This window comes from Crotalus tigris, unplaced genomic scaffold, assembly GCF_016545835.1.
Source record: "Crotalus tigris isolate CLP2741 ecotype Arizona unplaced genomic scaffold, ASM1654583v1 scf7180000019483.1746242, whole genome shotgun sequence".
NCBI lineage: Eukaryota > Metazoa > Chordata > Lepidosauria > Squamata > Viperidae > Crotalus > Crotalus tigris.
Window position 1 is genome coordinate 1672972 of NW_024097562.1, and position 72089 is coordinate 1745060.

At 42.6% G+C, this 72089-nt stretch overlaps 1 protein-coding gene across 1 annotated transcript; it reads left to right on the top strand.

The window, feature by feature from the left end:
* Positions 1-9255: 9255 nt before the first annotated feature.
* Positions 9256-53095, top strand: USP46 (ubiquitin specific peptidase 46). The gene is made up of 9 exons (XM_039362887.1): positions 9256-9812; positions 27936-28016; positions 29336-29549; positions 30988-31217; positions 37301-37377; positions 39186-39269; positions 43122-43319; positions 50401-50479; positions 52261-53095. The coding sequence occupies exons 1-9, from the start codon at positions 9777-9779 to the stop codon at positions 52360-52362; spliced, it is 1101 nt and encodes a 366-aa protein (XP_039218821.1). The 5' UTR covers positions 9256-9776; the 3' UTR covers positions 52363-53095.
* Positions 53096-72089: the final 18994 nt, after the last annotated feature.

Consider the following 72089-nt stretch of genomic DNA (forward strand, 5'->3'; position numbering starts at 1 on the left):
AGCTAAGCAAAGCAGAAACATCCTTGGCAACTCTCTTTTAATGGGAGAGAACACCAAGGTGATTCCCCATTGTGTGTTGTGTGTGTCTGTTTGTTTTTTAATTATTAGCGGAGATAACAAAGTGGCGTAGAGGCAATGTGAATGACTATTGTTATTTTAAGGGGTTTAGTGACATATCTTGATTTGTCCTTCACACTAAGAAAGGTCTACTGTAGATGTTTATGCCTCATTCTGAAGTAATTTGCTTGTTCTTCACTCTTGCTTGCTGAATAAAGGAAAAGGTGAAAGAATCTTCATATGGCTGTAATCCTGTGAAATCCATTAGGCTTTCGGTTCCAGAGTGGTGCCACCCAGTCAAGATCCGATCTTGTAATCTCTTGACCACAGCCTGGCCATGAAGTCATGGTGCCAGGTTTTGATAAAAAAAATAAAAATAAATAAAACTAGGGGTGGTTGTTCTGCATTGGGTGCAGTTGATATTTGCTGCCCCTGGGTTATCTCTGCTGTCGTGATTAAGTTGCTCTTGGCAGCTTGCAAGAGATTTAAGTATCATCTTGCTTGGTAGGTATCATTTTAGTGCAGTGGTTCTCAACCTTTTTAATGCCGTGACCCCCCAACCGGTCGTAAGTTGAGGACTACTCAATCGGTCGTAAGTTGAGGACTACTCAACTGGTGCGGCACCGTTTGCAGAATGGGACTTTTGGCAGGCTCAGCAGGGCAGAGACAGCCTGGACAATTCCTATTGGCTTTTGAAAGCCAATAAAATTAGACTCTATTCAAGAGAGTCTATTCTATTGGCTTTCAAAAGCCAATAGAATAAAAGGGAGTAGCACAGCTAAGGAAAAGGGGAAAAAATGGCGGACTGCATTGTTTGGTGACCCCCCTGAAATGGTCGTTCGACCCCAAATGGGGTCCCGACCCACAGGTTGAGAACCACTGTTTTAGTGTTATGCTTTTAAATCTGTTTGCTTGAATAAATAACAAAGCTTAGAAGCTCTTGATTCACTAGCGTGCTCATTGTTTCTGGATCTAAAAGAACTAATTTCCCGGGCACCTAATCACTGCCCTGATCTTGGCAAAGTAAGTGGACAGGTTGTTGTTGTTGTTAGTTGCAAAGTCGTGTCTGACCCATCGCAGCCCCATGGACAACCTTCCTCCAGGCCTTCCTGTCCTCTACCATCTTCTGGAGACCATTTAAGTTCACGCCTATTGCTTCAGTGACTCCATCCAGCCACCTCATTCTCTGTCGTCCCCTTCTTCTATTGCCCTCCATCTTTCCCAGCATTAGGCTCTTCTCCAGTGAGTCCTTCCTTCTCATTAGGTGGCCAAAGTATTTGAGTTTCAACTGCAAGATCTGGCCTAGAAAGTCCAATAAAAAGGAGCAATGAAAATACTGTCCTAGGGTACAGGGAAAGCATTAAACTCAGCTGATCAGCCCATGAATACAACCATATTGTTTTCTTATTTTAGGATGTTTTTCCAACTAGCGACTCCAGCCTGCAACCCTACAGGGTTCTGAGGGTCTCCCAATTCAATTGTCAATCAAGGTCGGCTGAGTTTTGCCACTTTTTGTAAAACAAAAAACTCAAATCAAGGCCAAATTGGGTTTTTTTTAGAAGTGTGACCAATGCTGATTTTGGGGTTTGGGTTTTTTTTTTAAAAAAAAAAAAAAACCTGACATATCAGAACAGGGCTTATGTGAACCCCTACCAATCATTGATGAGCCGAGGTGGCGCAGCAGTTAGAGTGCAGTACTGCAGGCCACTTTAGCTGACTGTGTTCAGCAGGTCAGCGGTTCAAATCTCACTGGCTCAAGGTTGACTCAGCCTTCCATCCTTCCGAGGTAGGTAAAATGAGGACCCAGATTGTTGGGGGCAATGTAAATATATATATATATACATTGCTTACTGGTGTACACTGCTTAGAGAGTGCCTGCACTTAAAGCGGTATATAAGTCTCATAAATAAATAAATAAATAAATAAATTGAGGATTGATGTATTCACCTTGCTTAAGAGATCCCCAACCCACCCACATCCCGGGCCATGGATGGGCATCAGGCCACAGTATGCCAGAAACCGGGCTGTGCAAACAAGCTAAGTGCCACCTGCGTGATGCAGGCAGCGTGTGGAACCACACACCCCTCCGGACGGCGGAAAAACCTCTCTCCACGGAACCGGTCCTTGGTGCCCCCCCAAAATTAGGCGCCGCTGCCTTACTTGTTTCTGATTTGTTTGTTTTTTTACAAGCTCTCTATATAACCTAACTGGATCTGCCATTCTCTTCTGATTTGTCAGTCTCTGCTCCTGGCCAATCAGGGTGATGGATTGATTAGCTAGTGGGCTTTGTGCTTCACCTTTTGTAGAAGCAGCATACAATATACTGCACGATCTCCTATTTTTCTCCACAACTCTGTGAAATAGTTTTAGATTCCACCTGGCCTCATCCTGCTTGATCAAGCTCTTTGTGGTTTGTCTCAGGGAATGTGAAGAGCTGATATCATTCTGATTAAGTTGCTGTTGGCAAAGAAAACCTCTGCTTCTTCATTTGAAGGCTGCCATTGTATATACACAGCACAGCCATCTAACGAATTAAAGTTTGGCTTTGCACATGGTTCAATCTGTGTAGCTTGTTTAGGTTTCGATATGTTTTATGAGCCCAGAAAAATGGACTAAGTCAACTCTAGTTTGTTCCAACTGGTCAGTATTGACCTATTGACTGTCCGAGGGGTTGATATATGGGTGGGGTCAAAAGGAGGTCAATAAATGGTTGGGGTAAATTAGTGGTTGGTGAATGATGGCACATCAATTGGGGGGTTCAGTTAATTTGGGTGGGGTCTCTGTAGAGCTCCATGCCAGTCCATAGTCCGGAAGGTGAAGTGGCTGGCAGCAAAACAGCACCAGTGAAAATGACCTTGAGTGGTCTCTATCATTATTATGGTTAGTCACATGGTCAGCCAGATGTTTAGGCTGTATTTGGCATTTTTGTCTATCAAGTCCCTCCAAAGGACTTGTCAAGGATGAAACTTTGGCAGCTACTTGCCTCTGCATTAAGGAGGGAAGTGTTACTTTCAAATGGGTAGATGGAGAAACGAAACTTCTTCGATTTGGCTGCAGGCCATGAGAGCTTGAAGCATTGTCAAGGACACCAGAAACAGGTGTGGATTGGAAGCAGACAGTTCCCATAACAAAGTGAACTTATTATGAATTACGTAAGCTGTTGGGAGTTTGACTGGGAAAATTATTGTTTAAGTCAGTGTTGGAACCTCAGAGTTAGTTTTGCTTCGACAAAGCCATGCAGTGTATTCAATAAAACAGTAAGCTTTTCAGAAACAATGAACCTGGAGTTCTATTTGGATTCTCGAGCTGGATGTTGACAGGACTTGGGATAGGCCGATGTGGTTGTTCAATAACATTAAAGATATTGTCACAAGATGCAAACTGTTCCAAGTAAAGCTGCCTTTTGCAATTGAGTGGTGATTTTGTCAGTGCTGATGATAGTACTCCAGATGTTTTGGAATTGCATCCAGAGCACCTGTTACTATTGATACTTTGCTTTTTTTTTGCTACAGTATTATTATTTTTCTATTTGCAGGTCTTTATATTTTGTGATTTTCTCTAGTTCTTTCTCTTTTCCTGACAGCCCTTAGATTAGGAAAGGTTGCCTTATACTCTTCTCCTCCACTTCCAAGCTAGACAACTTAATTTGCAACACACTTTTTGGACCACAATTCTCAGGTCCTGTTAGCTATCTTGGAGATAAAGCCCAGCTCCTCAGTGAGCTGTGGAGTTTGGGGATGCCATGGCTTATGTTAACCCTGATTAATGATGCCACTTGAATTGATGGGGAGAGATGGATTGAGGCAACCTGAATTGAACAATACACGGAACCACTGATTGGTTCAAAATTGGAAAAGGAGTCCGACAAGGCTGTATACTGTCGCCCTGCCTATTTAGCTTATATGCAGAGCACATTATGAGAAAGGCAGGGCTAGATGAAACAAAAGTTGGAATTAAGATTGCCGGGAGAAATATCAACAATCTAAGATATGCAGATGATACCACTCTAATGGCAGAAAGTGAAGAGGAACTAAAGAGCCTCTTGATGCGGGTGAAGAAGGAGAGTGCAAAAGTTGGCTTGAAACTCAACATTAAGAAAACCAAAATCATGGCATCCGGCCCTCTCAATTCCTGGCAAATAGATGGGGAAGAAATGGAGGTAGTGACAGATTTTATTTTTCTGGGCTCCAAGATCACCTCAGATGGGGACTGCAGCCAAGAAATTAAAAGACGCTTGCTCCTGGGGAGGAAAGCTATGGCAAATCTAGACAGCATACTAAAAAGCAGAGACATCACCCTGCCAACAAAAGTGCGTATAGTCCAGGCCATGGTTTTCCCAGTTGCAATGTATGGCTGTGAAAGTTGGACCATAAGAAAGGCTGAGCGCCAAAGAATTGAGGCCTTTGAACTCTGGTGCTGGAGAAGACGCCTGCGAGTCCCTTGGACTGCAAGGCGTTCAAACCGGTCAGTCCTAGAAGAGATCAACCCTGACTGCTCTTTAGAAGGCCAGATCCTGAAGTTGAAACTCAAATACTTTGGCCACCTAATGAGAAGGAAAGACTCACTGGAGAAGGGCCTAATGCTGGGAAAGATTGAGGGTAATAGAAAAAGGGGACGACAGAGAATGAGATGGCTGGATGGAGTCACTGAAGCAGTAGGTGTGAACTTAAATGGACTCCAGAAGATGGTAGAGGACAGGAAGACCTGGAGGAACATTGTCCATGGGGTCGCGATGGGTCAGACACGACTTCACAATTAACAACAACAACAAATGTTAGTTAAGCTGGAGAACAGCCTAAACTGTTGACATTTCCCTCATCCACATAACAAAATGGAAACTTTATGGTAATCGTAATTTGGCTTCATTTGCTACCAAAGGATCAGTAAACCACTAAAAGGGAGTGCAATGGCTTTATTTGACCTTTCAATATAATTATATAAGCACTGCTGAGTTATAAATAGTTCTTTTGCCCTTACCACAGACAGGATACACAGGGCTGTTTGTATGTTATGAAGGAATACAATAGGAACCATTGTTCGGTGTTCTTAGCCTCCCAACTCTTTCCCAGCATTCATTTCCCAATCATTTTTTTAAAAAAGGGCGAGAAAATAGATCCGTGTGATTGATGCCTTGCCCTGCCTGTTTTTATCATGACTAAGCTATCCAGGGTATTCCTTTGCAACAAAATTTGCAAAAAGTTATACTGCACTTTTTTTAAAAAAAAAAAGACAGTAAAATGAATTGCTGTGTAAGCCATTGTTAATCCCAGTCTATTTGAATACTTCTGAGATAATAATTTTATAAAATTACAGTTTAAGAGTTAGTGGAACCATGCAGTTTAAATCCGTACATCAAATCCTTTATGAAGATTTGAGAAAGATAGATAATTTAGGAAGAAGTTATCTTGGGCCATTTTCCCACTAGGGCCCTTTTTAAAGCAGTATTTGCCAACCTTCACAGATTCCGAATAAATGGAGTTTAACTCTCCAAATTCCTCAGGCAAAAGTTCTAGGAACTGAGGCCCACTTTCCTAAACATTTCCAGTGTTGGAGAACATGGTTCTACTCCGGTGTTTCTCAACCTCAGCTACCGTGTTTCTCCAAAAATTAAGACCCACCCCGAAAATAAACCCTAGCCTGATTTTTTGGAGTGGGCCTATAGTAAGCCCTACCCCCAAAATAAGCCCGGGTGGGTGGGTGTGGCCAGCACAAGTGGCGGCAAGCGTGCGAGGGCCAATGGTGTCGGCAGTAGCCGCAGCCTGACAGCCCTAGAGTCCAGCACGGAGGCAGAGGCAGAGGAAGGCGAACGATCTACATGCACTTTTCACCCAGTGGGAAGAGTGGAAGCTTTGTCTGCTTGCAAATGGGTGGGATTCAGTGGTGGGATTCAGCTGGTTTGCACCACTTCAGCAGAACCAGTAGCTAATTTTTTGTTGCCCAGGCCCAGAATGGACTTCTGGAAGCAGCATCTACACAGAGAACCGGTTGTTCACATATTTGAATCCCGCCACTGGGCGATTGGAAACCAAGGGATTTGCCCCGTCTCCAACCCACCCCATTTGGAAGCCAATGAAGCTTCCAGGCTCCGTCATTTCCCCATCCGGGCGAATAGTGTTTGGGCGCCTATGGGACGCTTGGGGCACTCCACCCCCTCCCTCACCTGCCTCACCTTCTAGTAGTGGCATGGCGTGGTGGGCTACGCAGCCTCCTGCCACAAGGGGCTGCGAGCAGCCACAGAAGTGGGCCAGCGGCCCCGCAGGAAGTTGAAATTGACGGATTGATTGAACCTCTTTTTTTTTGCACACGGCAGCGGAGGCCTAAAGCGAAAAGGTTTTATAAAACCCAGCTGAAAGCCTAGGACTGGGGCGACGGCACGCGTGCCCACAGAGAGGGCTCTGAGTGCTGCCTCTGACACCGTGCCATAGGTTCGCCGCCACTGCTATAAGTGATAAGTCAGTGACAAGTAACAAGGCTTGAGATACCATCAAATTGCCTTGTGTTCTTCCAGGAAATTGTATCCAGCATTCACGATGATTAAAAAAAAATAATAATAAATTTAAGGGCCCAAACAAACAAAAATGGGCAAAAGAAGGAAGCTCAAAGATTTCCAAAGCAGACTGAATCTTTTTTAAAGTCAGATTCATATTGGTTTGGGGTTTTTTTTGCACAGACCAAAATACATACAGTCGTGTTTATGACCACAGGTGGGACCAGAACAGCAAAGTGGTCATAAAATGAATCACATACAATATTGCTATGCTAATTTGAGTGTTTGTTAAGCAAATCTGGTCTTCCCCACAACATTCCTTGTTGAAAGCCCCCCTGGGAGGATCACAAATGGTGATCCTGTAACCCCAGGATGCTGCAGTTGTCGAGGCCAAACTTTTGATTACGTGTTTGATGTCTGCAGTGGTCATAAATGTGAGGACTAGTCATAAGTCACTTTTTTCAGTCATAATTTTGAACAGTTGTTAAACAAATGACTGAGGTTTACCTGTTCGGAAAAATGTTGTGGGTAGCTTATCTTATTTTGATATCTCAGTTGTAAAGCCTGTGCTCCAGTTCTACCTGTTGGACTGGAAAGAAAGACTAGTAAAACATTTTAGGCTAGTAGTGCAACACCGACAGCATGAATTTATTGTCAGTGCTGCTAACATCGGATGTTCTTGCTTTGACAACGTATGGAGATGCACCCATTTTCCTTATGTTTTACTCTTAGAATTAGAGTTGGAATTAGATGATGGGGGGGGGGAGGAATGTGAATGGGAGTTAGTTAGACATAACAATATTATAATAGTGTGAGAACCAAGGTTTTTTGAAATAAGAGATGATAAGAAATGGCCGGGATGAAGAACTGGAGGGAAAGCCTGCATTTCAAACTAATTGGAGAATGTGATTTATGACTGTTAACTAGAGGAGGGAATTGTGCTTGATACTATGTGCTCAGGGGAAGGGAATTCAGATTTTGGCTTTGCCTATGTACGTGCCGATGCTATGCTGCTCGAATAAAGATTATTTAAGGTAAACAACGCCTCGAAGTTCTTGGAAGAGTTTCATCTGTCGGAACTATGACATTTATTTTTGTTTGGGGGAAACCGAAACAGAAAATGGAATTAGGAATCCCTGGTTATTGAGTACAATTCCAACTTTCTGTCGGTGCAATGTGATATCTGGAAAAGTACAGGCAGTCCTTGGCTTACAACAGTTCATTTAGTGACCATCGGCACTAAAAAAGAGTGACTTATGACCGTTTTCCACAATTGCGACCTTTGCAGCCTCCCCACAGTCACGTGATCAAAATTCAGACACTCAGCAACAGGTTCGTGTTTATGACCGTGTCCCAAGGTCACGTGATCCCCATTTGCGACCTTCTGACAGGCAAAGTCAATGGGGAAGCCAGATTCACTTAATGAACGGGTTACCACCCTATCGACTGCAGCGATTCATTTAATAACGGAGGCAAGAAAGGTCGTAAAACAGGGCAAAACTTGCTTAATAAATGTCTCACAGCAGAGAGTTTGGGCTCAATTGTGGTCGTAGGTCGGGGACTCCCTGTATATCCAACACACACACACACACACACACACACACACACACAAAATATGTTCCCACTTGGATTCAGGCACAGTCAAAGCTTACATTAACTTTACAGCACAAATGGCTAATTAGGCAATCAAAATGCCAAATATGCCTTGACAGAATCGGGCATAAGGAGGAGGCAGCAGAAGAAAACGCTGCTGTGTTACTCTTGTGGAAAATGAAAGGACTCTTATGAATTCCAGAGGGTTTTAGCAGATTTATTGCGCATGTTCAGAAGCAGTAGCAACAGGCAATTCTGAACCCCGAGGGCGGGTTCAGACTTCAGTTTTATACTTTCCTTTTCTCAGGAACAAAGGAATACACATTGAGATACCCATTGTAATACATTAGGTTCGTTTCTCACGGGTATACAATGGAGAGTTTGCTACATACATTGTATCCAAGTGCAATGCGCATTAGGTTAGTCACATTCTACTAACACAGCACTATTCCAGTAATTAGGCAGACACATCATTATTCTAGCGAGTGTTCATTATTCCACATTACTACAGTTTTAGGGACCAGTTACTTCGGAATGAGTGTATTCCTATTCCAATCGACATCCAGAGAATTGCGCATCCGCCGCCGCTTGGAGCCCTCTTCCTTTGCCTGCAAATCGAAGCGTCTCCGGGGGAACTGTCCCGGGGCTCCTGGGCCGTTGTGAGAAAGTCCCCTTGATCCCTATCAACCAGCCTGGCCTGCCATTTTTCGTTCCCGGGAGAGGCTTGACTTCCAAGCACGCGCTTCCCACGATCTTTCCCCCGGGCTTGGTGGCGCCAAGGCAACCCGCTCTTGGAAAGGGAAGCGGGGAAGAAGTTTCTGCCGGGGAGAAAAAACAGTCAAACACTTCCACGCGCCGCGCTTCAGACGTGCCTAAGCTACCGGCACCGGTGCGCGCAGGGACGAACGCCTTGCAACGTTGGGCAGGAGAGGACGAGCGCAAAAGAGGCGCGCAGCCCCGTTCCCAGCGCAGCTTGGTTCCTCCCCCCCCCCCCCAACCACCACCGCCGCCGGTCTGCTGGGCGGGACGGCCTCCCGTCCTTCCCCGCCGCTGCATTGGCAGCTGCCGTTGCCACTCCCGAGAGGCGGCGCGGCGATTGGTCGGCGGCCACGCCACGACTGGGGATTGACCCCCCCCCAAACCCCCCCGCCGCTGTCAAAGTGGATCCCGGGCTCTGCGCTGCAATGGAGAGACGGGAAGCGGAGCGGCCGGCGCGCGGGAAGGAGGAGGCAGAGGAGGCGGCGGCGGCGGAGAAGGAGGAGGAGGAGGAGCGGGGCGAAGAAGAAGGAGGAAAAGCGGCCGAGTGAGAAGCGGGGCCGTCCCGGCCGGCCAGACACCGAAGCGCCGCCGCCGTCGCCTTGGAGTCCGTGTGTGCGCGCTCCTGTCCGCCCGCTCGCCCCGCGTCAGCCATGCCCTCCACGGCGCGCTGCAGCTGATCCGAGGCGCGCAGGCCGGTGCCCTTCGGGCGCCTGCCTCCCTCCCTGCCTGCCTGCCTCTGCCTCCTGCTGCAGCCTGGCGGGGGAGGCTGAGCGCCGGCTTCGGCTCGCCGCCTGCGCCTCTCTCCGGTCCCGCAGCCGCGGCCATGCCGGCTTTCCCCTTCTAAAGATGGCGGTGGGGAATCGCTGCATCCTTTAGACTCATGACTGTCAGAAACATCGCCTCCATTTGTAATATGGTGAGCGGGCCTGGCGCCGAGAAGGGCGGCGGGTGGGCGGCCTGCGGGGGCCCCGGGCGGGCGGAGGAGGAGGAGGGAAGGGCAGGGCGGCGGGAGGACGGAGCCAGGCCCGGTGGTGCCTGCGCGGGAGCCCCCCGGAGGTCGGTCGGTCGGAAAGGAGCGTCCGGGCAACTTTACCTAACCATAGGTAGTCCTCGACTTACAACCACCGCTGAGCCCGGAATGACGGTCCTTAAGTCGTTGCTGTCATTAAGCAAGGCGGCCCCGTGCCTCTCTCCATTGTAGTCATTATGTGGGGGGGGCTGCTAAGTGGAGGGGCTACTTGTAGCAGCTGTTGTGCGTCTACAGGGGGTCCTCGTCATAACGACCACAATGGAGCCCCCCCCCAAATGTATGTTGCTGAGTGAGGCGTGTGCTAAGTGAGTTTTGCCCCATTTTGCGACTTTGTCTTGCCACCTTTGTCAAGTGTTATCGCAAGTTAGGGACACGGTTGTTAAGCGAATCTGGCTTCCCCCCCCTTGACTTGGCTTGCCAGAAGATTGCAAGAGGGGATCGCATGATCCCTGGGACCCTGTAACCAGCATAAATGTAGTAAGTCAGGTGCTGAGCGGCTGAATTTTGATCACAGGACCACGGGCCTGCGGCAACAGCCCGAAGTGTGAAAAATGCTTTTTTTCCAGTTGCAGCTTCAAACAATCACTAAGCGGAGTGTCATAAGTTGAGGACTACCTGTATTTGGGGCTGGGGGTACAGATCTGCGTCAAGGAATTGGGATGCAAAAAGGTTGCTATTCTTCATTGGTCAAATGCAAAGTTTGCCACAATATATATGTATGTAAAGTTTGCCACAATATATATGTGTGTGTGTGTGTGTGTGTGTGTGTGTGTATGTATATATATGTATGTATGTATATGTATATATATATGTGTGTTTCCTGAGGTTTTCGCGGGTGTTTGTATGTAGGTCTTTGGTTGTTCGGGTTTTCTCCCATGTAAAATTGGAAGTGTCTTGGCGATGTTTTGACGAAGTCCCATTCGTCATCTTCAGGCTGGTGTTTTCAGCTTCGTGCTTCGAGGAGCACGAAGCTGAAAACACCAGCCTGAAGATGACGAATGGGACTTCGTGGAAACGTCGTGAACTCAGTTTGGGTGGTGCTGTTTGAGCTCTTCCTCTGCTGCAGAAGGAGCTGAACCCCAGGTCAGCAATTGGAGCAAGGCAAGGAAGGGGGCTTTCACCCCTCTTCATTTTATGCAATGGCTCCAGGCAGAGTTGAGCCAAGGTATTTTTCCGTCTGCTCCCTGGTCATCAAGATGCTCTCCACCCTTCCAAGTTAGAGACTCATGAATTTGCAGCAGGATTTCCTTTTGAATGGATGAATGGAATAATGAGTTAGGGGTGGCATGACCTGTTCAGAGAAAACTTGTCCCTCTTTAATGACGTGCAGAGTTTTGAATGGTGAACAGAGTAGTGTTAGAGTGAAGCATTAATATAGAGAAAGTTGTGTTGTGATTTTAGAAACTTGCTGGCGCGTTAAAGAACTTGGATGTACAATGATGCCGCCTTTCTTTTATTTGGGAGCAACTTGACCCGCTTCCAGATATGTAGAAGACTGGATTCCCAAAATTCCACAACCAGCAGCAATTCGGTTCAATTTATTATTTTTATAAATATCTTGATGTGGTGAACATATCCTACCCCAGTGGTTCTCAACCTGTGGGTCGGGACCCCATTTGGGGTCGAACGACCATTTCACGGGGGTCGCCAAACAACGCAGTCCGCCATTTTTTCCCCCCTTTTCCTTAGCTGTGCTACTCCCTTTTATTCTATTGGCTTTTGAAAGCCAATAGAATAGACTCTCTTGAATAGAGTCTAATTCTATTGGCTTTCAAAAGCCAATAGGAATTGTCCAGGCTGTCTCTGCCCTGCTGAGCCCGCCAAAAGTCCCATTCTGCAAACGGCGCTGCACCAGTTGAGTAGTTCTCGACTTACGACCGGTTGAGTAGTCCTCGATTTACAACCGGTTGGGGGGTCGCGGCATTAAAAAGGTTGAGAACCACTGTCCTACCCGCTTGTTTCCTCTTATTTTCTCCACAACAACAATCCTGTCAAGTGAGTTGGGCCGACAAAGGTCACCCAGCCGGCTTTCGTGACTAAAGCAGGATTAGAACTCATCGTCGCCTACTTTCTAGTTGTAGTTGTAGACATTGTAGGTGTCCTGCATTAGGCCTAGCGCATAAGGAAATCTTAGTCCTTAATCCACACCTCTTGATTAGCATCACCTTGCTTTATTGATGCCCAATAACAACAAGAGAAGCCTGTGTGAATCTTTAGCAATGATATCTGGGTGTGGTAAGGCTTGTAATTTGAGGCAGCCTCTGGTCCAGAGGTCATTGCTAGGAAATGGGTACAAAACTTGCACCCTCAATCTTATAGAGATGCAACATTGGTAAAAATGGAAAATACTCGCCTGCTATCTGTAATGCAGTTGAAAAGTGTATGGTGATATGTATAATTTAAAGGGACTAATGGCATAAACATGATGGTACGTCTGGATTAGCCTCAGAACTGTTTACAAACAGGGAGCAGAAAACTGCATTCTCCTTCGGTGTTGAGCTTTTTGCGAAATAGAATTGTAATAGTGTCTGTCGCTGTGGATACGTTCACAATTACAGGCCAAGCAGACTTGTTTCAATAACAGGTTGTATGTTGGGAGTTGGTATCAGCTACCTGAACATAACTTTTGAAATCACAATCTTGATTTTACACCAAGAGTTAGTCTATTTTAGGGTTATGTTCCTTTCGTCAAAAAGTAAATTGATGCTTATATTAGGAAATTAAAATATAAGGCCAACTTTGACCTTCACAGTACATCTGAATATAATTAAATATATACTTTGGGAAGCCGAATTGTAAAAGTATTTGCATAATATTTTTCATCTAGCCTCAAACCTCTTTTCTCACAGTAATCTTATTGTTATTTTAAACAATGGTGGCTTATGGCTTGGGCAAGCAAATGTTTTTTTTTTTTTCCACTAAATAGACATCTGTTTAAATATATTATGACAGAAGCTTTCATGGACTAGGATCCATTTCATCATGTGTGTGGTTATGCTCATTTGCTGGTACACCTCTTGCTCATGTTTTTCACACACACACATGTACATGCAGGAACACGTACACACACACACACACACACACAAACTCATAGATGAGCCAGAGGGAAAAATCAGTTAAATGGCAGAAAAATCTGTCAGATTGAGTGTAAAGGCAGAGATAGGCAAAAGTACCATTACTAAAAGGAATAGATAATGCCTGCAAGCAATCCTAATATTTTGGGTAGAACAGGCATGTAGTTGTTTCGTTTGAACATAAATGGGTAGAACGCAATGTGACAACAATAAGTGAAAGTTCCTGCTCACTAATGCTGCAATTATAGTTTGGCTTCCATTTTGCTATTGTGGTTATGTCTCTGGGAATTATCCCAATCTTACAGTTTGGGGAGGGGATTACATACTTAATGTAATATAACTGATATATATTATACAATATTAATCGTATGATCAACTGAAGTACAGTAGACTCTCTAGGCTAGGCCATACAGACTTAGGATATAATACATTTGTTAGTTGTTAAGGTGTTGTCACATTACTCAAAGCCATTCAGAAATATCATGAGAGGTTTAAATAGAATTATTCCACTCAATTAACTCATCAGAGAGAAATCTGTCGTTATCACTATGGACTTTGGCATTCCAGATTTCATGGACTTTTTTGCCCAAGCTCCTGTTTTGTGTTTCTGGCTGGATAATTCTGGGAGTTGAATCCATCTATCTTAAACTTGCCGTGGTTATGAAACACTCCCTTAGTGTGATGACCTTGATCACAGATGTCCTCTCAGGGTTTTGTGTCCTTGTCGGTATATCATCAGTTGCAAACTGCATAATCCTGGTGGTTTAGTACTTCAATGTCTCTTTGGTGAGCTTAGCAGTTTGACCACTGTAAGACAGTCAACTTTCTTCTTTTGAAGCAGAAGAACAAAACTGTCTGAAATGATATAGGGTTTCCTGCCTGAGCAGGGGGTTGGAGTAGATGACCTCCAAGGTCCCTTCCAACTGTTATTATTATTATGGATCATCGCACAGTCATTATTATTATTATTATTATTATTATTATTACTATTATTATTGATCATCGCACAGTCAGCCAGATGTTCAGACTGGATTTGGCATTTTTGTCTACCTGTCAAGTCCTTACCAAGGACCTGGGATAGGCAGATGTGGATGTTTGATGGTATTACAGATATCGTCGCAGGATGGAAGCAATTCCTAGTAAGGCTGCCTTTTGCAATTGACTAATGGCAAATTTGTCAATGCCAATGGCGTTCAAGTGGTGCTCCAGTTGTTTTGGGATTGCACCCAAGGAGCCTATGACTATTGGTACTACCCTTGCTTGCTTTTGCCACAGTCTTTCTATTTCTATTTGTAGGTCTTTGTATTTTGTTATCTTCTCCAGTTCTTTCTCGTCTATTCTGCTGTCTCCAGACACTGCCATGTCCACTATCCAGACTTTTTTGTTTTTTGTATTACTACTACTACTACTACCATCATTATTAGTATTAGTATTAGTATTAGTATTAGTATTATATCTTTGAAGTGGTAGAGGGACCAAACAAGACTTCAGGACCTTCCAGAAGGCCAATAGGATATGTGTGTGCTATAAGCACACACATATATAAGGTTGCATGTATATTTGAGGGGAGATGCTGGATACTCAGAGCAAGATCCCAAGATGTAAACTCTAGGAGTAGTGCATACATTCTTCTTCTCTAGTGTAGAAAACTTTAAGACGTGTTTCCTCAGCCAGTTTGCTGGGAAGGGAATTCTGGGAACTGAATTCCAAACCTCTGCAAGTTGCTGAGATTGAGAAACACTGATGTAGTGCAGGGGTCTTCAGACTTGGCCCTTTTATGACTTGTGGACTTCAACTCCCAGAAGTCCTCAGCCAGGCACGTCATAAAAGGGCCAAGTTTGAAGACACCTGATATAGTGATTTAAAAGGAAGACATTGTGAGACAGAAATGCCTTTGGGTAGGCTGATCTTCATTTAAGACAGCGGTTCTCAACCTATTTGGGGTCGATTGACTATTTCACGGGGGTCGCCAAGCAAGGCTGTCCGCCATTTTTTTCCCCTTTTCTGGCGGGTGCCTTACCTCCCTTGGGCTGGGCCAGCTGGTGGCCCAGCCGGTGGTCGGCCTGCTCCGTCTCTGCCGCTTGCCAGCTACGCCTCGGCCGGCGCAGGGGGCGGCACCACGCATGCGCGGCGCTCCCGAGCAGGGAAACTCCTCGACTTACGACCGGTTGGAAAGTCCTCAACTTACGACCGGTTTAGTCCTCGACTTACGACCGGTTCGAGGTCGCGGCATTAAAAAGGTTGAGAACCACTGATTTAAGATCTTTTTGGCTGATTGTGAACGAGCTGTTATTTCTCAATGTTTTATCCCTTTATGCTTCTGTGAGATGGCAATGCCTTTTTTTTTTTTTAACCTGCCATAAAGGGTTGTACCAGAGCAGCCTTTCCCCAACCTGGTATCATCTAGGTATATTGAGTCTATAACTCCCAGAATTAATAAACCAGGATTAATAAGATCATAGATCACTCCAAGGAAAGGCCTATCGAAACTTAATTGGACATTATTAACCCATGACTAAGTTATTCTGGGGAGCCTAAGTGTGTATTAAAGTGGCACAAGAATTGAAGAGAGAGACAGTAATTATGAAGTGTTATTATTGTTGTGCAGTCAAGGTAGAGTGGTTGCATTCCTTTCTGTAGAGATTTTATTGTACCTGAAGCAGCTTCCTGAAAAATGTTTACGGTCTGCACATTCCTCAGGAAGGTGAGAAAAATCACTGTTATCATCATTGTTCTATGATAAAATTTAGCTGGGAGAGGGACAACAGAGAAGTGCTGAAGCAGGGCAAATGCTAAAAGAGTTTAACCACACAATCAGGTATTTCTGGTTTGAGAATCTGGTTAGTAGAGCATTAATTCAGCAGCTGAAATATGTCGCTGTATTATATCCCTGCCCCCAAAATTCAGTTTAATTGCTTAATTTTTATTTGCAAAATATAATCTTGATTAGGTTATATACCAACCTAGCTATCTGATGTTAGAGCAGGGGTATCAAACTCAATTTCATTGAGGGCTGCATCAGCATTGCAGTTGCCCTTGGGGGGGCGGGTGGGTGTGGCTAGGGTGGATGCAGCCTACTGGGTGGGCATGGAGGGAGTGGGTGTGGCCTACTGGGTGGGCGTGGCCAGCTCTACACCGTTTGCGTCAAGGGTGCCTGTGGGGGCCTGGGCAGGAGTGGGACAGATCTGAGGGTCTCTGGCAGAAGGGGGTGGGACCAGGGCAAGGGCCAAGGCATGGTCCACTGGAGGAGCCTCACTGTTCCTCTCAGGCCATGCGGAGGGTGGATGGTAGTGCGGGCTGCCCGGAGCCCTGGGAAGCAGAGGTCAAACGCCCTGCCTGGCCCTCAAGCACCCGCGGCACCAAGCCCAGCCCCACTTCCCCAAGGGAGCGCCCAGCTGCACTTACCACCTCCTCAAGGCTGCTGCTGCTATGCTTGCTCTCCTTAGCCAGGTTATTCATGATGGGTACCAGGGCAAAGTCAGAGGGAGACTGAATGCGTTTCAGCATAGATGGCCACCACAAAATTGTACATTGGCTCCCGGCCAGCCGACCTGGGCCAGGGCCAAGGCAGTGGGGGCCGTTCCCTCACTGTTTCCAGCATGGCTTCGCGGGCCACATGAAACCACTTCGCGGGCCGCATCCAGCCCCCGGGCCTTGTGTTTGACATGTCTGTGTTAGAGGGTACAATGGATATGGAAGTTTCACTGGATAAAGTGAAAGATACAGATTACAAAGGTCAGGACAAATTTTGTTCCTTTTGGAGATTTTGAGATGGGTCAGAGAGAGGGAAGGAGGGAGAAGGAGAGGGAGAAGAGAGAAAGGGACACCACCTGAAGCATTCCACAAAAACTGGAAGTGCTTTTACGTAGAAATCATAAGGCGGCCGAGGAATAGTAGTAGTAACAGAGTTGGAAGGGACCTCGGAAGTCATCTAGTCCAGTGGTTCTCAACCTGTGGGTCGGGACCCCATTTGGGGTCGAACGACCATTTCACGGGGGTCGCCAAACAACGCAGTCCGCCATTTCCCCCCCCCCCTTCCTTAGCTGTGCTACTCCCTTTTATTTTACTGGCTTTTGAAAGCCAATAGAATAGACTCTCTTGAGTAGAGTCTAATTCTATTGGCTTTCAAAAGCCAATAGGAATTGTCCAGGCTGTCTCTGCCCTGCTGAGCCCGCCAAAAGTCCCATTCTGCAAACGGTGCTGCACCAGTGGAGTAGTCCTCGACTTACGACCGGTTGAGTAGTCCTTGACTTACGACCGGTTGGGGGTCGCGGCATTAAAAAGATTGAGAACCACTGGTCTAGTCCAACCCTGCTCACGCAGAACCCCTAATACTATTTCTGAAAAATGGCTCTCCAGTCTCTCCTTAAAAGTCTCCAGTGATGGGGCACCCACAACTTACGAAGTCGGTTTGGTTCACTGGTTGATTGTTCTCACTCTGAGGAATTTTAGTTCTAAATTGCTTCTCTCCTTGATTAGTTTCCATCCACTGTTTTTTGTCTTTATTCAATTTGTTATAGCCGTAACAAGGAAAACCTAAAAACACACAGCCCAAACTAAACTTATCTTGGCCTGGCGAGATAATAATGTTTAATGGAGGGGAACCTGGATCTTTTTGATCTCTTGGGGGAAAAATGATGAAAATCAGATATTTTGTTAACTCAAAGAGTTATTGGGTTTGTACTGTACTAATTTTATAAATTTCCACAACCTTCTTTTTGAAAAAAAAAATTCTAGGTGGAAATCAAATAAGCAGGCAGACTAATAAAGTAGTGTGATGCCATCAGTGGCATCTAAAAAATTGAATTTAAGTTCACAGACTTCCATATTATATTTAGTGGTTCTGCAGTAAGACTTGATTAGTCCTGTAGGAAAAGGATTAGAGAGATTGCATGTATTCCTTTGTTTCTTGTATGTGTTCCATTGTTTCTTGTATGCGTTCCATTGTATGTGTTCCATTGTTTCTTTTATGTGTTCCATTGTATGTGTTCCTTTGTTTCTTGTATGTGTTCCATTGTTTCTTGTATGTGTTCCATTGTTTCTTGTATGTGTTCCATTGTTTCTTGTATGTGTTCCATTGTTTCTTGTATGTGTTCCATTGTTTCTTGTATGTGCTCCATTGTTTCTTGTATGTGTTCCATTGTATGTGTTCCATTGTTTCTTTTATGTGTTCCATTGTATGTGTTCCATTGTTTCTTGTATGTGTTCCATTGTTTCTTGTATGTGTTCCATTGTTTCTTGTATGTGTTCCATTGTTTCTTGTATGTGTTCCATTGTTTCTTGTATGTGCTCCATTGTTTCTTGTATGTGTTCCATTGTATGTGTTCCATTGTTTCTTTTATGTGTTCCATTGTATGTGTTCCTTTGTTTCTTGTATGTGTTCCATTGTTTCTTGTATGTGTTCCATTGTTTCTTGTATGTGCTCCATTGTTTCTTGTATGTGTTCCATTGTATGTGTTCCATTGTATGTGTTCCATTGTATGTGTTCCATTGTATGTGTTCCTTTGTTTCTTGTATGTGTTCCATTGATGTGTTTCTTGTATGTGCTCCATGTTTCTTGTATGTGTTCCATTGTATGTGTTCCTTTATTTTCTGTATGTTTTCCATTGTAATGTGTCTGTTTTTTGTATGTGTTCAATAAATACTAAATAATAAAATATAATAATAATATAATAATAATAATAATAATAAAGTGGAAGGGACCTGGAGGTCATTAGTCCAACCCCGCTCAGAGAAACCCTAACCATTTCGGACAAATGGCTGTCCAGTCTCTTCTTAAAAACTTCCAGTGTTGGAGCATTTACAGCTTCTGGAGGCAGGTTGTTCCACTGGTTAATTGTTCTCACTGTCAGGAAGTTTCTCCTTAGTTCTAGGTTGCTTCTCTCCTTGGTTAGTTTCCATCCGTTGCTTCTTGTCCTGACTTCAGGCGCTTTGGAGAATAGCTTCACTCCCTCTTCTTTATGGCAGCCCCTGAGATATTGGAAGACTGCTATCATGTCCCCCCTCGTCCTTCTCTTTATTAAACTAGACATACCCAATTCCAGCAGCCTTTCCTCATATGTTTTAGCCTCCAGTCCCCCTGTTGCTCTTCTCTGTACTCTTTCTAGTGTCTCAGCATCTTTTTTTCATCGTGGTGACCAAAACTGGATGCAGTATTCCAAGTGGCCTTACCAAGGCATTGTAAAGTGGTATTAATACATTTGTTTCTTGTATGTGTTCCATTGTATGTGTTCCATTGTTTCTTGTATGTGTTCCATTGTTTCTTGTATGTGTTCCATTGTTTCTTGTATGTGTTCCATTGTTTCTTGAGTATCATCCAAATCTCGTGAAGTGTGTGTCTCTTCATCACACATAATCTTCCAGTTTGCTTGTCACCGTGTTATGTGATTGCTGAAGTTCAGAAAAATTATATTTCACTGCTACTACTAATCTCCTCTTGAAGAAATCTGCCTGCCTTCCCCGCTACCCCCATCCCCAGGGTTCAGAACTACACCTAAAAGTCACTAGTTGGAGTTCAGTGTAACATTTCAACATACTAGGTTGGTTTCTAATGGTATCTCACATGTTGCAGCTACTTGGAGGCTGAGATGAGCCATTTGTCCATCTTCCCACCAGGCACAGTTGTAAATCTCATCTCCCCAAACCTATAATCCCTTGTTCAAGATTTGCTTTACTTAACAAAAAGCTCAAACACAGTACTACTCAGCAAAAATTAGTCTCTTTACTGCGAATGAGAATAGAGCTAAATAAGCACCAAAGATACTTCAGTACATAGAAGTGTTGAAGGAAAAGTCTTCATCATGGTTCAGTCCAAGCCGGGAATAAACAACATGGCGACTACTTTAGAAAGAAAGTTGCAGTTTATTGAAGAGGAGAGCCAGACAGAAAGACGGATCTGGAAGAAAAAGAGAATGAGCACATGTAGGGAATGGGTTTTTATACCCTCTGGAGCCTTTTGTTTGGAGTTGTTCCTGTGGCATAAACTTTGACCTGAGTCTGAGTGTGCCTTTCCGGTATTCTGATGGTGGTGGGTTAATCCTATTATGTCCCAATGGTCATATCCTGCTTCCCTGGGGCTGTGGCTGATGATTCTTAGATTTTTGGTGCTGATTCTAGGGATCTTTCTTCCTAATCCCAGTTTCCTGACTCCAGTCTTCTTTCTGACAAGATTATCACCTGCATTTCTACAGACTTGGTTTCTGTTTGGGACAGAGAGACCTGGGGGCAGGGTTGGTTTCTGCTTTTAAGGAAATATATTCTGCCTTTTAAATATTTCTTTCTCTGGGGGAGGGGGGGCTGACTTCCCATAGAGGTCAAGGCCTATAATAGGACTGCATTCTGGAATTTTAAAACGGGAGTTTTTCCTTCCACTTTTCCAAGTGAACAGATCCTTGGCGGTTCTCTCCGTGGCTTTAGAAAGCATCTCATCTATGTTCTCACAGTTTTCTCTATCCAGGGAGGCATTCTTGCCTCACCAGCCTGGTTCCTACAGTAGTGTTTGCCATGACACTTTCTTGTCTTAGGAATATAAATAAACCCCATAATGTTTTGTATAAGGGACCTAAGGATAGAGAGTTGGGCCTTTGAGGTGGACCAGACCAGGAAGCCAAAATTATGAATGCTAATACTACTTTTATTATAAGATTATTGTAGCAGAATTTTGCAAAGTCTGAATGCATGTCCTCTCCTCTCTCCCTTTTATGTTTGTGAGAATTAGACAGGGTCAAGGCTGAGACACTGTCTCCAATTACATTTCTGCCTTGGAGTTATACCCGATTGCTGCCTTATTTGTGACTCTCCTTCCTGTTCCTCAAGGTTATATGGAGCCTCTGAATTTTTCCCACTCTTCCTTATAGAATTCTTCTAGCTCAGAAGCATCCTTAGGTTTTTTTGCATATGCTGCATGTATATGCTGCATGTTTAGAACTTTGCAAACCAACTTTTTAATAATAATAATAATAATAATAATAATAATATAGAGAAAGTCATAGAAAATGATAAAATTAAACTGCTCTGGGACTTCAGAATTCAAACAGACAAGCACCTGCAACATAACACCCCAGACTTAACAATTGTCGATAAGAAAGACAAAAAAGTCTGGATAGTGGACGTGGCAGTGCTTGGAGACAGCAGAATAGACAGAAAGAACTGGAGAAGATAACAAAATACAAAGACCTACAAATAGAAATAGAAAGACTGTGGCAAAAGCAAGCAAGGGTAGTACCAATAGTCATAGGCTCCTTGGGTGCAATCCCAAAACAACTGGAGCACCACTTGAACACCATTGGCATTGACAAATTCGCTATTAGTCAATTGCAAAAGGCGGCCTTAATAGGAACTGCTTCCATCCTGCGACATATCTGTAATACCATCAAACATCCACATCTGCCTATCCCAGGTCCTGGGTAAGGACTCGATAAGTAGACAAAATGCCAAATCCAGTCTGAACATCTGGCCGACTGTGCGATGATCCATAATAATAATAATAATAATAATAATAATAATAATAATAATAATAATAAGAAAGACTGTGGCAAAAGCAAGCAAGGGTAGTACCAATAGTCATAGGCTCCTTGGGTGCAATCCCAAAACAACTGGAGCACCACTTGAACACCATTGGCATTGACAAATTCGCTATTAGTCAATTGCAAAAGGCAGCCTTATTATGAACTGCTTCCATCCTGCGACGATATCTGTAATACCATCAAACATCCACATCTGCCTATCCCAGGTCCTGGGTAAGGACTCGATAGGTAGACAAAATGCCAAATCCAGTCTGAACATCTGGCTGACTGTGCGATGATCGATAGTAATAATAATAATAATAATAATAATAATAATAATAATAATAATAATAATAATAATAATAGTAATAATAATAATAGAATCTGAGGACTGTGAAGGCCATTCTAAAGAGCCCTGTTTTTCTTTAAGTGGTTCATGGTTGTTTTAGAGCTATGTTTGACTTGCTCTTTTGTTGAATAACCTTTTAAACTTCTGTTCATCACTCAGGGAATTCATTCATGCACACAGTTTTTTTACCTTGGCTAACGTTGCCTAACGTTTTGCATGCAAGTGTATTTCTGCACTAACCGCAGAAGTGGGATGAATTAACCAGCCAACTCATTCACAATTCTGGATTGCTTGTTTCTTCCAAGCCAGTGTGTAAAAATAAAGCTCACTGTGATTCTTTTGTATTAATGGGAGAGATGGAAAGAAACGCTATTCCTAATTGCATCTCTTCCTCCTAGAACAGTTTCTTGAAACTTTTTTCTTCTGCATTATAGTGCCGCAAGAGTGAAAAACATCTTTTCACAATGAACAGTCTAGTCTCTGGGAGATATTTTGTGTGTGTGTGGTGTGGTGTGGTGGTGTGTGTAATATAGCCATTCAAAAGAAGAGAGAGGCACACCCAGAAAAGGAACACTTAAAAGAATAATGCTGCAAATAATAAGCTAAAATAGCTGCAGTGCCAGAAAAGCTGCAATAATAAGGAAAGAAACAAACAAGAAGTTGACTTAGATCTTGGTATAGTTTAAGTTAGCTAATGATATAAATGGGACATAAATGGAAGAAAAAGATGGCTAGCTTGGGATAAAAATTTTCCCAGGAGTTGCCATAAAACTTAAGTTTTTGACTGAAGTTTTGTTAAACACTATAATTGGATCCATTAAATACTATCCGCAGTTGATGATTGTATGTCCTCCGTGCCAAAATCACCACAAAGCAATGACAGCAATTAGGCCATAGAGATGCACTGTGGTACTTTTGAAGGTGGATCATTGTGATAAATGCAGGAGAAATTTCTAACAATGGCAGTTAGCCTAGCTCAGGGGTAGGCAACCTTGGCTCTTTTATGACTCGTGGACTTCAACTCCCGCAATTCCTGAGCCAGCATGGCTCAGGAATTTTGGGAGTTGAAGTCCACGAGTCATAAAAGAGCCAAGGTTGCCTACGCCTGGCCTAGCTGCATTAGCTGCTGTTTTTAAATTATTATTGTTGATCATCACTCAGTCAGCCAGATGTTCAGGCTGGGTTTGGCATTTTGGTCTACCTATCAGGTCCTTACCAATGACCTGGGATAGGCAGATGTGGATGTTTGATGGTGTTACAGATATCGTGGCAGGATGGAAGCTGTTCCCAATAAAACTGCCTTTTGCAAGTGACTGATGGTGAATTTGTCAATGCCGATGACGTTCAAGTAGTGCTCCAGCTGTTTTGGGATTGCACCCAAGGCACTCATTACTATTGGTACTACCTTTGCTTGCCTTTGCCACAGTCGTTTTATTTCTATTTGCAAGTCTTTGTATTTGGTTATTTTCTCCAGATCTTTCTCTTCTATTCAGCTGTCTCCAGGCACTGCCATGTCCACTGTCTAAACTTTTTTGTCTTCCTTATCGACAGTTGTTAAGTCTGGGGTGTTATGTGTTAAGTCTGCAGGTGTCTGTCTGCTTGAATCCTAAAGTCCCAGAGCAATTTAACTTTTTCATTTTCTATGACTTTCTCTATTTTATGGTCCCACCAGTTCTTGCTTTCAGGCAAATGATATTTCTTGCAAATCTTCCAACACACCATTGTTGCTACTTTATCATGCTGCTGCTTGTAGTTAGTTTGTGCAATCTTCTTGCAGCAACTTACCAAATGGTCCACTGTTTCTTCAGCTTTGCATAGGCGGCACTTACTGTCTGTTGCTGTCTTCTCAATTTTGACTTTGTATGCATTTGTCCTTAAGGCTTGGTCTTGTGCAGCCAGAATTAGTCCCTCGGTCTCTTTTTTCAACTTTCCTGCTCTTAGCCATTGCCAGGTCTTGTTATTATCTGCTTTCCCAGCTATTTTTTTTTAATGTACTGGCCATGTAGTGCTTTGTCTTCCCATGTCTCCATTCTGTTCTTCATTTGACCTTTCTTGCTAGGCCAGTTTGGTCTCTCCAGTACTCAGTAAGCCTTCCTGATATACTAACTTCAGTGCATCTTCATCATTGTCCTTCAGATATTCTTCCAAAGCCATTTTTTAATTCTTCAACCATCTAATGTACTTGCAATATTCCACGCCCACCTATTTGCCTTGGTAGACAGAGTCTGTTAATGTCACTGCGTGGATGAAAGGTATGATTCATTATCATTATTTTTCTGGTCTTCCTATCCATTGCTTTTAGTTCTGCTATTCCAGCTGTGTATCTAAGGACGTGAATTGCCTAGGTGTTGATTGCCTTGATGGTATTTCCTCCATTGAGTTTGGACTTTAAGATCTTCTTCACTCTCTTGATGTATTCACCTCTAATCTTTTTCTTGACTTCAGTGTGCTTGATGTTGTCAACTTGAAGGATACCCAAGTATTTGTAGTAATCTTCCTCATCCAGACTCTTAATGTTATTTTCGTGGGGCATCTTCCTCCAGTTTTCACATTTATCCAAGCCAAACTTCATTGCAATATCTTGACTATATATACGGACAGTGTTGAGCAGCAATTCTATTTCAGATAGAGCAGTGGTTCTCAACCTTTTTAATGCCGCGACCCCCAACCGGTCGTAAGTCGAGGACTACTCAACTGGTGCAGCACCGTTTGCAGAATGGGACTTTTGGTGGGCTCAGCAGGGCAGAGACAGCCTGGACAATTCCTATTGGCTTTTGAAGCCAATAGAATTAGACTCTATTCAAGAGAGTCTATTCTATTGGCTTTCAAAAGCCAATAGAATAAAAGGGAGTAGCACAGCTAAGGAAAAGGGGGGGAAAATGGCAGACTGCGTTGTTTGGCGACCCCCGTGAAATGGTTGTTCGACCCCAAATGGGGTCCCGACCCACAAGTTGAGAACCACTGAGATAGAGTTTTTCCATACAGCTTCAGATCATCCATGTAAAGGAGATGGAATAGTCTGGCAGATGTTTTTGATGTTTGATAGCCGTGGCCTGAGTTACTCAGTATCGTTGACAGAGGAAACAGTGCAATAACAAATAGTAATGGTGATAATGAATCTCCTTGAAATATTCCTCTCTTGATATTAACCTCTCCCAGTCTCTCACCATTGATCTGCAACTGTGTCTTCCATTGTGCCATCGATCTTTGCACAAATTTTCTGATGTTTCTACTGACTCCTGTTATTTCTAGGCACTTGATTATCCAGTCATGTGGTAGAGAGTTGAATGCCTTTTTGTAGTCAATCCGTGCCACATTCAGGTTGGTCTTCCTTTTCTTGCAGTTTTCCAAGAACATTTTATCTATTAGGAGTTGATCTTTTGTTCCTCTGCTGTTGGGGCAGTTTCCTTTCTGCTCAGGTGGAAAGAGATTGTTTTCAACTAGATCAGTGGTTCTCAACCTGTGGGTCGGGACCCCATTTGGGGTCGAACGACCATTTCACGGGAGTCGCCAAACAATGCAGTCTGCCATTTTTTCCCCCTTTTCCTTAGCTGTGCTACTCCCTTTTATTCTATTGGCTTTTGAAAGCCAATAGAATAGACTCTCTTGAATAGATTCTAATTCTATTGGCTTTCAAAAGCCAATAGGAATTGTCCAGGCTGTCTCTGCCCTGCTGAGCCCACCAAAACTCCCATTCTGCAAATGGTGCTGCACCAGTTGAGTAGTCCTCGACTTACGACCGGTTGAGTAGTCCTCGACTTACGACCGGTTGGGGGTCACGGCATTAAAAAGGTTGAGAACCACTGAACTAGATGCTGTTGGACTGCATCAGCTACCCTACCAGTTAGCAATTTGAAAGTTGTTGGTATGCAGGTAATTCGATTTGGCCTTTTGTAAGTGACAGATTGAAATTTTGTCAATGGACAGATTTGCTTAAGTGCTGCCCAAGAGTTTTTGGTATGATACCCAGAGTGTTGATAACCATTAGGATCACCACAACCAGTTTATGCCATAATCTTTCAATCTCTCAGATCTTGATATTTTGTGATCTACTCCAAGACTTTTATTCTACTATCTCCTGGTATTGCTGCATCAAATTATTCATGCTTTCTCCTTTTCAACTACAGTTAAATCTGGTATGTTATGAGCCAAGAAGTTATTGGTTTGTATTTGGAAATCCCACAATATTTTAACCTGCTCATTCTTGACTACATCATCAACTCTTATGTTCCCATCAATTTAATTTAATTGATGGGAACATGGTACTTTTTACAGGCTGAATCATTTTGGCGATTGTGTTATGTTATCAAAATCAGTTTGTGGTTTTTTTGGTTTTTTTTTTTTGCATAAACTATTCAAATTAATGCAATCAGGACCAAAACTGAAAAAAATCAACAAATAATTTGTTGCTTTATTTCTTTGTTTCATGCCAACTAGTAGTCATGTCGTATAGTCAAGGCCATGGTTTTCCCAGATTCAATGTATGGCAGTGAAAGTTGGACCATAAGAAAGGCTGAGCGCCAAAGAATTGAGGCCTTTGAACTATGGTGCTGGAGAAGACTCCTGCGAGTCCCCTGGACCGCAAGGCGATCAAACCGGTCAGTCCTAGAGGAGATCAACCCTGACTGCTCTTTAGAAGGCCAGATCCTGAAGTTGAAACTCAGATACTTTGGCCACCTAATGAGAAGGAAGGACTCACCGGAGAAGGGCCTGATGCTAGGAAAGATTGATGGCAATAGAAGAAGGGGACGACAGAGATTGAAGTGGCTGGATAGAGTCACTGAAGCAGTAGGCGTGAGCTTAAATGGACTCCAGAAGATGGTAGAAGACATGAAGGCCTGGAGGAATGTTGTCCATGGGGTCGCGATGGGTTGGACATGACTTCGCAACTAACAACAACAGTAGTCATGTGGAACATGGGAACCCAGATATGATAGCCTTATATAAAGTCAAGCCTATGAAGAATGGACTGTTTTGGTATGATGTCACCTCTTTTAGATAGACCAGGCTCAGATATCAACTCCACAAGTGGCTAAAATTACTTTTACCAAGAGTGGCTATAATAACAGAATCTTGCAAGCCTGACTGTATTATACCTCATCCTCCTTCTAATGCTAGTTTAGACAGCTAGGGAGATACCTGCCTGAGCCAAATACTATCCGTTTTTTGTGTACTTAAAATATGTCTTGACTCCTCATTTGGGCAATGGAGTGGATATAACTCCATCAAGGCCATCTTCCTTACTTTGTGGACGAGGCCATGTGAGACATTATGGAAAGAATGACACATATAAAAGCTTGGTTAGCCTAAATAGATAAAATTCTGACAGCAAGCTGAAATTGTATTACGAGTTCCCACCTACAGGCAAGTTGGTTTTATTTTTTAAAGCCTGCGCACTTTCTGTAATTATCTGGTTTCACTCTCGTTCTGCCATTCAATTCTTCTGAAAACATTCTCTTTACTTGGGGGGGGGGAATCAGAGTCTCTCTCTTAATCTAAGCAAGTAAAAACATCCCATTCCCCCTTTTTCTGCCCTTGCAACTTAGACAAACTGAAATAGTAGATAGGAAACAGTTTGATAAGATTACAAAACTAAATAAACCTGGATAGCATCAGTAAAACTGGGGGCGTGTTTATTTTTTTCTGTGTTGTTCTGGGAAATGATTGATGACAGGTTAATGGATTTGGTTGGGGAGGGCAGGCAAGTAAACCACCTTTCTTTGTGATTTATTCCAGTGTCTTTCTTCAGAAAGAATGGGTCTCAAAGAAAGAATGGGTCTCGTGCTGTCCTTCTAATTTACAATTGGTAGCCTTTCCTGTGCGTGTCTTTGTGAGTTTTTTTGAAGACCATCTTTTGGGTCATCAAAAGGAGGAGAGCATTCATAGCTTTTGCAGCAACCTCAGGCCACCAGTGGAGTAAAGGGAGGATATGAGTAGGCATAGCTCTCTGAAGCATTGTCTGTGAGAGTCATAATGTGCCATTTTTGGCGAAGCAAGACAATTGTCCTTCCTGGAACGCATTTGTCCCTCTCTGATCCTATTTGAATTAGTGGGAGAATAATGTTCTTTTTTTTTTTCCTAGGGCACCAATGCCTCTGCTCTGGAAAAAGACATTGGACCAGAGCAATTTCCACTTAACGAACACTACTTTGGGCTGGTCAACGTAAGTATTATTACTCCATCCTGCCTTCCCTAATTTGATGCCCTGCAGATATTTAGATATCAACCCCCCTTAGTAGCAATCCTTTAGCCAAGATGGCTGAGGATCAGAGGAGTTAGAGGCAGCATAACTAAAAGAAATTGGGCTGGGGAACAGGGACACTTGAGAGAGTATCATCCTCTGCAAAGGGTAAATTTGCTGGAATGAAGGTTAACACAGGACTGGGGTTGCCTGCAAGTTTAAGATTCTGTTACAAATTGGTAAAGAGGTTTGATTAAATGTGGATCAGTGTAATTAAGATAGTGGATGTAGACCAGGGGTGTCAAACTGGCGGCCCGCGGGCCAGACATGTCATCCAGAAGCCGCGCCCACCCCATTGCCGGCAATGGTAAAACCGTCCCGATATGTTGCGCAATGTCACATGACGTTGCAAGTTTGACATGTCTGATGTAGACATATATGGAAGCTGCATTCTCATGTCCTTGCAAAAAACATACTGTACTTAACCCAAAGGTGCTTTTTTTTCAAGAGGCAACTGGACTATCTTGTTTTTCTTTGAAGACACTTCACTTCCCATCCAAGAAGCTTCTTCAGCTCTGACTGGATGGTGGGGAGTGGAAGGATTTATATTGCTTGCAGACAGCTGGTCGTTTGCATTCTTTTAGGGCAGTGTTTCTCAACCTTGGCGACTTTATGATGTGTGGACTTCAACTCCCAGAATTCTCCAGCTAGTGTTGCTAGCTGGAGAATTCTGGGAATTGAAGTCCACACATCGTGAAGTTGCCAAGGTTGAGAAACACTGTTTTAGAGAGTTGTTGAGGCCACTTAGGAGTTTACCCATGTCCTCAGGGTCACCTGAGTAGTGCAAAAATTTTTGCTGTCTGGGAAGAATATAAATCCTTCCATTCCCCACCATCCAGTCAGAGCTGAAGAAGCTTCTTGGATGAGAAGCGAAACGTCTTCAAAGAAAAACAAGAAAGTCCCGTTGCCTCGGGGGGGAAAGCAGCTTTGGGACAACCATGTCCTGGATGACTAAGAATCTCCATAGACATGTGAAAGTCTGAAAGGACGGCAAGGTCATTTACTAATTCATTAAGAACCCTTTGAATGAAAATGGAGGGCAACTTAATTGCCGTTTGATTGCCAAATCAAACCTAATGGCCATTTAATGCCAAATCAGATGGCAGTTAAGACACCTGTAATCTCAATTCATTAACCGATTCCTTGAGCAATGATTGGCAGTGGTAGGATAATAAAGAGCAAGCTGGATTAATACTCAGGCGTTGCATTACTCCACTGCTTATCTGTATGCTTATTTGCAGTTTGGCAACACATGCTACTGTAACTCAGTCCTGCAAGCCCTGTACTTCTGTCGGCCGTTTCGGGAAAATGTGCTGGCGTATAAGGCCCAGCAGAAAAAAAAAGAAAACCTCTTGACTTGTCTAGCAGACCTTTTCCACAGCATTGCTACACAGAAGAAGAAAGTTGGGGTGATTCCTCCCAAAAAATTCATCTCAAGGCTACGGAAGGAGAACGGTACGTGTAGATCCAGGCTAGTCAAGCCGATGGTCAGTGGTGCTGCCCCCGTTACTGTCTGATACCTGTCACAGAGTTTACACACACCATACTTGAGCTGCCAAAATCTGGATGGTTACTAGTGGAAGGGATGGAGCTTTCACTTTCCTGCCAAATAGCAAGCAGTTCTCTGTGCTTTTACAGCCCAGTTGTTGGGTGCTAAAGATGCTTTTTCAGGAGGCAACTGGACTGTCTTGTTTTTCTTTGAAGACGTTTCGCTTCTCATCCAAGAAGCTTCTTCTGCTCTGTTGAGCTCCGAGAGCGGAAGAAGCTTCTTGAATGAGAAGTGAAACGTCTTCAAAGAAAAACAAGAAAGTCCAGTTGCCTCGTGAAAAAGCACCTTTGGGATAACTATCACCTGGGTTACTGAGAATCTCCATAGACTGTTGTTGTGTGTGTGTCCCCTCAAGCCAGTTTTTTTGAAGCCTGGCGATTGCCTAGGCCAGGGGTAGGCAACTTGGGCTCTTTTATGACTCGTGGACTTCAACTCCCAGAATTCCTGAGCCAGCCACGCTGAGGGGAAAGGGAGAGGTTTCTAAGCTGAGCCATGCTGGCTCAGGAATTCTGGGAATTGAAGTCCACAAATCATAAAAGGGCCAAGTTTGAAGACCCCTGTTATAAGCTCTCCTCAATGTTAAAACTATGCTGAATGCCTAAAAATGGAGAAAGGATTTCTTTCTATTTCTGACGAAAGGGTAATTCATTTGCAGACAAGCAATCCTTAATGAATGGATTGCCAATATAGTCAATAATTAAATGATATCCAATTTAAATACTAATCCACATCCAAACCAGATAATCTCATTAATTTAGCCCAGGGGTAGGCAACCATGGCTCTTTTATGACTTATGGACTTCAACTCCCAGAATTCCCGAGCCAGCCATGCTGAGGGGAAATGGAGAGGTTTCCATGCTGAGCCAGGCTGGCTCAGGAATTCTGGGAGTTGAAGTCCACCAGTCATAAGAGAGCCCAGGTTGCCTACCCCTGATCTAGGCCAAGGCAGTCGTGGCTAGGCCAAGATCACTCAGCTGGAACTAGAGCTCACGATCTCCTGGTTTCTAGCTTGGTGCCTTAACCACCATGCCAATGCTGGCTGTGGAATTCTGGGAGATGAAGTCCACATGCCTTAAAATTGTCAAGGTTGAGAAACACTGGTCTAGCCATAGGAACTGGCCCTAGGATTGAAAATTAAAGCCTGGGAACTGAAGAAATAAACAGGTATACTTTGGGGCATCTGGTTTTTCTTAATTATGATTTATTTTTATTCCTTTCCTTCTTTTCTTTCTGTATTGGTTTTATTTATTTATTAGCCCAGAATTGTGTGCACAACAAAATGGTCATGTCTAGCCATCTTTTACATAAATAAATCAGGATACATCCTTTCCTTTTTTTTTAATAGATCTTTTTGACAACTACATGCAGCAGGATGCTCACGAATTTTTGAATTACTTACTAAACACTGTTGCCGACATTCTACAAGAGGAGAAGAAGCAGGAAAAGCAAAATGGCAAATTGAAAAATGGAAACGTGAACGAAGCAGAAGAGAACAGCAAACAGGAGCTGACCTGGGTGCATGAGATATTTCAGGGAACCTTGACCAATGAAACAAGATGTCTGAACTGTGAAACTGTAAGCACTGGCAGGATTAATACAAGAATTACCTGTAAAACAGCTGGACGATCATTGCATAGTCAAAGAAATCTCTACCTTTATAACAGGGGTGTTCAAACTTGGTCCTTTTATGACTTGTGGACTTCAACTCCCAGAATTCCTCAGCCAGCATGCCTGCCCAAGGAATTCTGGGAGTGGAAGTCCACAAGTCATAAAAGGGCCAAGTTTGAAGACCCCTGCTTTATAAAGTCATTGAAATGAGTTGGTAAAGTCAATATTTATTTATTATATGTGTGTTTGGGGCCATTTATCTATCCCCATTTATTGTAAACCTTATTTTTAAAAGGACTGCCAATCTCTCAGTCCAGTTTCTTTATATATGCAAAGAGCATGTGTACATAATTTTAATGTGCAAATCTCTATGCCAAAAGCAGGCATGTGTACATGATTTAAATATGCAAATCTCTCTACCCAACCTTTTCTATACCCCACACCCCTAGAACGCTTCTGATATATTCTCGCATCCTTTACAAAAGATTGAAATAACAGCAACAAATTATGCATATACACTATAATTTTGAAACTCCGAGTTTTCGCACCCTCTGGAATATTGTCTCACACCCCCAGGGGGTGCGAATACTCGTGGTCGTGAACCCCTGCTCTATAACAGGGGTAAACAACCTTGGCTCAAAACTCGTGGACTTCAACTCCCAGAATTCCTGAGCCAGCCATGCTGAGGGGAAAGGGAGAGGTTTCCAAGCTGAGCTATGCTGGCTCAGGAATTCTGGGAGTTGAAGTCCACGAGTCATAAAAGAGCCAAGGTTGCCTACCCCTGCCCTGTACAAAGAGCACATGTACATATGTTTAATATACAAACACCTGCAGGAATTTTGGGATTTATGACCACAACTGAAACTAGAATTTTGGTTGTTGAGTGAAGTGATTGTTATGTGAGACACTCGTGTGACCACTTTGCTCAGTGACTGCCATCCTGGCTCTCTCAATTGCCCTTGTTAAACACTCGTGTGGGTCATTAAGGGGAGCGCAGGGATGGCTCGGGGTGGTGGAGGCCCGGACCTGCTGCCCACCCCACCATGCCCGGCAAGTCTGTTACAACAGAGGTCCCCAACCTTTTGGGCACCAGGGGCCGGTTCCATGAAGAGGTGTTTTTTTTTCCGCAGACTGGACAGGGGTTGTGGTTTTGCGTGCTGCCTGCATCCTGTGGATGGGGCTTCGCTTGTATACATGGACCCTATTTCTAGCATGCCACAGACTGGTGCCTGTCCATGGACCGGGGATTGGGGACTCCTATATTACAAGGACCAGCAGCTGTCATGGTTCCAAAAGATGAAACTCTTCAAAGAACTTTGAGGCATTGTTTACCTTAAATAATCTTTTAATCAAGCAGCATAGTATGAAGCCAAAATCAGACTTCCCCTCCCTTCAGCACATAAATCAAAGCACAATTCCCTCCTACAACTAACAGTCATAAATCACATTCTCCAATTCGTTTGAAATGCTGGCTTTCCGCCCAGTTTTTCCCCCGCCATGCCTTCTCATCTCTTATTACAATACTGTATGTCTAACTAACTGTTCCTCCCCATCCCCCCAGTATCATCTAATTCTCAGAATAAGCATAATGTTCAAAGCAAGAACATCCAGCAGTGTTGACAGCGGCATGCACAAATTGCTCCACCCAGCTTTGTATTTTTTCACAACTGCTGACAGGCATGTCCCGCTAATGTGAGGCACACCCTTTCAACAGAGGCTGCCTTGCGCCGTTCTGCAAGAGAATATTTGGTTCTCTCATGCACACAAAGGAACTCCTGATGGGGTGCAGGAATAGAGCTCAGATCGTAAGGATCTCAGCTCTGTTTCTGCATCCTGCTGAAGAAGTACAGTTCTTTTTTTAAAAAAAAAAAGTTTTATTAGATTTTATAGGATTAGGGATAAATTGGGGTCAGGATTAGGGTTAGGGTTTAGGGTTGGGGTCAGAGTTGGGGTTAGGACGGGGTTGGGGTCAGGATTGGGGTTATCCCCCAGTAACATTTTCAATATTTAGCAAACAGAATATTTTCTGGGTACATATATTTAAATAACAATAATTAATATAATAATAGATAACAATAGTAAATAGTTACCATAGGCAGTATTAATTAATCAATCCATAACATCCTTCTTACTAATATGTATTCAGAATTACATATCACATTCCTTTCTCTCTAATTCTTTTTTCTAGCCATTGATAAAAGTTATCCCACGTTCTAAAGTAAACTGAGTCTTCTTTCTCTTTAATCTCTAAAGTCAATCTATCCATTTCTGCACATTCTAAAAATTTCTTGATTAATACTTCTTCAGTTGGTAAGTTTTCATTTTTCCAGTACTGGGCAAATATGATTCTTGCTGCTGTTAGTACATGTAGTATTAGATATCCACTCTCCTTCTTATAGTTAGCTCCTATTATTCCTAACAAAAACAATTCTGTTTTTTAGTCATCTTCTCCAACCATATATGTATCTTAACCCAAAACTTTTTTGCTTTAGAGCAGGGCTTTTCAACCAGGGGTACGGGTACCACCTGTGGTCCATTGGCACCTGGCAGGTGGTACACGACTATCCTAGAAAAGTGGTAGCAGGGGAGGTGAATGAGCTGAACCGGTGGCAGCACCGCACAAGCCTGAGCGAGAGACGGCTGGAGCTGCAGGGCTGTCAGGGCTCAGTGGAAGCGCCAGGATCCAGCTGATCGGCGCTTCTTCGGGGCTGTCAGGGCTCAGTGGAAGTGCCAGGATCCAGCTGGAGCTCAGTGCTGATCCTGGTGCTTTCTGCTAAGCCCTGAAGAAGCACCGATCAGCTGAAAAGCAGCACTGATCCTGGCGCTTCTGCTGAGCCCAGAAGAAGCGCGGATCAGCTGGAATGTTGCAGCCTCTCCAGGGTCTTGTGATTTACATTCAGATGCTTGGCAAGTGATTCATATTTATGACGGTCACAGTGTCCCAGGGTCATGTGAAGGGACCAAAACCTGCTGCAACCCCCCAGCAGACGGGGGGGGGGGGATAAAAACCAAGCACCCCCCACCCCACCCCCGCTGGCAATCCTCAACAGAAATGCTCACAACAATGAAAACCTCGGACAGGAGGAAGAGCGCCACCGGGCGGGCAGGCAGGTGTCTTGCTCAGCTGTGGCTTGGGGGGCACTTTTTTCAGTACCATTGTAACTTCGAACAGTCACTAAGTGAACTGTTGTAAGTCGAGGACTATCTGTACTTTATCACTTTTTTCCTTTTTTTTTTTTTTTTTTTTTTTTTTTGGTCATCAAGTTTTTGACACCTTGCTAGGCAACTGGTGGTACTCGGATGTTGCCCTATCGTAAAAGTGGTACAATAGGTGAAAAGATTGAAAAGCCCTGCTCTAGTCAATGGCCATTCAAAACGTAAATAAAGTAACATCTAATTATTTAATAAATGTGGAATAATAGGGTTGGAAGGAACCTTGGGTTTTTTGTAGTCCAGCCCCCTTCTCAAGCATTCCTGACAAATGGCTGTTAATCTTCTTTCTGGGGAAGCCGGCAGAGAAGATTCCAAATGTCACTCTCATGATTCCGGAGTGCTTGGCAAATGATGATAAGTATGAACAGGTTGCCCAGCACCCAGATTACAATCACTTGATAGGCAGCGCAACATTTCCCAAGCCGTCGTGACTTCAAACAGCCATTTAACAACCAGTCCTACCTGTATGCAGACATGCAATGTGTGTGCATACTTTTAATACACAAATCTACGACTTTGGAAAAGGTTTAAAGATTAAGTCGGGGCGCCGCCGAGAATGACTTGGAAGATGCGCTTCAAGCTTTGCACAAAGGCAGCCCTTCTCCGTTGCTGAATTGAGGCAGCCATGGCCTTTTAAGGCTTCTGAATGAAAAAAAGATGCCGCCAATTTAAGAAGTGGACTCATTTAAGTGCCTGTTAAGCAGAGTTGCCTTTCTTGTATGGGCAAGCTGAACCAAATTGTGGCCACTTTAATAAGAGCAGCCAATGTAAGGCAGCCACTAGATGGCAGCAAAGAGATATAGAGAAATCTAACTTTTGAATGTCATCTAGTGCAGAGGTTCTTAACCTGGGCGATATTTTTTTTTTTTTTATTAAAATTTTTATAAACATTTTACAATAAAATCCCTCCCCACCTCTCTCCCTCCCCCTCCCATTAACCCTCCCCCCTTCCCAGAGCTGAGTACAGAGCTAAAAACAACAAAAAAAGAACATAAAAAATTAAATAAAGATCAATCAATTATACATAAATCCTAAAAAAATTTAAAACCCCTTTAACTCCATTACAATAAAATCAACAAATCTAACCATAACAGCTTTATACAATAAGTTATTCAAAAGCTAAATAATACTTTCTAATCCCATATTTATTCTGAACAATAACTCTGTATCTTTTCCATACAGAGTTATATCTCTCTTGTGAATGGTCTTTCAGATAAGCCGATATTTTTGCCATTTCTGATAAGTAAGAAGCTTTGACCTGGGCGATATTGCCCCCCAGGGGGCGATTTCATTTTTCAGGGGGGCGATGGAATAAAAAGGGGCGACGCGGGGGCAAAGGAATGAAAAGGGGGAGATATGGGGGTGATGGAGCGAGAGGTTTGGGGGACACTTTTGAGACTTTTTCGTACAGTGAATTGCTGTATATCTGTCGTACAAAAACATCAGATCGCTCGCTATTAGTGGATTGAATTGTGTTTTCAAATGTTCCTCCAGCTAGCTTCAGTACAGAACGCCGTACATATGTGAAGACGCATCGCTTATCTTCATGCGCGTTGCGCAGCAGCCTCTACCCATACAGTGGCACGCCATTGGCCAGAATATGGGAGAGATGGGGAAAAGACTGGAAATAAATTATTTGCATCGATATGTCCTGATGACAATTTTAAAGAAAACAAAAAAAGTGTTTGCATAAATTGAAGAATTATTTCCTATGTTGTGATTGAGAGGTTATGTTAGGGGAGGGGGGCGATGACAACTTCCTTATTGGCTCAAGGGGGCGATTCATTCAAAAAGGTTAAGAACCACTGGATTAGTGAAGGGGTCCTCAATCTTGGTCACTCTATATCAGTGGTTCTCAACCTGTGGGTCGGGACCCCATTTGGGGTCGAACGACCATTTCATGGGGGTCGCCAAACCATGCTGTCCACCATTTTGTTCCCTTTTCCCTAGCTGTCCTACTCCCTCTTATTGGTGGCCACACCCCACTTGGGGGTCACCACAACATGGGGAACTGTATTATGGGGTCACGGCATTAGAAAGGTTGAGAACCACTGCTCTATACCAAGGGTCTTTTATGACTTGTGGACTTCAACTCCCACAACTTGACGTGGACTGGCTGAGTTGTGGGCGTTGAAGTCCACAAGTCATAAAAGACCCTTGATATGGAGTAGTCATCCATCCATGATTATAAAGGACAGTCCTTTCTGAAATAAAGGAAGATGTCCCTTATATGTATTTAATTTAACTCTTCATTTTCTTGAATATTTTCATAAAGAATTTTTTTTAAAAAAAATAACTTTTTTAAAATTCTTACAGATATCTTTCAGATCTATCCCCTTTTCAGGTTTATCCTTTATTTTTTTCCAAGACAACGTAGTCATGGTAGCTATGAAGTTCTATGGATGATGGTGATTTTTATCCCAACTTTTTTTTAAAATAGAACAAGGTGGCAAACATTTTTAATAATCACATTTCAGAAACAATCTTGGGAGATGGGTTGGGCTGAGAGACCCAAAGCTACCCAGCCAGTTTTCACAACTAACAATAAAAATACAAAATAAAATTCTGCCTTGGAGTTATGTTGAATACACATGTAATCATAGTTAGCAAAATCTGAACCATGATTAGATGTTATCCAATCTTTGAATTTAGAAATTCATTTGGTAATACTTTGCATTGGGGAAGTTGGCTGCCCCTGTGCCTCAGTGATTCGGTAAGATCCAGCGAGACCTTCCTGATGTATTGACAGGATGAGAGTCATTATTATAGGGTATCTAGCCTGAAATTAATATGTTGCAATGCTTTAAAATGCTGTTAAAATCTTGTTTTTGTGGCAGGTTAGCAGCAAAGATGAAGATTTCCTTGATCTGTCTGTTGATGTAGAACAGAATACATCCATAACTCACTGTTTAAGGTAAATACATTTTTCACAATGACCAGCATCATTTCTGCTTTAGGTTATTAAACTTTAGTGGGATGTGAAAAGAAAAAAGCTCTATAGATGTTTCAGAATGACGTAGCATAAGTCATATAAAGAAGAATCAGTGAAGCTTCTCTTGGCAGGCAGGAAGAAAAGTGAATGGATAATCACTTAAATATGAGACAACAGTGTAGGGCAGCAGCCAAAACAGCCAATGCAATCTTAGTTTGCATTAATAGAGAGATAGAATCAAGAGCACATGAAGTTCTAATACCGCTTTGCAAAGCCTTAGTAAGACCACACTTGGAATACTGCATCCAGTTCCGGTCGCCACGCTATAAAAAAGATGTTGAGATTCTGGAAAGAGTGCAGAGAAGAGCAACAAGAATGATTAGGGGGCTGGAGGCTAAAACGCATGAAGAACGGTTACAAGGATTGGGTATGTCCAATCTAATGAAAAGCCAGGAGTGACAAGAAGGGAGGACATCATAGCAATGTTCCAATATTTGAGGGGCTCCTACAAAGATGGGGGGGGGTCAAACTATTATCCAAGGCAGCAGAAGGCAAGACAAGAAACAATGGATGGAAACTAACCAAGGAGAGAAGCAACCCAGAACTAAGGAGAAATTTCCTAAGGATGAGAAACATCACTGGAGCTTTTCAGAAAGAGACTGGACAGCCACTTGTCTGGAATGGTACAGGGTGTCCTGTTTGAGGAGGGCGGGGTTGGCTAGAAGACCCCCCCCCCAAGTTCCCTTCCACCTCTATTCTGTTTTAAGTCAGAGGATACAGGGTGTAACAGAATATTTGGCAAAAGATTATACATTTTTGAATGCCTCTGTTATTTGCTTCGGAAAAGTCCCGTCTATTGTAATAGGACTAGTCAGAATCAAACAGATGGGAATAACACAAACACAAAAAGAAGCCCAACTAGGAAAGACATCCATTATTTGTCAGACCAAAAGCCTTCTATTAAATAATGTAAGCTATTTGTTCCCAAGCTTTAGAAACTGTATTTATCATAGCATTTAATTATCCATTATACACCGTTGAATTAAATACCGTACAGGGTGGTCCTCGACCATGAAATGCTTTTTCCGCTCCCGGACTCCATACTTTTGTAATGTTGGCCCATCATTTCTCCGATGTCATCTAGGTTTTTACAGTTTGACAGTCTTGGGAAAATGCTAATAATTTTTATCTGGAATCTTTTATTATGGCTTTTTGTTGGAATATTCATGAGCAGGAAGAGTCATGTGGTAACTCAGTCAGCCAATGTGAAGAAAGTGCTACTGAGTCTGTGCAAAAGGGTATTGAGTTAGGAGCTGGATTTCCAGCCTCAGGTTTGTCTCTGTATCTCTCTGTAAGAAGTCTTCATTGAGCTATGTTGCTGTAAAGAAGAATGTATGGTATTGTAAATATTTTGATATGAATATAAAAAGGTTATTTTGAATCAGCTAAATGCAGCCAACTGTGAGAGCTTTTGATTTATTTTTTCACCAACAGAGAAATTGAAATTCTCTAACACATTTTACTCTTTTTACATGCATGTTTCTGTTTCATGCCCTGCTGGCTGTGCTAAATTGGGTAGCCATCTGTATTTGTCAAATAAATGAATCTGTATGTAGGAAGAAGGGAATTCTACTACCCGCGCACTGCATTTGTGTAAAAGCATCCTGTTTGTGCCTACGATTGCCTCGAGATAATTTCCCTACTCAACAGCTGGCATGAAGCTGCCGTGAAGCCAGGCGTAATAAACCATTCACAGCCATCTAAAAATGGATACCTCTATTACTTTTCAGAGACTTTAGCAATACCGAAACGTTGTGTAGCGAACAGAAATACTACTGTGAGACCTGCTGCAGCAAACAGGAGGCTCAGAAACGGTACGTGAATAGACTTAAAAAGAATGAAACATTGATTATACAGTAGTGGTCAAAATTGTGGAAACCTTTTGGGAAAAGTGTACAGTAAAAATGCCACCGTTGGTTAAGTTTCCACCCATTTTTCTTCTGTTTTCTTTATAACTGTCGCCTTGTTCACTTAATAAGACTATTTTACATCGCTTTCTGGGCAACCAGTCAACTCTTTGCACCATTACTTTAATTTTATTACGTTTTACAAGCTCACTAAATGAAAGAACACAAAAAAACCATAGCGGTCACATAACACACTGACAAATGTCCTCCTCTTCACGTCAATACATGACATCAATAACTAAATCCTACTGTGATCTGATTGGCTCATTGCCAAAACAAGATGACACCTGATTGGCTCTCTAAATACTCATGCTCATTGGCTACAATCAGATGAAGTAAAGCTACCTGATATCAACTGAAGCAAGTTGTGCTTCCTTTTTCTGGTTATTTGGCTATAACTTTTCATAGAATACAGTACAGATAATTGAACAAACTACCGTATATGTCGGCGTATTAGGCGACCTGGCGTATAAGACGACCCCCGTCTTTATAGCCGGGCCGCATTCCTAGAACGTCGTCTTATACGCCGGAAACTACCAGTATTTCCGGTGTATAAGACGACTCGGCATATAAGACGACCCCCGTCTTTGGCGCCGATTTCAGCGCTCGCGGAAGTCGTCTTATACGCCGGCATTTACGGTATGTTGCATTACATTCTTGATTAAGTTATCTTTCTATTGATATATAATTTTATGGTACTACTCCAAAAAAAGTGGTGTCATTAGCCATCAAACCTCAAAAATACACTTTTCCCAAAAGGTTTCCACAATTTTGGCCACTAATGTAAATGTATTCTAGTTTAAGAGAGAGATGTTTGCTTGTTTTTTTGATATTATATTATTTTTGTCTTTGGTTCTCTCTGTTTCAAGATATGAAAAATGTAAGTGTTGGGATGGTTTATATGAGGGAAAAGATTTCAAGTATATAAGTGTAATTAACTCTTAAGAAAATTTTAACAGGTAAAAATGTTTCCTTTTGAATATTGTGGGGAAAATAAATTTAAATGAGAACTTTAAAAACAGGATCCATGATAAGATGATCTAGATGATTAATTAGAAAAGAAGCTCAATAATGAGGTGGAGGTTATTGGTGGATATTTAATACTTATCTTCTAGAATTATCAAGAAATGTGCTAATTTAAGGTTGATAAAAGAGAATACTATTGGAAGAATAGAAAATCAAGGAAAGCTACTATGGGGAATATGGAACTATAGAAACTAACTGTTGTTCATTATTTATAAATACAAACCCAGACAACACACTGTTTACCAAATATTGATGGTGATATGTTAAAAAAAAACACCAATAAAACATATTAAAAAAAAAGAAATGGTATGTGAAAGAGGGTTGCCTCATCACCATGCAGCTTCAGTTGATTTTCAAGCAGCAATTAAAGCAAATTGAAATCTTTTTGGCTTTAGGTCCTTGCTGAAGACCCAGTATTTTTACTATGGTTTCCTCAACATAAGTTGGAATAACATTTCAGATAATAGCAATAGCACTTAGACTTATATACCGCTTCACAGCCCTCTTTAAGCGGTTTACAACCTATTGCCCCCAACTATCTGGGTCCTCATTTTACCGATCTCAGAAGGGTGGAAGGCTGAGTAAACCTTGAGCTGGTCAGGGTCGAACTGCTGACAGTGGGCAGAGTCTGCCTCCTAATGCAGCATTCTAACCACTGAGCCACCACAGCATCACAGATAAAGCTTGGTCCTGCCTGTTTTGTTGAAGTATCTGTTTACAGAAAGTTTTATTTGTTTCTGCCTATATTTGTCCAGAATTTCTTACTATACAACTTCTAAATCCAGCTTGTTTTCACCCCCAAATTCCCTGTTGTCTTCTGGATCCTGAATCTGTAGGTCTGTTACTTGAGATTGTAGACCTGTTCATTAGGATGTGCTCCCTAACCAAATTCATAGGCATCCAGAATGGAAACTGTTTGTGTTAGTCATTCAGAACTTCCATTGATGTATTTACTAGTCCATTGGCTGCAATAAAAATCAATTTTATTTTCTTCAGGACACCAACACATATATGGTCATTAGAATTGTTAAATTTACTGTTCAGCTGAGAACGTGTTTTATAGAGGCCATTAAGGGAACCTGTAAACATTATACATTATCTAAACCAGTGGTTCTCAACCTGTGGGTCGGCACCCCATTTGGGGTCGAACGACCATTTCACGGGGGTCGCCAAACCACGCTGTCCGCCATTTTTTTCCCTTTTCCCTAGCTGTCCTACTCCCTCTTATTGGTGGCCACACCCACTTGGGGGTCACCACAACATGGGGAACTGTATTATGGGGTCACGGCATTAGAAAGGTTGAGAATTACTGATCTAAACCTATGTTTCACAACCTCAGCAACTTTAAGATATGTGGACTTCTCCAGGCAGCAATTTTACCTCACTTTTATCTTTTCATACATCTTACCTTACTTCTTTTTACCTCTCCTTCAGTGAGGTTGATCGCATTGCTTGTTGATAGTCAATTGACTAGTCAAGTTGTCCAATACGATATGACAGCCGTTCATGAAAGATAGTAGGAACAAAAACACAAATGTTTTGTTCCTTCCCTTGGTGATAATAGCACCCCAGCATGGTTCTCCTTCCAAGTAGCTCTCCACATTTGGTTCTCCACACGCAGGAGAATGAGATGGTGGAGCCATAAAATCAGACATACTTTCTGAAGAAGAAAAAACAACAACATGACCATGACAGAAAAGTCAAATGATTTGTCCAGCCTGCATTTCCAGTTCAGGTTTTCTTGAATGTTCAAATTGATTCATCTCTAACTGTGGTGTTTTGGAGGAGGGGGTGAGGAGAGGAGATAAACTATTTTATTTTGGACAGCTGTAGATTTTGTTTTAAAGGAAGTATGAAGTTTTCTTTTGAACAAACTACTTTAAAAACAAAGTGCTAATTATTACGGAGATGAAGAGAAAAGACACAGGTTTGAAGTATAACTTTAATGTCAGATAAAAGTAAATTATTCCCCTAGCCCAGGGGTAGGCAACCTTGGCTCTTTTGTGACTCGTGGACTTCAACTCCCAGACTTCCTGAGCCAGCCATGCTGAGGGGAAAGGGAGAGTTTTCCAAGCTGAGCCATGCTGGCTCAGGAATTCTGGGAGTTGAAGTCCACCAGTCATAAAAGAGCCAAGGTTGCCTACCCCTGCGCTAGCCCACTAGTAGGATAAAATGCTGTCTCTGTAGCCTTCTCAAAACTGATGCCTTCCAGGTATATTGGAATTACAACATCCAAAATTCCTAACCACCACGCCCAAGGTGCCTCATGGTTATGAGAGTCCCAAAACACCCAGGTCTCCAGTTAGTGCAGTGGTTCTCAACCTGTGGGTCGGGACCCCATTTGGGGTCGAACGGCCATTTCACGGGGGTCGCCAAACAACGCAGTCCGCCATTTTTTCCCCCCTTTTCCTTAGCTGTGCTACTCCCTTTTATTCTATTGGCTTTTGCAAGCCAATAGAATAGACTCTCTTGAATAGAGTCTACTTCTATTGGCTTTCAAAAGCCAATAGGAATTGTCCAGGCTGTCTCTGCCCTGCTGAGCCCGCCAAAAGTCCCATTCTGCAAACGGTGCGGCACCAGTTGAGTAGTCCTCGACTTACGACCGGTTGAGTAGTCCTCGACTTACGACCGGTTGGGGGTCGCGGCATTAAAAAGGTTGAGAACCACTGAGTTAGGGGAAAGCAGATCAGAGGGAGCCAATCTTCATTCCGCATTCCTCTTTCGGCTTCGTAGGATGAGGGTTAAGAAGCTGCCGATGATCCTCGCCTTGCACCTGAAGCGGTTCAAGTACATGGAGCAGCTACACCGATACACCAAGCTCTCTTACCGAGTGGTGTTCCCCCTTGAGCTGCGACTCTTCAACACATCGGGGGAGGCCATCAACCTGGACCGTATGTATGACTTGGTGGCTGTTGTCGTTCACTGTGGCAGGTAAGTTGCACTGTGTGCTCTGCCAGGAAGTAAACTTTTTGTAAGGAATATGAGTTTTACCCAGCCTTTCAATCCGGAAGCCAAAATAAGGTTCCCTTCTCTTGCACCGAAGATTTTTTTTTATCATCCAGGGATAGCTGAGGCATTCAAAAGTAGGCAAGCTTATAAAGTCAAAATAGCAAGAGCGCTTATATACTGCGTCACGGTGCTTTACAGCCCTCTCTAAGCGGTTTACAGAGTCAGTCTATTGACCCCCAACAATCTGGCTCCTCATTTTATCGACCTCGGAAGGATGGAAAGCTGAGTCAGCCTTGAACCGGTCAGAATCGAACTGCTGGCAATCAGCAGAGTTAGCCTGCAATATTGCATTCTAAGCACTGCGCCACCAGGGCTATTTTGATGGTCCTGTAGGCCTTTGGGAGTTTGTAATATTCATTCATTCATTCATTCATTCATTCATTCATTCATTCAAGGAGATAGCTTGGTTGCGTAGAAAGGGGGGGAAAAAGGGAATTAGCTTGCTCAGATTTTCGGAAGGAAGAGGTATATTGATTTTTTAAAAAAAAATCCCATCTGCATCTTAGTGGGAATAAAAGGAATGAGAAAGCCCCTTTTCCATATTCCATTAGTATACAATTCCCACATGTGTCACTGTTCTGTTCCTTGATTTTTGTACAGAAGGGGCACCAATTTTGTGCATCCCCTAGCACAGGGGAAGGCAACCTTGGCTCTTTTATGACTCATGGACTTCAACTCCTGAGCCGGCATGAAGGAACTATGGCCCCTTCATGACTTGTGGACTTTCAACTCCCAGAATTGCTGACTTGGAAACCTCTCCCATTCCCCTCAACATGGCTGGCTCAGGAATTCTGGGAGTTGAAGTCCCTGAGTCATAAAAGAGCCCAGGTTGCCTACCCCTGGCCTAGGCCTAGGCCGCTTTATGATTCATGGACTTCAACTCCCAGAATTCATGAGCCAGCATGGCTCAGTTTGGAAACCTCTCCCTTTCCCCTCAGCATGGCTGGCTCAGGAATTCTGGGAGTTGAAATCCACAAGTCATAAAAGAGCCAAGGTTGCCTACCCCTGCTCTAGCAGCTGCACACCATATTTGTGTCTGAGGAGAATCTGGCTGCCAGATTTCTTTTCTTTGCATAAACACAAGGTCACACTAAACATAGCTTGTGTAGTAACCTCAGTGTTACTCCCATGTAGCTATAAAATATTCAGGAGTGGAAATGACCTGTCTTAAAAGACTAACTGATCCCTTTTGCACATTCCCCAAAATTAGACAATCTGCCCCATCATGAAAGCATCAAATGGAGCCTTCTACCCAGTGCAGGAACACAGCTTAGCTGATAACAGTTGTCAGGGAGATGTTTTCTACATCAATGCTATCTTATCTTTTAAAGAACTACAGTGAGAAGGAAGGGAGGGATATTTTTTCTGTGCTGGAGACAAATAGCTAAGGAAAGACACACTCATTTTGTGCTTTGCTTTTAAGACAACTGACGACTGCTTAAGTGCAAAACATATGGACTAGATTTTCTGGTCTCATCCTGATAAACGGGAAAACAGCTATTTCCGAGCAGTTCGTTAATGTAGGCACAGTTCTGATTTTCAGTCCAAAATGCCTGATTTTTCTGCAGGTCACACACTTTTTTTTTTCCATTGGCTGGTGTGGGGCTCAGGGGCTCAAGAGTTCAGCAAATTGGCCTCTCACCCTTTGGATACCGACTCGTAATGTTGGTGTCTTTAATGCCAGGAATAAGATGGCGGATATTTGAATTCATTAAGAGCCCTTGTTAGAAAATATGGTCCTGTGTGCAAGCTGGGGGCTGAGAGATGAATGAGTAATGAAGTTGCAGAACATCCCATTAAAACTAAAATAAAATGCTTACGCTAATAATTGATCTGGATACAGGAAAGCTTACTTACCATTCAATTGTGGCCGGTGTTCATTGTATTCAGAGTCAAAGCTAGGTTTATGAAGAGATCCCTGAACACAGAGAAAACTCACTGCTGTCTAAACTATGAGAGGGAAGCCAAAAACAGGACATTTCCTGTGTGGTTAAATCCAGAGATTTATTCCACCAACAATAAGTCAGGGGGTAAATAGTCCCAGGAACAGCATGTGAAGCTCTGTCCCTCCATCTGTCTCTCGTCACTGGGCCTGTCAGTCCAAATAACTACTTAATGCAAAGAGATGGTTCAGTCCCCCACAGAAATAAAGATTCAAATGTCAGGTTTCAGCGAAAAGGTTTCTCCCCCCCCCCCCTTCCACCATTTTAAATGGTCTTTTTAAAAGGTCAAGAAAGTCTTATGGCCAAGCAGCATGACATGGTGAATCAGCTCTGGGAGGGCACCTTGCATTTTTTTTTTTTTTGAAGCCTCTTTGCCTCAGGCAGTCCTGGGGGGTAAGCAAAGAGTGGATAGGAATAATGAGAACGTGAGGAATATATTTGTTTTATTTATTTATTGTACAATCTATACCGCGCCGCGTAAAGAACTCTGGGGCTTTGAAGCACAAGAGACACCAACTAATGATGGGGAACAGTTACAAGGGCAAGAAGATAGATTCTCTGGGGGGGGGGGAGGCCTGTTCAGTGCCAACTGCAAAAAATTGGAGCCAGCTCTGGATAGAAAACAAGAATAATAAACAGCTGAATCTGTCTGCAAAGGGTTGCTTAACCCAGTAGGGTGGCTGGGAGGAAGCTGGCCTCACAGCTTTGGCTATGTGCTCTGTTTAAAAAAGGGCAGCTGAGCGTGCTATATAAAAACATTCCTTTACACTGGAGGCGAGATGTTAGATGTGATGTTTAAAGAGCCGTTTGTTTTTGTTTTATTTTTCTGTACCATAACTGAGATTGGACTGCCCCCCCCCCTCCTTACTCAGCTCAGCCTGGTCAAGCAATCCTCAAACTGTGCAGTTGCTTTTTCCGGTCCCTTGAAAAATGTTGATCCTTGCAGAAGAGCCTTACTAAAATAATAATAATAATAACAACAACAACAACAACAATAGTAATAATAATAATAATTTGCCATTAGTCAATTGCAAAAGGCGGCCTTACTAGGAACTGCTTCCATCCTGCGACGATACCTGTAATACCATCAAACATCCACATCTGCCTATCCCAGGTCCTGGGTAAGGACTCGATAGGTCGACAAAAGTGCCAAATCCAGTCTGAACATCTAGCTGACTGTGCGATGATCCATAATAATAATAATAATAATAATAATAATAATAATAATAATAATAATAAATACCTGTAACACCATCAAACATCCACATCTGCCTATCCCAGGTCCTGGGTAAGGACTCGATAGGTAGACAAAATGCCAAATCCAGTCTGAACATCTGGCTGACTGTGCGATAATCCATAATAATAATAATTATATCAGGAAGGCTTAATTATATCAGGAAGGCTTACTAACTACTGGAGAGACCAAACTGGCCTACAAGAAAGACCAAATGAAGAACAGAATAGAGGCATGGGAAGACAAAGCACTACATGGCCAATACATGAAAAAAATAGCTGGGAAAGCAGATAATAATAAAACCTGGCAATGGCTAAGAGCAGGAAAATTGAAGAAAGAGACCGAGGGACTAATTCTGGCTGCACAAGACCAAGCCTTAAGGACAAATGCATACAAAGTCAAAATTGAGAAGACAGCAACAGACAGTAAGTGCCGCCTATGCAAAGAAGCTGAAGAAACAGTGGACCACTTGGTAAGCTGTTGCAAGAAAATTGCGCAGACTGATTACAAGCAGCGGCATGACAAAGTAGCAACAATGGGGCATTGGAAGATCTGCAAAAAATATCATTTGCCTGTAAGCAAAAACTGGTGGGATCATAAAATAGAGAAAGTCATAGAAAATGATAAAATTAAATGCTCTGGGACTTCAGAATTCAAACAGACAAGCACAACATAACACCCCAGACTTAACAATTGTCATAAGAAAGACAAAAAAGTCTGGATAATGGACGTGGCAGTGCCTGGAGACAGCAGAATAGACGAGAAAGAACTGGAGAAGATAACAAAATACAAAGACCTACAAATAGAAATAGAAAGACTGTGGCAAAAGCAAGCAAGGGTAGTACCAATAGTAATAGGCTCCTTGGGTGCAATCCCAAAACAACTGGAGCACCACTTGAACACCATTGGCATTGACAAATTCGCTATTAGTCAATTGCAAAAGGCGGCCTTATTAGGAACTGCTTCCATCCTGCGACGATATCTGTAATACCATCAAACATCCACATCTGCCTATCCCAGGTCCTGGGTAAGGACTCGATAGGTAGACAAAATGCCAAATCCAGTCTGAACATCTGGCTGACTGTGCGATAATCATATAATAATAATAATAATAATAATAATAATAATAATAATAATAATAATTATCAAACATCAAAAACATCTGCCAGACTATCCCACCTCCTTTATATGGATGATCTGAAGCTGTATGGAAAAACATCATCTGAAATAGAATCGCTGCTCAACACTGTCCGTATATATAGCCAAGATATTGTAATGGAGTTTGGCTTGGACAAATGTGCCACACTTACTATCAAACAAGGAAAAATAGTGAAAACTGAAGGAATCAAGATGCCCCACGAAAATAACATTAAGAGTCTGGATGAGGAAGAGTACTACAAATACTTGGGTATCCTTCAAGCTGACAACATCAAGCACACTGAAGTCAAGAAAAAGATTAGAGGTGAATACATCAAGAGAGTGAAGAAGATCTTAAAGTCCAAACTCAATGGAGGAAATACCATAAAGGCAATCAACACCTGGGCAATCCCAGTCATTAGGTACACAGCTGGAATAGTGGACTGGACTCAAGCAGAACTAAAAGCAATGGATAGGCAGACCAGAAAAATAATGACAATGAATCATGCCCTTCATCCACGCAGTGACATTGATAGACTTTATCTACCAAGGCAAATAGGTGGGCGTGGAATGCTACAAGTACATCAGATGGTTGAAGAAGAAAAAATGGCTTTGGAAGAATATCTGAAGAACAATGATGAAGATGCACTGAAATTAGTATATCAGGAAGGCTTACTAACTACTGGAGAGACCAAACTGGCCTACAAGAAAGACCAAATGAAGAACAGAATAGAGGCATGGGAAGACAAAGCACTACATGGCCAATACATGAAAAAAATAGCTGGGAAAGCAGATAATAATAAAACCTGGCAATGGCTAAGAGCAGGAAAATTGAAGAAAGAGACCGAGGGACTAATTCTGGCTGCACAAGACCAAGCCTTAAGGACAAATGCATACAAAGTCAAAATTGAGAAGACAGCAACAGACAGTAAGTGCCGCCTATGCAAAGAAGCTGAAGAAACAGTGGACCACTTGGTAAGCTGTTGCAAGAAGATTGCACAGACTGATTACAAGCAGCGGCATGACAAAGTAGCAACAATGGTGCATTGGAAGATCTGCAAAAAATATCATTTGCCTGTAAGCAAAAACTGGTGGGATCATAAAATAGAGAAAGTCATAGAAAATGATAAAATTAAACTGCTCTGGGACTTCAGAATTCAAACAGACAAGCACCTGCAACATAACACCCCAGACTTAACAATTGTCGATAAGAAAGACAAAAAAGTCTGGATAGTGGATGTGGCAGTGCCTGGAGATAGCAGAATAGAAGAGAAAGAACTGGAGAAGATAACAAAATACAAAGACCTACAAATAGAAATAGAAAGACTGTGGCAAAAGCAAGCAAGGGTAGTACCAATAGTCATAGGCTCCTTGGGTGCAATCCCAAAACAACTGGAGCACCACTTGAACACCATTGGCATTGACAAATTCGCTATTAGTCAATTGCAAAAGGCAGCCTTATTAGGAACTGCTTCCATCCTGCGACGATATCTGTAATACCATCAAACATCCACATCTGCCTATCCCAGGTCCTGGGTAAGGACTCGATAGGTAGACAAAATGCCAAATCCAGTCTGAACATCTGGCTGACTGTGCGATGATCGATAATAATAATAATAATAATGAAGTTGGAAGGGACCTTGGAGGTCATCTAGTCCAACCCCCTGTCAGGCAGGAAACCCATTACCATTTCGGACAAATGGCTATCCAGTCTCTTCTTAAAAACTTCCAGTGTCGGAGATTCACCGCTTCTGGAGGCAGGTTGTTCCACTGGTTAATTGTTCTAACTATCAGGAAGTTTCTCCTTAGTTCTAGGTTGCTTCTCTCCTTGCTTAGTTTCCATCCGTTGCTTCTTGTCCTGCCCTCAGGCGTTTTGGAGAATAGCTTGACTCCCTCTTCTTCGGGGCAGCCCCTAAGAGATTGGAACACTACTATCATGTCCCCCTCGTCCTTCTCTTCATTAAACTAGACATACCCAATTCCAGCAGCCGTTCCTTATATGTTTTAGCCTCCAGTCCCCTGATCATCTTTGTTGCTCTTCTCTGTACTCTTTCTAGAGTCTCAACATCTTTTTTACATTGTGGTGACCAAAACTGGATGCAGTATTCCAAGTGTGGCCTTACCAAGGCATTGTAAAGTGGTATTAACACTTCACGTGATCTTGATTCTATCCCTCTGTTAATGCAGCCCAGCACTGTGTTGGCTTTTTTGGCAGCTGCAGTACACAGCTGTCTCATATTTAAGTGAGTGTCCACTAGGACAATTAGACTTTAGTCTCTCTGTGTCTGTTTGATACATTCAGGGGCTGTTTGATGGGATTTAGTATTATGAAGGTTGACTCGAAGTACACGTGCGCATAGACATACACACCTTCCTTCCCGTGTCTTCACTTTTTGGCCCACTTGCCATTGGAACATTGGTGGTACCAAACTGAACATGGAGGCTCATATGGAGAACATCACCTGTAGACCTCCCTACTTACGTGTGAAAGAAAGATCGAGAACAGGATTCAATGTCACCCTTGTCTTCTAGGAAGAAGGGAAAGTCAACATGGATATTTTGTTTCATAACTTTTGTGTTTAGAAAATTCTCCAGTATTTTGGTTTTATATTTTAATTTGTGGGGTGTGTTTTTTCCCTCCCTTCCTCCCTCACTCCCTTCCTTCCTTCCTTCCTTCCTTCCTTTTCAGTGGCCCTAACCGTGGACACTATATCACCATTGTGAAAAGTCATGGCTTCTGGCTGTTGTTTGATGATGATATTGTAGAGGTGAGTAAATTGATTACGCTAAGCAAACCTACTGAGCCTTAATTTAGCCCAGGGGTAGGCAACCTTGGCTCTTTTATGACTCATGGACTTCAAAATTCCTGAGCCAGCCATGCTGAGAGGAAAGGGAGAGGTTTCCAAGCTGAGCCATGCCGGCTCAGGAATTCTGGGAATTGAAATCCACGAGTCATAAAAGAGCCAAGGTTGCCTATCCCTGATTTAGTCTGTTTATGCATTGCAGCATTTCATTTGCTGAAAGTAAAATCCTTATTATTCCAATCTAAGGCAGCCTTTCTCTACCGTGTCAACTTTAAGATGTGTGGATTCCAACTCCCAGAATTCCTCAGCCAGCTTAATGGATAACAATAATATCGCTCTTTCCCTGGTGATTTGGAGGGACTCGTGTCTTCCATGTTTTTTTCAGCACTGCCTTCAGGGACTGATTAAAAAAAAAGTCAAGATGGCAGCTAGAATACAGGAAGTCCTCAATTTAGGAACAATTGCCTAGCAACTATTCAAAGTTACCTCCCCATGGCCACTGACAACCTAAGTTGTCAAAGTTCTAACAGCCACTCCCCTCCCCCTTCCGGGCTGTGTAATCGCAGTGTGGGTCCTTGGCAACTAGCCCACATTTACGACCGTTTGTAACAACCCACGTCCTTGATCATGATTTACATTTTTGCTGCAAACGAACATTTAATTTGGTTTCCAGCAAAGATCACCCACGGCGACATGGATTTGCTTGTATTTACTGTCTTCCTTTAACACCCATGGCGTTTGTCAAATGACTGCAGCGATCCACTTAATGACCACCATAAAAATGTTGTAAAATAGGGTATGGTCATTTATTGACCCTCTTAATAACCAGCATAATCTATGACTGTAATTTCAGCCTCGTTTACCGTCGTAAGCCGACGACTGTAGTGCAGTCAATGCAGACATTGGTAATGTTGTTGCAGCCATACCTATGCACCATTTTTTTTTGTTAACAACACTTTTTTGACCATACCACATGGATACCACTAGTCCTTTACAACAGTTTGTAGCTCCGCCTTATAACTCCGGCTTGCTAATCGAAGTTCCATCTTGGAAGTTTTAATGATGATTTTGTCTGCTTTGTGTTTATCAGATCACCCTCTGAACATCACATGCAGAAGGGCTGCAAAATGTCCCACAGCTGTCCTTGTTTTAGTCAGAGTAATATCTTAATTTGAGGGTTATGTAAACAAAAATATGTTTTGTGTTGTTTTATGTCTCGTCACGTGTCACTGACCGCCATAATGTTTTTGAATCAGGAATCATTATACCAAGATACCACTGTTACGAAGGGAAAATGAGGCGAAAGTTTTTTTTTTCCCCCTAAGAATCAGTTGAATTCACACAAAAGAGTCTTGGATTAAACCAGTGTTTCTCAACCTTGACAATTTTAAGGCATGTGGACTTCAACTCCCAGAATTCCACAGCCAGCAATGCTGGCTGTTGAATTCTGGGAGTTGAAGTCCACATGCCTTAAAATTGTCAAGGTTGAGAAACACTGGATTAAACAAACCTTAATAAAGTTTGAGTTGTCAGACTTTCAGGCCAGGAATAGTCCAAAGAGCTCAGCTGTTCACAATTTTGCCAACCGTGAGGGAAAAATACATGCATACATATTGCAAGTACGAACTTTGTGGAAAGAGCCAACTGTTTTGTACCTGGTTGTCTAGGCCAGATAACATTGCTAAAATCATGATATCAGTTCCTGGAACTTTTGATAGCTTCTCTCTTTTCTTTTCTCCCCTTAGAAAATTGATGCACAAGCTATTGAAGAATTCTATGGCCTTACCTCTGATATATCAAAGAATTCAGAATCTGGATATATTTTATTTTACCAGTCGAGGGAATGATTCAGGAAGACTGTGACTTTTTTTTTTCCATACTAGAGTGGATCCTGACCAACACTGTTAAATGACTACTCTGTAGACCTGACCAATACAGCCCATGCAGGATCATTGCTTACTCATGGACTAAAACTCCTAACTTATGTCTAGAAGCTTCTCCCATCTTAAGTCATCGAGAAAAAGAACAAATGTATAGAGACTCATATTCATCAGATGAATCCACTGAACTGAGGTATAATGTGGAATAGATGCTTGCATCGCCACTAAGGACCATTTCCACACCCATGTCTGAACTTCCATTCCTTTTCAGCAGTGATTTTTCAGACTGTTCTATGTGGAGTTAATTGAATTTCTTAAAAGATTCACGAGTGTTTTCAGATCACTCCAAATGAGAGCAATCTATAAGGTATCGACTAAGGGGGGGTCTACGACAATTTGCTGCAGCCAGCTCGCCCCAGCCAATTTGCCGTGGGACAAGAGATGCACTCATATCAAAGAAATAGAAATAAAATCATTAAAGGATGCTAAAGGTGGGACAAAACGAAATGTGAATGACAAAACTTAACCTAGTTTTAAATGATTTAATTCTTCAGATTAAATTGAATCGTCCCACATGTCTATGGAGGTTCTCAGTCCATCCAGGTGGTGGTTGTCCCAAAGGTGCTTTTTTCAAGACTTTGTTTTTCTTTGAAGACATTTCACTTCTCATCCAAGAAGCTTCTTCAGCTCTGACTGGATGGTGGGGAGTGGAAGGATTTATACTCCTTGCAGACAGCTGGTCATTTGCGTTCCTTTAGAGCAGTGGTTCTCAACCCGTGGGTCGGGACCCCATTTGAGGTCGAACAACCATTTCACGGGGGTCGCCAAACAACGCAGTCCACCATTTTTTCCCCCTTAGCTGTGCTACTCCCTTTTATTCTATTGGCTTTTGAAAACCAATAGAATAGACTCTCTTGAATAGAGTCTAATTCTATTGGCTTTCAAAAGCCAATAGGAATTGTCCAGGCTGGCTCTGCCCTGCTGAGTTCACCAAAAGTCCCATTCTGCAAATGGTGCTGCACCAGTTGAGTAGTCCTCGACTTACGACCAGTTGGGGGTGGCGGCATTATAAAGGTTGAGAACCACTGCTTTAGAGAATTGTTGAAACCGTTCTGTAGGATTACCTGTGTCTTCATGGTCACCTGAGTAGTGCAATGGGTGTGGAGCCTTCCAGTGTGTTTCCCTTCACTGTTGAAGACAGGCACACAGGCTGTTGGGGATGAGTCTGTCCTGTCTGAATCTCAAACTGAAGCACAGATGGTTCCTGTGGTCTGCAGTATTTTCTGTGCTTCAGTTAGAGATGCAGACAGCACAGACTCATCCCCAACAGCCTGTGTGCCTGTCTTCAACAGCGAAGGGAAACACCCTGCAGGCCAAGAGGGCTCCACACCCATTTGCACTACTCAGGTGACCCTGAGGACACAGGTAAACCTCCAGGTGGCCTCAACGACTCTCTAAAACAGTGGTTCTCAACCTTTTTAATGCCGTGACCCCCCAACCGGTTGTAAGTTGAGGACTACTCAACCGGTTGTAAGTCAAGGACTACTCAACTGGTGCAGCACCGTTTGCAGAATGGGACGTTTGGCGGGCTCAGCAGAGCAGAGACAGCCTGGACAATTCCTATTGGCTTTTGAAAGCCAATAGAATTAGACTCTATTCAAGAGAGTCTCTTCTATTGGCTTTCAAAAGCCAATAGAATAAAAGGGAGTAGCACAGCTGAAAAGGGGGGGGGGGAAATGGCGGACTGCGTTGTTTGGTGACTCCCATGAAATGGTCGTTCGACCCCAAATGGGGTGCCGACCCACAGGTTGAGATCCACTGCTCTAAAAGAATGCAACTGATCAGCTTTCTGCAAGGGGTATAAATCCTTCCACTCCCCACCATCCAGTCAGTGCTGAAGAAGCATCTGGGTGGAGAAGCGAAACGCCTTCAGAAGAAACACAAGAAAATCCAGTTGCCTCCTGAACAAAAAGCACCTTTGGGTGAATTGTCCCACAGCAAGTTGTCCCATGATGAGTTGGCCATGGCGAGCTGTCCTGCAGTGAGTTGGCCACAGTAAGTTCGCCATGGTGAGTTGGCTGCAGCAAGTTGTCCCATTCCACCACTAAGATCCCCATCAAATCTGGTGGCTCGTTGCTGATCCCCAGAGGGACAGAGAAAGGGAAGAAAAAGCTGTGTTTGAAGAAGCAAGAATACCTTCTCACCAAGAATAGGATCAGCTGAAGATACTTCACTCAAGCCTCTCCTCCAAAATCAGGAACTATAGTTGATACCAATTCCTTAAAGCAGCTTTTCCCAGCCTGTAGATTTCTAGATGTTTTAGGCTGCAACTTGCCTCTTGAGCTTTTCACATGCTATTCAGGGATATTGTTAAGTTGTGTAAAACGTCAGGGGGCACCCACCTTGGAGGATGCTGATTTTTCCATCTGTTTGCCCCATAATTATAGTACACGTAGTCCTCGTCTTACGACCGTAATTGAGCTACGGCCGAGTTTATGACCTTATTGGCAATAGTCATTAGGTGAAAGCGGTAGTTGTTAAAACAAACCTGTTTTAGCCAATGGCTAGATGGAAGTAAATAATAGTTTCCTGCAAAAAAAAAATTGCAGGAAATTCAGTGATGTGATCACAGGATGCCACAAGTGGCCAGAAAGGTGAACTGGTTGCCAAGTACCCAAAATGTAATCACATGATGGGGGGGGAGGGAGGACTGTCAGAATTTTGAAACTGGGTGGTTAATTCTGGGGAAGTCCATCATAACTTTGAATGATTGCTTAGCGACCAGTCATAATCAAGGACTACCTGTGCTGATGTTAGACTGAAGGTGTAGCTGTATTTTAAAGTGCACACGTGCATTTTGTAATTGATGAATTCCAGGAAAGCTTACCAGCCCGTTCTATAAAGTGAGTTTTTAAGGGGCCTTGTGATAAAGTGTTTCTGAAAAGAGCAATAGATGTGAAAAAGGTTCTCGTGTTGTAGAAATTCTAAAATTATTGCTTTAAAGGAAAGATAAATATTTTTTTTCCCTAAGTTTTTGGAACTGGGCTTGGACTGTGGATTATTTCACACGGCATTCTCCCTTAGAGAACTGAGCCTTCTAAATTTTGGCTTACTGAAAAATAAATCAAATTGGGAAATCGTTCTGTAGATCCACATTCCCTGTTTATTGTCACGCAGCAATTCACTCTTGTACACTGCCCAGAGTCATGTTTTTGTGAGATGGGCGGCCATATAAATACAATATATATTTTTTTAAAAACCAAGCTGGTTCTTTGGATGCTAACAAAAGATTAGGAATTTGGCACTGGAAAAAGGGGAGGCTATTTCTCCGTGTTAGTTTCATTACAAAAGTTAGTTTTACTCTTCACCCAAAGAGCTACCAAAAATTTGGTTCTTGCTTATTCAGATCTGCTTTTGTATCAATGTCACACACGTCATCCAAGAGTTACAGCAAAAAATAGTAAACCACAATCCAAAATTCCATAAGATTTAAACACATACGTGAGCAGGGATTTTTAGTTCTTTTCCTTCTTGGAAGATTGAACAAGCGTGCGTAGGAGATCCTGCGTGCTGCTGGATTGAAAGATGGTGCTGAGGCCTACAAATTGCCACGTTCCAGTAAATTTCGTGGACTACTCAGAGAGCAAAATGGGATGGCATCTTCTGGAATTTCCCAGGCCCTGTAATACATTTCACATTTTGCAGTAACAACCAAGTCTTGGGTTCTGCCTCTTTGCATTTAAGTATGACCAAGAAGTTGAATTTTGGACGAGGAGAAGAGAGGAGAAGAGATTGCAATTTCGAATGCTCCCAATCAGTTCAGTGTGATAAAGTCAGTGGAGGATAATTGACAAGGTCACTAAGGGAGGCACAGTGTCACTGAGAGTTGAGGGTTTTTCAATGCTAAGAGGTAAACCTAGCATCTGTTTTGGTATCCCTACAATCCTGCCTGAAACTTCCTATCTTAAGAAATAAAAAGTTAATACGCAGTGGTCCCCATCAAGTTTTATGTCATAGAATAAATGGGCTACAATTGACTAGGTAGTTCAATTATGTATGCACACTGAGAGCTTATGCACCGGAGACAATTCCTTGTGTGTCCAATCCCACTTGGCCAATAAAGTATTCTATTCTATTCTATTCATAATAAACAGTGGCATAGGGTGACAACCATCACTGTAGATAACATCCATTTGAGATGTCCCAAGTTCTCTCCCCCTCTGCATCTTTTTCCTTCTTGTCTGTTAATTGAACAACTTGCCTCCAAGTTATTGAACAGCTTCCCTCCAGAAGTTGTGAATGCTCCAACATTGCAAGTTTTTAAGAAGAGATTGGACAACCATTTGTCTGAAATAATATAGGGTTTCCTACCTGAGCAGGGGGTTGGACTAGATGACCTCCAAGGTCCCTTCCAACTCTGCTATTTTATTCTATTCCATTCCACTCAACTCCACTCTGTTCCATTCTACTCTACTCCATTCCACTCCATTCTACTCTACTCTGTTCCACTCCAGTCTACTCTACTCTACTCTCAACCAATCATTTTATGACTGTTTATAGAGTTACCTCGAATGGGTATTTTACAACTGATATAGCATTTCCAGTTGTCATAATGTGTCATGCTCCCCCCTGCAGGATCCCATCATAGCTCACCTTTATTAACTAGTTGCACCGTCCCATGGTCCCATGACTCTGATTTTGCAACTTTTTTGCTGATTTCTGGCAAAAAAATCCCCATTCAATAAAATGGGTTGACTTAACAGCTACATTGTTCACCTAACGACTGCCGTGAAAAATATCGAAAAATACTGGTCTGGTCACATGATTGCCTCAACTCACGACCAGATTTCTAGTTTCAATCGTCATAGGTTGAGGACAAGCTCTAGTGGGCTATACAATTAAAACACCCCCCCCCATGTTTTCTTCAAAATCAGCTGATCGCTACATGTACTGGATAGCTTTAGTTTGGACCCCAAATATGTTCCTGAATGAAGCTTTTCACTTTCCAGTTATCGAAGCGAGGAACTGGCAATCAGATCCAAAGAAAAATAGAATGCTGCACTTTTAATATAACAGCTAAATATTGGGGTACCTATGTCCATTTCCAGCAGAATTGCATCATTTTTCTGATGTAATAATTAAGAACTGTGCTCTTTGCAGGGATGAAGGATGAAGAGGAAAGGATGGTGCTTCTAGTTAGTTTTGGCTCTAAATTTAGGTGTCAAATAATCTTCACTCCTAAGATTTAGATCAGGGGCCTTCAAACTTGGCAACTTTAAGACTTGTGGACCTTAACTCCCAGAATTCCTCAGCCAGCCAGAGCTGGCTGAAGAATTCTGGGAGTTGAAATCCACAAGTCTTAAAGTTGCCAAGTTTGAAGACCCCTGACTTAGATCGTAGGAGGTGGTGTACAGCATGCTAGGAAACGATGTTGATTCAAGCCACTAGGAGTGTCCATAAGAGATCAAAAAAGTAAAAATGGCAACCACATAAAAATTGGTTAAGGTGGCTGCCATCTTAAGCTTTTTGACCCCTTTCGCTAGCTATCTCTGCCAACAAATAAAGGACACAGGATTCAATCCACTGAACTCAGTGCAAAAGGTTGCTGAATTTCTAGATCTCGATAGGGATCCATGAATCGGTTCAGGAGGAAATCCTAAAAGGGACACAAACTCCTGTGTTTCTTTCCCATGGAAGAGAGTGCATGCAGTTATTAGCCTATCGAATGATTCCTAACTAGATAGACATCTAATATGACACTGCTGTGCTGCTTATTCCCTTGTTAATTACTGTTGGAGTTTTCACCTTGGCTTTGTTTTCTGAGAGTGAAAACCTTCCTTTGGTGTATGCAGTCGTTACCTTTCTCACCTAATGTGGATTTTATAGTATTAAGTCTTGCTATATCTTGCATTTTGGACAGCAGAAAGAATTTTGTGAAGCACTTGGGTGAAGGACAAAATCGGATAACTTTTTATGTTTAAGATACCCCCAAATGTTTGTTTATCTTGTGATCCAACAGAAAGTCTAGCTTTCATTGTTTATCCAGCTCTAACTCTCAGCTCAATTCCAGGGCAAGCATAATAAGATTTTAGCAAGTATTGCAAAACCTCCACGTTGAGAAAAACTGGAAGCACTTTTTTTTTCTATTTGCCCCCAAAACAAATTTAGACTTGGATCAATTTTGGCAAAGATGCAGAGATAGCATATACCAACCGCAGAAGGTCCTAGTAGTGTAAAGCAGAAATAAAAAGATGTATTCATGTCAAAATGCTCACAGTTTTGATCTGTAGCTCCTGAGGCACAAATAACCATCCATATATATATAGATGCATCACTTGATTATTCAACGTTCAATTCTTGGCAGCTGAATATGGGAATGGATTCAGGCCTGCTTGAGATAAAAAGAAACAGAGATATCACTTCAGCCTTACGAGGCCCAAAAGGAAGAAAAAGAAGGACCCCAATCCAGTTTAAACAAATCAGTTCCCCCCCCCCAATATAAAATTAAGGGTTCTAGTTTGTTTAAATTGCAGTTGGGAACTAGCTAAGATGGCTTGAATCTGAGCTGAATTAAAGTAAATTCACTTTCTGAATTTGAATATACAGGGGAACTATAGCTTGCTTATTTAAAACTCAATATGGAGGCCTTCATTCTGTGATTAAGTAGGTGTAAGTAAGGAACAGGGGTGACCCTACAAATTGATCGTGGCTCATTTACTTGGCAGGAAACCAGGATCACCCCTGTCAACTGCAGGCCTCTATAAGTATTGTATTTGATTCAATGATGTGTCTGGTATCCATTCACATGTGCAAAGAATTTTGAGGCAGCAGTCATCAGTAAGTAAGCAGTAAGCATGTGTCAGCCAGTTCACAGCATATTCCCAATCCACTTCTTGCATCAAAGCACATGGGTGTGATGCTAAATGATAATAATGAACTGGTTTAACCAGGAACTGGAATCAAAGGAGGGTCTGGGCAGTAAAGGACATCTAAGCGAACAGGCAGTTTAGCGGTGACTCCGATAGGGATGGGAGATGGCCTTTGGTGACCAAAGCCTTTCACTTGTGTTGCTATGTTGCACAGCATTTTTTTGAGGGGGGCCCATCGCTTTTCTGACTGGCCAGCTCTCTGGGGGTGACGAGAAAATGCACTTTCTAGTTTGGTGTTGATCGGTGTGATACAGATGTTTTGTATGTGGCGAAGGTTGCTGCCAACCAATTTTAAAATATCTGTTCAGCAATTTTTTTAAAAAAGAAAAGAAAAGCTACTCTCGATGTATGACTTGAATATCTGGAGCGGGTGTTTTAGGAAGAGAAGTTTTGCATTACTAGAGATTAAATAAAGGGATAAGGTGAAGGTAGTGAATATATTATTTTGTGCTGTAAAAGAAAGCTAGAAGAACAAAATAACACTTCAATATACCAATTCCATGTTTGTCTTTTTTTTTTTGTTTCGCTATCTCACAATTTGAGGATAATAAATTACGGCATTATTGTTATTATTTACACAAAAATGCAAAGTCCCAACTGCCAGGTCTTTAGCTGGTGTTGCATTTGTATGCACCGAGGTGTTTCTAAGAACCTAGGCCAGGGGTCTTCAAACTTGGCCCTTTTATGACTTGTGGGCTTCAACTCCCAGAATTCCTCAGCAATTCTGGGAGTTGAAGTTCACAAGTCATAAAAGGGCCAAGTTTGAAGACACCTGACCTAGGAGCTCATAATGTAGCAGCATAATACAGGTGCAGATCAAAACAATCCGGCCTTTTGCAATTGGCAGGTTGAGATTCTGTTAATGCATATATTTTCTAAGTGTCATCCAGATTTTTTGGACATGGCACGCAGTGTGTTGATGACCACTGGAGCACCCTGGTTGGTTTATACCATGAGTAGGCAACCTTGGCTCTTTTATGACTCGTGGACTTCAACTCCCAGAATTCCTGAGCCAGCATGGCTCAGCTTGGAAACCTCTCCCTTTCCCCTCACCATGGCTGGCTCAGGAATTCTGGGAGATGAAGTCCACGAGTCATAAAAGAGCCAAGGTTGCCTACCCCTGGACTTTATACCATCTTTCAATTTGTTTTCAGAACTTGATATTTTGTGACTTTCTCCAGATCTTCATCTTCTATTCCACTACTTCACGGTATTGTGGCATCAGTTATCCACACCTTTTCAGTCAGAGTTAAATCTGGTATATTATGAGCCCAAACAATATTTTAATCTGTTCGTTTTCAACTACTTCAAATCTACAGTATGTTCCCACCAATTTTTCTTTACAACATTAATAACTGGTTTTGAAGAGTAAATTTGCAATGCTTGGTTCCTCTTTTTTAAAATTTTTCACAAAAATCAGGATATAATCCTTCTAAACGTGAACATCCTGACTGGATCCGTGAGCATGTGCTGAATTATGTCTTCCCTGTTTGTATACATCAGAAGTATAAATTATGTCTTCCCTGTTCGTGTACATCAGATCTATCAAGTGGAAAAATCCAGTCCTTTTTCCATCTCAGATATAATACATGAAACCTGCTTCTGCATAATTAATATGGCATTTATCAGGAGCATGATGCACCTCCTTAATTTCACCAACCTACATACTAAACATGATACTTCAAAAAAAATCACTTTCTTTTTTTCCTGTGGTGAACTCACCCATCATTTTTGGTCACATAGGAAAGTGCAACACACATCCCCTGCTCCTTGCACAATGTTGTGTCTTCCTACACGTTGCTGGGTTGAAGATTGAAACCCCAAAAAGAAATAAAGCAATTGTCCAGCTCTACTCTGCCTTCATAAGACCTCACTTGAAATACTTGGTTTATACTCCATTCTATGCACCCCAGTTTAAAAAAGATAATGATACACCGGAACAATTCCAGAGAAGGACTACTAAGATGACAAAAGGATGGAAACAAAATCCTACTCAGAATGGTTAAAATGTGGAAATGTCAGGAAGGCAGTCACACTATAGATTAGGGCAGTGGTTCTCAACCTGTGGGTCGGGACCCCATTTGGAGTCGAACGACCATTTCATGGGGATCGCCAAACAACGCAGTCTGCCATTTTTTCCCCCTTTTCCTTAGCTGTGCTACTCCCTTTTATTCTATTGGCTTTTGAAAGCCAATAGAATAGACTCTCTTGAATAGAGAGAGTCTAATTCTATTGGCTTTCAAAAGCCAATAGGAATTGTCCAGGCTGTCTCTGCCCTGTTGAGCCCGCCAAAAGTCCCATTCTGCAAACGATGCTGCACCAGTTGAGTAGTCCTTGACTTACGACCGGTTGAGTAGTCCTCAACGTACGACCGGTTGGGGGTCGCGGCATTAAAAAGGTTGAGAACCACTGGATTAGGGCTTATTCTTGCTTGTTCCAGAGAATTAAACTAGACCTAATGAGATGAAACCTCAAGGATGGAAATATAGATTAGACATCAAATGGAACATTTTGACAATCACTACTCATTCAGTGGAATGGTTTACTGCAGGAAAGTTTTCACGAAGTCTTCAAACAGGCTGGATGATCATCTATCAGGATTATTGCAATGAATCCTATAGCGCAGAGGTCCCAAACCCCTGGTCCATGGACCAGTACCGGCCCACGGCATACCAGCAACTGGTCCTCACAAACAAGCAAAGCCCCATCCACAAGATGCAAGCAGCACACAAAACCACACACTCTCCGGTCCATGGAAAAACCTCTCTCCATGGAACTGGTCCCTGGTGCCCAAAAGGTTAGGGTCCTCTGCAATAGCAGAAGTTAGACTTGATGACTTCTTAGGCTCCTTCCAACTAGGATTTGATGCTTGACATGTTGAAAAACAAATTTTATAGCATTGAAGAACTGATTAGCAATGAATTCTGAATGTAACAGCTGTTCTTGCAGTTGTCCTAGAACAATATGTCTATCTGCGTGTTTAATTCCATCACCCGGCCTTTTATTCGTAATTCTGCAGCTTCGTGTAAAGTAGACCTGTTTGACAATCTTGCGCGAAGACCGACTGAACAGGTTCAGGGACCAGTTTGGGTGTTCCGAGAATAATCTGTGTTGGATTTATCCCAAGGTGATCTGTTCTGACACATGATTACTGTAATGATTCAACAAGCGGTGGGGAAGATTGTGCTCTGAGGTAAAAACAGACCTCAGTTGCACGATTACCTAATTTTTGAACATTCCTGGTCAAGTCTTCTGGTCTTCACTGTGAGATACGATGTTCAATGAAGGCACATTATTAACAATCAGAATCTTAGCCAACTTCTACATTGATTGAGAAGACATAAGGAAACATTTAACAAAATGAAATTGCACAGATATTTCATTCACAGGGGCTAGGAGCTTCAAGATGGTGGTGATTTGTAAAGTCTGCCACATCTGCACATTGGCCATGCTGGCTAGAAGTGATTAGAAGCAGAATCCAACAGCTTGTAACAGACTTTTCCCCATCTTGTAGTACAAGTGGCCCTTGAGTTATGACTACTGATTCAATGACCATTCAAAATTAAGACGGCGCTGAACCAATTTGCAAAAGTTGCCACTGTTGCAGCATCACCAAAGGTCGCAATCACAATTCAGATACATGCCAACCAGCCTGCAATTACCACAGCTGGGGCATCCTATGATCATGGGATCACCTTTTGCAAACTTCCTTGTCAGCTTCCTACAGGCAAAATCAAAAGAGATCATTCCCAGTCCTGCAATTTTTTTTCACCTGCCTGCAATACTCACCTACTCACCTGCGTTCAGTATTTCCTATTCATGGTACCCATGCACGCACTCAGCACCCATGTGTTCCCACCAAATATTGCTGTATTTGCAGTGAGAGACACGTATACATAGAACAGACCGAATGCTAGCAAATAGCTAAAATAATAATTAAAAAAGAATTTATTTTTAGGACATCTCTCTATAGATGTGTGACAGGTTCAACTTCCTGGTGTGTATAATCCCATCGAAAACCACACACGCATCGAAATCGTTGAAAAGAAAGCATCATGAAATAAAATTGATTAGAGGCAGTGGAGATATAATCCTGTGGGATTGGCTGTGGACTTCAACTCCCAAAATTCCCCAGCCAGCATGGCCTCACCTTTGTCTTGTTCTCTGTTCCTCTTCTGTTACCCAACAATCACTGAGTAAGTAATACGTTTGTAAACAGTTCAATTCCTACTCTTACTTTTGTTACCTCTCATAGATTTCAGATGCTTGAATGGGAATCAGGCCTTCATTGTTTGTAAAACAGCTTAAAAACAATCTGTATCATGTGGTGTCCATATGATTAAAAAAAATGAGGAAATATAGTGGCCACAACGGTGGAATTTAAACTCTATCTGTTTTTTATACGCATCATATAAAAATGTGGCCACCATCTTGACTTATGCTAATACACTCTGTGGGCACCCGTGACCTCTTCGGAAAACACCTCCATGTCAACCAACTATCTCTCTCACACAGTGGCCTTTATCATAATATCATTACCATCTGTACCATGATATTATGAACTGTCCTGGAATGGAAGATCTTTCAGTAGCAAGAACAGCCCCCCTTCTCATAAACCAGGGGTCTTCAAACTTGGCCCTTTTATGACTTGTGGACTTCAACTCCCAGAATTCCTCAGCCAGGCATGAGTCAGGTGCCGAGCGTCTGAATTTTGACCACGTGATCATGGGAAAGCTGCAATGGCCATAAGTGTGAAAAATGGCCATCCAAAATGGCCGTCGTAACTTCAAATGGTCACTAAAGTCGAGGACTACCTGACTGCCTATTATTTGGCTATCACAATTAATGCTGGACTAGGAAGACATTTTCATTCGGGAAACATGGATACTAGAGATATCTAGATACCTAGAACTAAGGAGAAACTTCCTGACAGTTAGAACAATTAACCAGTGGAACAACCTGCCTCCAGAAGCGGTGAATGCTCCAACACTGGAAGTTTTTAAGAAGAGACTGGACAGCCATTTGTCCGAAATGGTGTAGGGTTTCCTGCCTGAGCAGGGGGTTGGACTAGATGATCTCCAAGGTCCCTTTCAACATTATTATTATTATTATTATTATTATTATTATTATTATTATTAGTCTAGATATCAACAACAGCCCAAAAATCATTTCAATAAATTCATTCATAATTTGATGGACCACTTCTCATATATGAAGTTCTAAAAATATTACACATAGTTTTATAAAAGATGTTGCAACCCATCAGACATATCTTACATCTGATTCAGAGCCAGCCTTTCAGCTTGTTTTATAATACAAGTAGTCTTGACTTACCAGTTTGTTTAGTGACCGAAGTTACAACGGCACAAAGAAGTGATTTATGACTAATTATCACACAATTGTCGCAGCATTTTTCACACTTAACGACTGTTGAGGCATCCCCATGGTCACATGATCAGAATTCAGATGCTTGGCAACTGACTCATATTTATGACGCTTGCCGTGTCCTGGGGTCATGTGATCACTTAACAATTGTGAAGCCAGAAAGGTTGTAAAATGGGGCATAATTCGCTTAACAAATGTCTCACTGAGCAAAACTTGGGGCTCAGTTGTGGTTGTAAGTTTACGACTTCCTGTAGATTTGTTTCTGCTTAAATTGTACCTCAGATTTCAGTGAAGATGTTCTTCTTCGGTTTTGGGAGGGTTTTGGGGGGGTTTCACCAAAGGATTTAAATCAGCAGTCCCCAACCTTGGTAGCCCTCGGTGGGAAAGACAAGGGAACCAGGCTGCATGAGAGCGGGCCAACACACACATGCGTGTAACAGCTTGATTTGCATGAGCAGCGGGTGGACACATGCGTGCATATGCAGCTTGACTTGTGCAACTTGAGCTGCGTGCATGTGTGCATGTGCGCCAGCCCGCCGCTCACACAAGTCAAGCAGCATGCATGTGTGCGTGCACCAGCCCATCGCCCACACAGCCCGGTTGCGAATAGACAATGGGCCACAGCCCTAGGGGGGGCTGGGGACCCTTGATTTAAATATACCCCAACTCCATTCCATTCTTCTTCATGCATAGAAAAATACAAAGCCTTTCATTAAAATACTTTTTCTCGTCTTTTCCCCAGCATTGTTTTTACTAAAGGAATCATAATTCTATGTTGAGACATATTTCAGATTTAGAAGTGGTGTAGATTTAGGTTAATAAGTGGTTCCTCCTAAATTTGTTGATGCAGCCCAGCCTGTGAGTCTTCCAAACAAGAGTGTATCTGATAAGTCTCCCAGGTGACAGTTGCTATAGCATTTCTCAGAATGCCATTTCCGTTTATTCTTCAAAAGCCAGTGTTGTACCTCACTGTGGGAGGCATGCTATTCCATTAATGTCAGATTTGATTGATTTCTCTTATAAGGTTATATTGTTAATATTATCCACCCACCTGGAGTTTCCAGCAAAACAACAGCAGTCTCTTCTTTCAAGAACACACCTTCTGCATGTCAGTTACATTTCTTTCACTACCCTACTTCTAATTGCCAGCTCATTTTATTTTTTTATTCCCAGGCATTTACATCTTTCTAATTCCTTCCACCTCCTTCTTGTTGCTTTTGAATGTAGGTTTACATTAAACTTGGCATCCAACTATAAGAAGCACTCCAGAAGCAATGTATAGTTGCAAGCATAGGTGAGCCATTGAGGTCAACTGAAGATTCACCCAATTCCAGATCATTTACAAAAGTTTTTGTATAAATCATATGTCGGAAAACCAATTTTGTCACAGTCGTATTTAAATTTGGAAGATAACTAAAGCATCTTAAGTTTATTGAACCAGTGAAAACAAAAACGTGATCCAAGATTCTTGAAAATATTTTACTCATTAAAAGGAAAAATGCTTCTTTCCTTGTGGCTTCATTTATTTAGTTAGTTCGTTTTTCAGGATCTTTATTTATTTCTGGTTCAACGTGCATTGGATTCCTTCTTTACATAAATATTACTGGATGTCCTTTTAAAACTTTGGATCTGCTTTAGAACAAAGTTTTGTTGGGGGTTTTATTTAAGCAAAAACAGTAGGATAGTGTTTTTCAAACTTGGCAACTTTAAGATGTGTGGGCTTCGACTTCCAAAATTACCCTGTCAACAATTCTAGGAGTTGAAGTCCACTCATCTTAAAGTTGCCAAGCTTGACAAACATATCGTACTTTCCGGTGTATAAGATGACTTTCGCAAGCGTTAAACTCGGCGCCGAAGTCGGGGGTCGTCTTATACGCAGAGTCATCTTATATGCCGGAAATTACGGTAGTTTCCGGCGTATAAGATGACTTTCTAGGCATGCGACTCGGCGCCGAAGACGGGGGTCGTCTTATACGCCAGGTCGCCTTATACGCTGGAATATACGGTACTCAATTTAGAGCCAGTTATCATTACATACAGATAGTCCTCAACTTACATCCACAATGAAGCCCAAAAGTTTGGTTGTTAGGTAAGACATTTGTTACGTGATTTTTGCCCCATTTTATGACTTTTCTTGCCACCGGCGTTAAGTGAATCACCACAGTTGATAAAGTTAGTAACATGGTTGCTAAGTGACTTTGGCTTCCCCATTGACTTTGTTTGTCAGAAGGTCGCAAAAGGAGATTAGATTAAATTAGATAACCTTTATTATCATTTTTTACTGTGGGCACAATGGCACACATTAAAAATGAAATTTAGTTGCTTGCTCCCAAAGTGTACACATACATAACACACATTTAAAACATATTATATACAACCTATGTCTAGACCGGCGGTAGGCAACCTTGGCTCTTTTATGACTGGTAGACTTCAACTCCCAGAATTCCTGAGCCAGCCTGGCTCAGCTTGGAAACCTCTGCCTTTCCCCTCAGCATGGCTGGCTCAGGAATTCTGGGAGTTGAAGTCCACCAGTCATAAAAGAGCCAAGGTTGCCTACCCCTGGGCTACACCATAAAAGAACACAGTGCAGAAAGCAATTGATCAAAGGTTGGGTTTTAAGTCCAACTTGGAATTTTGAACTGATTCTAAATATTTTATTTTAAATAGTTAAACTAAACAGCGATGGAAAGAATGCATTTTTCAAATCGAGAAATATAAAACAATTTATAACAAGGCACATACAGTGCAATTATTCAGTTTTATTCAGGAAACTTTACATAAATTCCAGATGTTGATATTATCCAATTTGTAATCTTCCTTTGCTTTTCCATCACCTTTCCCATCGTGAGCAAATAGCCTTTTTATTGGGGGACCATTAAGAAGAGCCTCTTCCCTGGATCTGAAAGACTTCTGGAACTCCAGCCAGATGCCCTCAACCAAACATCTCATAATTCTACTTGGGAGGACCTAAACTTTTGGGAAAGTGGTCTAATGTGCTTTTTTTTGTTAACTGCAAGGTGCACTGAGAAGAATATTGTGGAGATTCCAGACATAGTCTTCTCTAATTTATAAGGCTTCCTTTTTATACCAGTTATCCTGCCCCCTCCTTTTCTTTTTCCTTTCCTCAGATAATTATTAAGGAAGACAAATTGGATTAATTGAGAGTGATAACACTAAGAAGAACTTACTGAATAAATCTGTTGAGATTTCCTGCTTCTTTCAGGGTATGGTCAAAAGCAGGGGTCTTCAAACTTAGCCCTTTTATGATTTGTGGACTTCAACTCCCAGAATTCCTCAGCCAGACACGCTGGCTGAAGAATTCTGGGAGTTGAAGTTCACAAATCATAAAAGGGCCAAGTTTGAAGACCCCTGGTCAAAAGAGTTGCACATAAAAACAAGGAGAGCTTTGATGGCATCTATATGGCCTCCATTTTGGCTCTTTTGGCCATACCTGCCTTCTTTAATGGCCAGAAATTTACTTGAATTCTTGCTTATCATTCAGCGGTGATGGTGGGTGCTTTTTACCATATAGATCCCAGTTCCTTTCTACTATTCACCATTGTTGCTAGAGGAGACCTGGAGATGACTGGCCAGCTGTGAGGGGAAAAGTCCTATTTGCTTGTCATATGGTGGTCTAGAATTCTGTGGTAATCTAAAAAAATGTGGGCAATGGGCAGTTGTTTTTATAAATACTCTTGTACCTCCATTTTGATGGCTTTCACAGTAGTATAGTTAAGAGATAGCAAAAACAAAGTTTAAAGAATCTGGGTTGAGTTAATACAGGTTTATGTACCTATAGTTTCCCCAAAACGTCCCTGTTTAAAGAAGAAGTATTTCATGGTGAAGATATTTCTAATTTTATTGTGAAAATTATTGGTGACCGTCTACATCCTGACAATAAGGGGAGCAACAGAGAGCACACTTCATGAGTTCCTAGGATATGTAGGTTACCACAACAAAGAAAAAGAATATTTTAACTGTTTAGCTTAATAGACACAAAAATAGAGTCTTTCCCAGACTGTCTTCTTCTCTTTCTTCTGGCATCCCTGTTAGGTGACAAATTTCCATCACTCAGAAGAAAATGCTAAACTGTGCAGAGAATCTAGGGCCCAGAGTTATAAACAAAGTATAATAGATTTATTTTAATTATACAAGACATTAAGTGGCCCTGAAATTAATGGGCACACAAAAAGAACTGGGGATAAAATGTATCCCACCTCGTTGAGGCCACTTTATTTGAGTCCTCAGGGTCATTTGCACTACTCAGGTGACCCTGAAGACACAGATAAACCTCCAGGTAGCACTAACAATTCACTAAAAGAATGCAAATGACCAACTGTTTGCAAGGAGTATAAATCTTTCCATTCCCCACCATCCAGTCAGAGCTGAAGAAGCTTCTTGGATGAGAAGCGAAACGTCTTCAAGGAAAAACAAAGTCCGGTTGTCTTTTGAAAATGCATCTTTGGGACAACCATGACCTAGATCAGGGGTAGGCAACCTTGGCTCTTTTATGACTCATGGACTTCAACTCCCAGAATTCCTGAGCCAGCCATGCTGAGGGGAAAGGGAGAGGTTTCCAAGCTGAGCCATGTTGGATCAGGAATTCTGGGAGTTGAAGTCCACGAGTCATAAAAGAGCCAAGGTTGCCTACCCCTGTCCTATGATGGTCTTTGATCCAGCCCTATAATATCTTTCTTATTGCAATTTATAGTCTAAGACCCCTACTAAATATTATAAAAAGTAACCCTAGAGACTGCTAGAAGGTACTTACGGAAGGACATGTTGAAAAAGTCACAAAAACAAATTATAAGGATCTCATGGAGCCTTCTTTCAATGGCCAAACCTGGATCTATTTTTGATGGAGAGATTGCACGAAAATTGCATTGGTTTCATTTAGGGATGACTGTAGGTGACCAATCCAGGCAGCACAAACCTTGATTTATTTTTTTTTAAATTCCCCACTACTAGATGTCCCTAGCATATAGGAAGGATTGGAATGAAGTTCTGTTTAGAAGACTGGGAAGAAGAATAATTATTTCTTTATTGTTACATTTATTAATTCTTTCTTTCTTCTAGAAGCCCAAGAAAATACACAGTGAAGTCTTCCTTAATTTTCTCACAAATATAACTCTGTAGGGTAGATTAGGCTGAGAAGCAGAGACAAGCCAAAGTGCCGTTACCCCAACCGTAACCCAGTTTGACCCCATCCAGTTATATGGACTACAACTGTCATCACTGCAAGTCACTGTTGGTGTTTTGTCTGGGAACACCGTTGTCCAATATAATATAACTACAAAGTGCTAGGATAGGGGAGAATGGTTTCTGAGAACGTGGGATCATGAATTGAGTTTTCTGGTTTTGTAAATGAATGTTTAAAATACAGCTATGACGCTGGCTTCTGTTAGTACTTAGGGATGAGCAGCCTAGCAACAGAGTAGTCACTTAACTTCATGAAAATTGAATTTCCTGTATCTATAATAAGTCAGAACAGCTTGACCAGAATGGTATAAATTCAGAAAGTCACAAATAGAAGACTTTTCCCTCTCTTTATCTAGTAGGTTGAATATTGTGACTCATGTTTACAGATCATTAACTCCACTTGTTATGTCCCGAGCCTTTGCAAACGGCTCGGGCGTTTGCAGGCAGTCCCGGGCAGGTGCAAAGCTGCCCGGGACCAGACAGGCTGTCGCCAGCGCCGTGCGCATGCGCGGGTGCTGGCGCGGGAAAAGTAACCCATTTACCCGGGAGTTGCCTATATAAGAGGCTGTGAGGCGTTTGGCTGAGCTGAAGCCATCTTCCTGTAAGCTGAACGCTGAATAAAAGAACCTGAGAACTCCCGCTGCTTCTCGTGTCTGTTTTCCCGCCAAGGACGCAACACTGGCGACGAGGATGGGATGCCTTGCACTACCTGGAAAGGAAAAAGTGTAAGCTTACCCAAGGAGTCCTGAGCGGCGGAAGAGGAACGGTGTTGCCTCAGCAGCTGCCCGCCAATCCAGTGCGCATTCGGGGGTAGGCTGGCTGATAGACCCGTCTCCTGAAGATCCGAAGATGGCGAAAATCGGAAGGCTTGCGGAATTCGACGTCTCACATCCAGAGCGGTGGGAGTCCGACGTATCCAGAATGGAGAACTACTTCAAGGCAAACCAAGTGAGGGAAGATAGCTTGAAGGCTGCCACCCTGCTTTGCGCTTGCGGCCAAGACGCCTTCGAAATCGCAGAAAACCTTGCAGCACCTGTTCCAGTAGAGTCTGTAAGCTACGCAGACCTGAAGAAGCTGCTGAAGAGCACTTCCACCCCAAGGTGTCCGTTATCTCATGGCGCCACACCTTCGAGCAGAGGGATCAACGGTCCGGGGAGTCAGCCAAGGAGTACATCGCCGCGTTACGGAAGGCCGCCAAGCCCTGCGAGTTCAAGGACCTCGAGGAACGACTGAGGGACCGATTCGTGTTCGGGTTGAGGCATCGAGAGCTACAACAGAGACTTTTCGCTAAGGAAGAATTATCCTTCCAAGACGCTTTAAGGGAAGCCACCGCGGAAGAAGCAGCAGGCGGCGCCGTCAAGAACATGCGGACGATCAGAAGCAGTGCAGAGGGTGCGTCCGTGCACCAAGAAGACGTCCGACGAAACTCCGAGGAGGATCCGGACGAAGAAGTCGACCGTCTACACCCCGCGAAGGGAGAAAATCAGAAGGAAAGCTCTTCAGCTCCGCTCAAGTGCATCGGATGTGGAGGTCGCCACAGGAGAACCGACTGCAAGTTCCGCTCCGCTACCTGCCGGGCATGCGGCAAACAAGGGCACATTGCAGCTGTGTGTCTGGGCCGACGAAAGGCACAACCTCAAGAAGAACGCCTGAAGGGTACCAGAGTCCCCAGCCAGAATAGGGTAGGTTTTTGCGCTTCGCGTAGAAACATCTGTAGGACAGGCACACACAAGCCCATGAAGAAAAAGCTGTCACTCAAAGTGAAGCTACAAGGGGTTCCATTATCTATGGAACTAGACACAGGGTCTGCCCTTTCCATCATTTCATTGCATACATTTAGGAAGATTTGTTCCAGTAGTGGGACTAAGGCCAAGTTAAGGCCTTCTGATATTGTATTAACTGATTTTCAGAACTCAAGAGTGTGTGTTAAGGGGGAGGCAACCCTTAACGTGCAATACAAGAGTTTTGAAGGTCCACTAGACTTGTTAGTAGTAGGGGGTGAAAGAACGAGTCTCATAGGACTCGATTGGTTTGAGGCCCTGGGGATACACGTCACAGGACTCAACAGCTTACAAAAACTCGACCTACAGGAAGTCTGCAAGGAATTTGCAGATGTTTTCAGCCCCCAGCTGGGCACATTCAAAGGACCACCTGTGTCCTTAAAGCTAGACCCCACTGTCA

What these genes read in the sequence shown, in the direction of transcription:
- USP46 (XM_039362887.1), top strand. Translation starts at nt 9,777, where the DNA reads ATGACTGTCAGAAACATCGCCTCCATTTGTAATATG. An exon ending in GATGTCTGAACTGTGAAACT is followed by an intron (nt 31,218 to 37,300) that starts GTAAGCACTGGC and finishes TTTTTGTGGCAG; the next exon opens with GTTAGCAGCAAAGATGAAGA. An exon ending in AAACAGGAGGCTCAGAAACG is followed by an intron (nt 39,270 to 43,121) that starts GTACGTGAATAG and finishes TCGGCTTCGTAG; the next exon opens with GATGAGGGTTAAGAAGCTGC.